General features: G+C 45.9%; 2 protein-coding genes across 2 annotated transcripts; both read right to left on the bottom strand.

The window, feature by feature from the left end:
- Nucleotides 1-25582: 25582 nt before the first annotated feature.
- On the bottom strand, nucleotides 25583-27372 carry pou4f1 (POU class 4 homeobox 1). Its single transcript, XM_047031265.1, has 2 exons — nucleotides 27042-27372; nucleotides 25583-26652 (listed from the first exon to the last, which is right to left on the bottom strand). Exons 1-2 carry the CDS (start codon nucleotides 27162-27164, stop codon nucleotides 25687-25689), a joined length of 1089 nt encoding a protein of 362 aa, XP_046887221.1. The 5' UTR covers nucleotides 27165-27372; the 3' UTR covers nucleotides 25583-25686.
- A 463-nt stretch (nucleotides 27373-27835) lies between these two features.
- obi1 (ORC ubiquitin ligase 1) lies at nucleotides 27836-32925 on the bottom strand. Its single transcript, XM_047030930.1, has 6 exons — nucleotides 32748-32925; nucleotides 32197-32332; nucleotides 31812-31903; nucleotides 31174-31395; nucleotides 30774-30862; nucleotides 27836-30429 (listed from the first exon to the last, which is right to left on the bottom strand). Exons 1-6 carry the CDS (start codon nucleotides 32820-32822, stop codon nucleotides 28926-28928), a joined length of 2118 nt encoding a protein of 705 aa, XP_046886886.1. The 5' UTR covers nucleotides 32823-32925; the 3' UTR covers nucleotides 27836-28925.
- Between the last annotated feature and the right edge of the window lie 33847 nt (nucleotides 32926-66772).

The following is a 66772-nucleotide window of genomic DNA, read 5'->3' as shown; positions in this document are numbered from 1 at the left end:
CCCCAGTGAAAGGAAGAGTGAGCCACTGGCTCAGACCTCCCTTTCATGAGGAATATCAGTGTGTGTGTGGGGGGGGGGGATACTCTTGGGAGTCTTCCTGCACTGGTAATAAGTGCAGGACTCAAGGGGAGCGAGAGGAAGATGATGATGAAGTTGGAAGGATGAAGATAACAGCAGCTTTATTCAGAACATGTATGCAGTTTTCGATCGCAATTTGACTTAACTATCTCTTTACAAAAATAAACAAACCAAACAGTTAAATTCCCATCATTTAAGTCCCCCTATCTATCAACAGGAGCAAACTCCACCTCCAAGAAAAAAAAAAGCAATGTTGAGTTTTACTGCAAATTAAATCAAGTTTTTGTGCTGGTTTCTTAAGGCAAGATTAGCTAAATATTTCCCTCTCACTCTATCCAAGTCAGGCAGAATTATTAGCGGCATCAATATCTTCAGCATATTGCCAAGGGCCTCAGACACTATCTGCTTTCATTATTAGTGTCAGCTCAATTATAGCACACACCCAAACTGGCCCTCTGCCATCTAATAGCATCAATCGACAGCACCGGTTGACGAGTCACACATGCGCACACGCACAAGCTTACACAACATTGTAACAGACACAAGCTGACAGTGTAGAAACCCGCCCTGAGCACACAGCTGAGCACACAGCTAAACACACGGTCGGTCTTCAGCTAAACACACGCTCAGCCCTCAGAAAGGCTGGTGCTCTGTCACCCTGCTGCTGTCCAGGGCTGGGCAGCGGCACAGGGCTCATAATGGACCCGTGTTCTTAAAGACGATGAGCCGCTGATGCAGCAAGCCCATTTTCATCAAATATTAAACACATGGAAAATTACACCCGGGGTGGGACCTGGTTCAGAACTACACTGAGGGGGGAGGGGGAGGGCGGGGGGGGGGGGGGTGTGGGGGTGGGGGGGGTGGGTGGCATGTTCTGAAGTACTGTCTGATGGCCGTAATTAGGGCCTTCCCAATTAAAAATGCAGAAGCTCCATTTTATTTGAGCGCGTGAATCTTCCTGCTCACTGCTGCAGCATTTATTTCCCTTTTACAAAGTATTTTACTTTACGACATGCATATATAGTTCTGCTCCCCCCTCTTCTCTCTCTCTCTGTCCCATTCTCCCTCTCTCAATCTCTCCTCCTCCCTCATTGCATCTCTGTCTTTTTCTTTCCTTTTCTCTCTCCTTCTTTCTCTCTCTCTCTCTCTCTCTCTCTCTCTCTCCTCTCTCTCTCTCTCCTCTCTCTCTCCTCTCTCTCTCTCTCCTCTCTCTCTCTCCTCCCTCCCTCCCTCCCTCCCTCCCTCCCTCCCTCCCTCTCTCTCTCTCTCTCTCTCTCTCTCTCTCTCTCTCTCTCTCTCTCTCTCTCTCTCTCTCTCTCACACACTCTCTCACACACCCTCTCCCTGTTTCTCTCTCTATCACAGTTTGTCCTCCCTCTTTGCCTTGTCAAGAAAAGCTGAGAGCGAGAGGAAATCTCTGGATAAGCACTTCAACCCCCCCCCCCCCCCCCCACCCCCCCCCCGCTCCTCGTGTACCCTGGGAAGTGATGATGCTGTCGGATTAGGAGGATGATTGACAGTCCCTCTTTGTGTTAATTCACTCCTCACTGAGAGTGCTGGCTCCTGAAGAGCAATACACACACACACAGACTCTATTGCGTATGTGCATGCAAACAAGCGTACACATACCCATCTATGTACACACACGCAAACAAGCGCACACACACACACACCTAAACTGTGCCACGCGTTCAAACTGCCTCACCCTCTTTTGAATAACGCCTCTTTCATGGGTACAGGACTTGTCTCTGGCGTTGTGTCTGAACACAGGGGCGACGGCTCCACTGCGCTGCCACGGCCTGCGTCGTTTGTTCGGCTCTTTGATGTCACAGAGAAACTGCAGAAAGCAATCCATGCACACACACACACACATACACACACAGAGTTGTGCACATGAATGCAAACAAACATACTGAATCCCACGCAGGTATAAAAGGAGATCACTTTTCCCCGGCAAGAAGCACGGTCTTCAAATGGAAGCCTGTTGGGAGAGAAGTTTGAAGTTGGGAAAGTGTCTCAATACAATCAAGCTGTTGATCATAGTTTAGTAAGACCTGTCAAATACACCTTAACACCTTCAGTTCATTCCCAAAGACCTGCCACTAACACATGGGTGGCAATTCTCTTCTCAGGATGACAAATACCCTCCACATGTGTTTATTGTGCTACAAAGCTAATCAGATGAAGATGATTATACCAATCATATCATTCAGTTTAACAAAACAAACCATGACTGAGTCCAAGTATCCAACAACAATGAATATATTGACGGTTGGTATTTCACTCTGAACAGGATGAAGAGGAAGGGGGTGCGATGATAAAGACTTCCTAATCATCTCCTTGGAAGGCCAGGATCAAGGAGAGAGCGGGGTGGAATCCCACCATAGGAGGCATCTTCATTAAGTCTGAATGGGGTAGAGGATATGGAGCAAACAGACCCACAGCTTGCTCATCCCTCCACATTCATCTCCAGATTAGAGACCATCAGACCCATTTTCTGTGTAAATTTGATCAGTGTGCATTTCTCAACGCCTTCCGCAGAAGATGTGCACTGAATAAACGGTGTGTTTGCATGTGTGTGTGTGCGTGTCTGTGTGTGCGTGTGTGAGTGATTGAGTGTGTCTGTGTGTCTGTGTGTGTGTGTGTGTGTGTGTGTGTGTGCGTGTCTGTGTGTGTGCGTGTCTGTGTGTGCGTGTGTGAGTGATTGAGTGTGTGTGTCTGTGTGTGTGTGTGTCTGTGTGTGTGTGTGTGTCTGTGTGTGTGTGTGTGTGTGTACAGCTTCCAGCGCAGCTAACAAGCATATGTTTAATTATGGAGGAGATCACAGGCAGGTCGGCCGGCACTCTGCCACTGCGAGGAGGAGAGCCCCATTACTAGAGGGCAAATCTGGTGCCTGGGATGGGGAATAACACACACACACTCACACACACAACTCATATTCACAGACCACTTAAGTCTCCTTCTACAGTGCACTTCTACCCCCTTTCCAAATATTCCTCAACATCCATACCCTCCCCATACCCCTGCCCCCCCACACACACACACACACCTAACCCCCTCCTCACCTCTCCCTCATCCCTCCTGTCACCAGGCTCCCTCAGTGGGGTGTCTTCCTGTCTCCCCTGCTGTCCTCTCATCCTGCCCCCCCCCCCCTGCCCCCCCTGCCCCCCCCTGCTCCCCACCCAGCTCTGACCCCCCAGGCTTGGTCCTGGAGCACACTGATTCTGGTGTACGTCTAATTACTGCTCATCATCTATTTATTCCCTCTACTGAGGAGAGAGACAGCTGCCACACGCACAGGCCTGGAGGCTGGAGGCTGGAGGCTGGAGGCTGGAGGAAGAGATGCTAGGAGGCTGGGGTTTGGGCTGGTGGCTGGTGGTTGGTGGCCACTGCAACACAGCTATAAGAGGCTGGGGATGTATTGGAGGTTAGAGGCTGGGGATATATTGGAGGTTGGAGGCTGTGTCTGAAGCTGAAGTCCTGACTAAGCCTGTGGCCTTTTTCAGACCCCCCCACCCCACCCATCCACCCCACACCCCCCCCCCACCCCACCCACCCACCCACACACACACGCGCCCCGGCACATCCACACTGAGAGCAGAAACTAACCCCATAGGGTCTCAAACCCAGTCTGCTAGCTCTTTATTCTCAGCAGCCAGAGTGGCTTTTGGTTTTGAGGCATGAGCGGGGAGCGCAGGATGAAGGGCTGTCTGGCAGAGTAACTCTCCGTGCCTCCTCTCATCCCCCGTGTTCATCTCTCTCTACCGAGCGCCAGGAAAAGAGCGGATGAGGGTTCGGCTGAGAGACGCTCCGCTCTCTTAACCTCTGACAGGCGGCATCGCGCGCCAGCCACGCTCGCTTCTGTCAACACTGTTTATTTTTTTATTGTTTTTGTTTTTTGTTTTTTTGGGGGGGGAGGGGGTTGTGCCCAAGTCAATTTTTAGATAACTTAGAAGACTACATTTATGTTTGTTTATTGTTTTCTTTTGTATTCTTGTGTACTTTTAACAAACACAGGATTCTTTCGAGGGATTATAATTGTGTTTACTAGACCATAGACAAACCGCATCTGATCCTGATGTTGTATCATTTCTGCGTTTGTCTCTATGAGCTGTTACGATGATGCACATCAACTAACAGCAGCTGACACATGCAGAAACTGAATCTCCTCAAATGAATGATTTCGCTTTGTGTGCGGGACCACTGTTGAGGTGTTCAGTGTTCAGATAGCCCCAGGGGGTTCCCAGGACCCAGGATGAGATGCTACCTCAGGTCACAGCACCTTTGCACAGCTGAGATGTTCCTGCCTGAGGTACATCATGCACAAACACACTGCTGATCCGGGTGTTCTAGAATCAATGGGCCACGCTGCTAATCCGGGTGTTCTAGAATCAATGGAAGCCGAGTTATTGTTGAGGCAGTTATTATTTGACTGTTGGGTGTTCAATCAGTGATGAGAGAATGAAGCCATTGAAGCCTCCATCAAATACAAATGAGATTTCTTCCATCTCTCTCTTTCTCCCCCTCTCTATCTCTGTCTACCTCTCTCTCACTATCTTTCTCTATCTCCCCTTTTCTCTCATGTAATTTTGCACATCAAATATTTATGTGGGAAAAATTAACCCACGTCAGCAATTATATTTCCCTAATATACCACCAGATGAAGGATATTAACTCAGGATTTTGAATGTGTGTTTATGCTGGTGCTTTTGAAGTACTCCACGAAAAACTGGCAAAACCCAACACTTTTATAGCAATTTTGTCATTTGGTTGTAAAAACCTGGTGATTCCATGGATCTTGAGTGAAGGTACATTGGTTTGGTTGGTTTAGACCCAGTTTTGTGGACAAGTGTGAAGTCCTCTGTGATATTGCTATGCAGTTACATGGTAGTTCATGAAACGTTAAGGTCAATTTTTACAGGAAGTAGCACAGGAAGTTGGTCCTGTGGCTTCCTGTCCTATTAGTCCAAGAGTTCTGCTGCTATCCCGTCCCCCAGCGTCTCGACGCCTGTTTGTTTAATTTGGTTAATGTGTCTGCAAACTCCACTGGGCGTGCCTAATTAACTTAATTAATTTGTTAAGACTTTTAATGTCATTAGAGACAGTGAATACAAAGCCAAGGCCTTTTATGCAAACTGAGCTCAATGGAGTTTCCCTTAATGAAGACCACACCCTTTGATCTGCTTTCCGTCCAATCAGCTTCATTCTCTCCCCGCTCCACGGGTTTTTTGAATTAGCATATTTGCCACTACCAGCGCCCCCACCCCCTCACCCCTACACACCACCCTTTATGTATTAGCCTATCTGACATTTCACAGAAGTGCGTACGTGTGTGTTTATGTACATGCTGGGCCATTGGAAGGCGTTACTATGTAAGATAATTATAGCAGAAAGGTCCAATCAAATGTTTTCCAATTAAGGCTTACATATGGAACACTCTGGAGGCTGGTGCTCCCCACCAAACCCCCGCAGCATGTGTGTGTGAGTGCTTGTGTGTGTGTGCACATGTGTGTATGTGTCTGCACCGTGTGTGTGTGTGTGTGCGTGTGTGTGTTTGTTGGGAAGGGAGTGGAGTACAAAGTACCTTCCAGGGAGGAGAGAAGGCGTTATTAGGCCACAGAGCAGCACTCTGCAGACCTGTTTAAGGGTTAATGAGGCCCAGCTAGCCCCCCTGGGCCAGTGTGTGTGTGTGTGTGTGAGAGGGGCGGGGGTCGGCCAGATACGGGCCCAGGCTTCAAGAAGAAGCCACCCATAGGGGTTTCCCTTTGAAGTGTCAGAGGGTCCCCCTGGTTCTGGGGTGGATTCCTGTTACATTTGTCTGAGTGGCAACATCAAATATAGATGAGCTGCCAGAAGATTCACACACACACACACACCCTTACACACTCCACTCTACACCCCACCCCTGTCATTATTCACAGATTAGCCAACGCCTCCTTTTTCACCCGATAATGACCCCCCCCCCCCCCCCCCCGCCTTTTCCCCCAAACACACACACCCCCCCAAACACACACTCACCACCCCACCCCCCAACCCGTACCCCAATACGGGGGGAGGGCAATAGAATTAGACACGCCTTGGCTCCATGGGGTCATGTTTTGTCGTTCTATTCAAGGGCCCCAAGATAAAGTCTCATGTGCTGGAAGAGCAGAACAGACCAAAGGGTTACAGCAGACACCTCTTCTTGTTTCACTGTGGTGCCGGGCGAGGACAAGGCTAACGTCTCGTTTGAATCCAAGGGGAAACACACCACAAACAAATCGGTCTTGTTTTTAAAGAGAACTTTTGCTCATCTTATAACACAAAGACTTAAAATCAGGTGGTTTTATTCAAAGCAACATAGGTCATTCAAACCTGGGACCTCTTGAAGTGCCCTCAAATGCTCTACCGCTGAACTGTTGCCATTACCATTTTTGTGGGTACCTGAGTTTAAGTGCTCTGTGAAAACAAAACAGATTTGTTTGTAGTACATCCTCCTTGGCACAGTGTTTTAGAGAGTGTGGGTGTCGCCCCAGTGAGTGATATTGACCCTCAGGGGAACTCTCATTGTGTCGCCCTGCTGTAGTTCACCTCTCTGTCCCTGTGGGACGTCCCATGGTCCATCTGTGCTTCTCCAGAGTCAGCTGCTGCTGGTGGACCTCATAACCTGTGTGTGTGTGGGTGTGTGTGTGTGTGTGGGTGTGTGTTGGCGTGTGTTTGTTTGTTGGCGTGGGTGTGTGTGTGTGTTGGCGTGTGGGTGTGTGTTGGTGTGTGGGTGTGTGTTGGCGTGTGTGTGGGTGTTTGTTGGCATGTGTGTGTATGGGTGTGTGTGGATGTCTGTGTGTGCGAGGGTAAAGGGGTAAAGTGGGTGGGGGCACGTGCGTGCGCCCACAATAACCTTGTTAAGTTTTTTTTATTTTTTTTGGGGGGGGGGTTTCATCGCATAGTCTCCTCTTGGGGTGAAACACTGCAATTGTTTCAGGACGTGACCTCATCCATTTCTTCTTCTATCTAGTTCCTGTTCCTGTTTCCTCATCAGTCATGTCCTCCTGCCAGGAACATGCCGTCTCCTTCGACAACGGCCCTGTTTTCCTTTCCTCTTCTCCACAGACTCCATTGATCTGGGAAAAGTTAGGAAAGCACATTAATATGTCCTTATGATGACAAACTGCATTATGGTCTGTTCCCCCAGCTCCACATTTCATTAGAGACAGCGGGGACCTCTAATTTCATTCCAATCCACTTTGTGGAAATGGCAAAATGTTATTATGTTCGCTGGTGAATCAAACATTACATAGCAGCTATTTATTTTCTCTTTATTGGTTTAAGTAACACAGGGGCATCTGCAGGTAATCGTTTTAGGCTTGAGTGTGTTCGATGTCATAATAAATCATATTTTCTCCTCTCTGCACTCGTGGGATCTTCAACGCTGTGTGCATGGAGATGAAACTGGGGTTTAAAAGGTTCCCCCTGTGTGGTTCAGAACTTTATGACCCGGTGTGTTCGTTGTCGTAACTTTGTGTTGGTGCGTCGTGGCAGGAATGGGGATACAGCAGTTATGGGGAGATTGCTTTGGACCACCGCATGCGTTTGCATGTGAGCTTCAAAGTTGTGGAGAAATCTGAGCGGTTTGTCTAAAGACAAGTCCATTGTAATCACAGCTCAGATTCCTCAGAGCGAATATAAGCGACTTCCGCCATTTAAGATTAAAGAACGTGAAAATATACCACAAATGCAAATTGCTTTCCTTTGTAGAAGGAGTGCTTTAGTCTGGATCATCATCCATCAGTCTTTTGTTGCAATGTTCAGGTAAATCTGACACAGCCATGCAGTTGAAGAAGAACAATTGGAAAATTGCGGCTTTTGATGGCATGGAAATATATTAGAAATTAATTGCAACAACGTTAGGTGACCAATGCTCAGGAAACGCTGATTTGTTTTTGAAAGCGAACAGGAAATAGATTGCAGCCCGCCAATGCTACCAAAAGAGCAATTATGAAAATAAAATTACTTTCCTGTCGTTTTTCTTTTCCCCTTTGAACTTTGCAAAGGGTGTAAGGTGTGTAAGAGATGAAAGGAAGAAAGCTAGAAAGAGGAATGGAGATGGAGGAGGTGGAGGACATGGAGGAGCAAGAGAAGAAGGAGGAGGAGTAAGGGCATTTTTTCTTTCTAGAAATTATTCTATCTGGACGTGTGGCCTCTTGAAGGCTTATCAGATTGCTTTTCCTAATCATTGCGTCCACCGTGTGTTTGATCTCCATGATGAATAGATGATTAGTTTTCATGAAACCGTTCAAGCAAGACACACTTCCACGGCACCGTGAGAACCACTGTTGATTCAGCCTTTGGAGAGTGAGAGCGTTCTCCCAGAATGCACTGGGTGCAGCCCGCTTTATGCCCACGAGGGACCAGGCGGGGGTCAGTGGAGGTCAAGTCTATGGGTAATGATATGTCACCCCGTTACATATCTGAGGTTCCACTAATTCTCCTCTCAATCACAGCTTTAGCTGGGCCCTCTTGGCCCCGGAAGCAATGAAGCTACACAATCAATTTGAGCTGGGGAATACGTTTTTTTTTGGGGGGGGGAGGCGAAATGACACCTTACTTATGCTGCAAATCAGATGCTCCGTCCGCACAGATGGGAGCCAGGACTTGTGTCAACTCATTTCGCTGGAATGAAATGATGTGATTGGCTGGGAGGGGAGCAGGTCAGGATGAAGGAGGTGACAGTTCTGTATGACACTTACACTAGGCAAATACTGGCACGCTTGCCCATTAAAATAGAGAGGTGTTCATCTTTAGCAAGTGAGTGAACTATAAATAAGATTTGATGGGACTGTTGGTTTAGTTGTGCAGGGATCAGAGAAGAATGACTTTGGCCAAGGTATGCAAATATAACGCAAATAATCATAAGCTAAAGGCTTGACATGCTGTATTTGTTAAACCTGGAAAACCATGTTAATAAAGATTTGTTTTAAAAGGAGATGTTGATGTACTCAAAGAACGTGGCTGGAAAAACTATGATTTTTTTTGTTCACGTCGGAACTAAATTCAAACTCAACGATATGAAACCTGTCATTTTTTGGAAAGAGATGTCAAAAACATCACGCCATCAGACTGAGGCATCTCCTCACCTCCCTCAACCTCGCTTACACCTCTCGCCTACTCGCTAAGGAAGCCTTGCGTCTGGACTTACACCCCCGGCCCCCCCCTCCCTGACCCCCCCCCCCCCCCCCCCCCCCCCCCCCCCCACTGCTCTCCCATTGAGTAATAGGTTCCCCTTCGTTGACAGCTTGTCTACGCTGGGCTTCTGGGATGAAAGAGGAGATGTTATGGCTGATTTAACCGATGGAGAATGGAGGTGCGGAAACTGCAGGGGGGTTCAGTTCTTCACAGGAGCTTTGTTCTGGTTAAAGAGGAGGGGAGAGAGGCTGGAGAGGAGACAGGAAGTGAGGAGAGGAAAGAGGAGGCCTGGAGAGGAGACAGGAAGTGAGGAGGGTATCACGCCAGCAGTGGTGGAGGATGGTTGGACCTCGGACACCTGGTGTTACCTGTATGTTTCTGTCTCTTTGTCTGAAAGTGAAAATGCTATCTAGTTCAAATGTTCCACACAAATGACTACAGGAAAGTGACTGAATGAATCTGCACTTTGGCAGTCCTGAGGAAATACAAATTCAGACTGGCATCCAATCACTACATCCTCAGTCATAATGTGTTTCTTGACCCATCACACAACTTTCTCTTCCACAACCCTCCCTCCCACCATCCATCCTTCCCTACCTACCTACCTACCTACCTCCCTCCCTCGTCCCTCACTCCCCCCCCCCTCCCTCCCTACCTCCCTACCTCCCTCCCTCCCTCCCTCGTCCCTCACCCCCCCCCTCCCTCCATCCCTCCTCCCTCACTTCCTCCCTCCCTCCCTCGTCCCTCCCTCGTCCTTCACTCCCTCCATCCCTCCTCCCTCCCTCCCTCCCTCCCTCCCTCATCCCTCCCTCTCTCCCTCTCTCCCTGCATCCCTCCATCCCTCTCTCCCTTCATAGTATGTTTCCATCTCCCTGTTTAGTTGGAAATGGAGGTGAGAGCCAAGGAGGAAAAACAAAACAAAAACCTAACAAGCACTTGTCAGTTCCCAGCCATCAATCTGCTGACAGCCACTCCACTGGACTCTCTCTCTCCTCTCATCTCCCCTCTCTGTCTCTCTTTCACACCTCACGGTCATCAGAGGGAAAACAACTCATCTGATTTGTGTGTGTGTTTGTGTGTGTGTGTACTTGTATGTGGGTGTGTTTGTGTGTGTACTTGTATGTAGGGTGTGTGTGTAGGGGCGAAGGGAAGGAGACATATGTGCATGTGTGTGTGCGCCCATGTGTGTGCGTGTGTGTGCGCCCCTGTGTGTGTGTGTGTGTGTGTGTGTGTGCTTGTGTGTCTGTGTGCGCCTGCATGTGTCAAAAAGCCGACATGAGCGAGCACCTGTCTCCAGTGAAGGCCTTGGATCACCGGGGCTGCTGCCCCAGACCTGACACTGCAGCAGGACTAATCAATACCTTCAGCACAGTCAAAGGTGAGAGCAGCCAGAGGGCCGCGGGGCCTAATTGATGGTATCTCACTGTCGGCTACCTCCTATGCCCTGCGGCGATACTGGACCTGCCATGGTCTCCTCCATCCTCCATCATCCATCCTCCAACATCCGTCCTCCATCATCCAACATCTAACATCCATCCTCTCTCCTCTGCCCTCCATCATCCAACATCCATCCTCTTTCATCCATCCTCCTCCTCATCCCTTCATACTCCACAATCATCTCTGCACTGGCATGAAAAGACTGTATGAAAGGAGGAGGTGAGGAAGGAGGAAGGGTGGAGGTGAAGAACGTTTACATTTAGTCATTTAGCAGACGCTCTTATCCAGAGCGACTTACAGTAAGTACAGGGACATTCCCCCCAAGGCAAGTAGGGTGAAGTGCCTTACCCAAGGACACAACGTAATTTGGCATGGCGGGGAATCGATCCGGCAACCTTTTGATTACCAGCCCGACTCTCTCACCGCTCAGCCATCTGACTCCAAGAAGGAGGAAGGGTGGAGGTGAATGTCATGTGGGTTGGGTGAGGAAGTCTTGTTATTCTGTTTCAATTTCCCAATAAAACCCGCAAACTGGTTTGCAACAAGTTTCATTGTTTCATTAACTTCACATTAAACTAATAGGTTCCAACGTTCCAACGTAATGTGAGTTAACAGTTAAGAGTTGTGTATTTCAAACAAACTCTATCAGTATTTCCAGGCAACATAAAAAGAAAAGAAAAAACTGAAAAACACGTTGAACAAAATATATTTGCAGCCAAAGGTTCTGACTCGTTACTTGTTAGGAATATATTGTTATGGTGCGGACTAAGCACACCATGATAATTACCATCAATAATTCAGTGGGAGGAAGTGGTGTGCTGGGCAGGGTGCAGACGTAATGTAAGGGTGCCTGGGAGATCCAGGGCTGGGCCGCCCAGAGAGCGGGTTCGCTCGCCCTTGTGTGCCAAGGAAGATTATCTTGATGTTTCCAGCATGGCTGGTTTTGTTTGTGGTTGCTAAGACTAAATTTGTAGAACAATTTATGTCTGATCACTGACTTGATTATCTGCTTTAAAATGTGTGTTTCTCTATGCCCCTCTCTCTCTCTTTCTATCTCTTTCTCTCTCTGCCACTCTCTCGCCTTCTCTCTTTCTCTCAGTCACTGTCTTTCTCTGTCTCTCCATCTGTCTCTCTTCCTATCTGTCTTTTCCTCTTTATCTCTCTTCCTTTCTCTCTCTCTATCTCTCTCCAGGGAAACTTTAGAAAAAGGAGTGATACCTAATATGTGTGTGTATGATGTTTGTTATGTCTTCAGAGTCACATTAAGACGATCAACAGCGTGAATGAGACAGAGCAGAAGTGTGTACCACACACACACACACACACCGATGCACACACACACCCAAACGCTCCCCCATTCTGCGCCTCTCTTTCGTCATGTCTCTCTATGTGTCAGCTGTATTGCATCAGAAACTACTGGGGTCCAACAGGACCCCCTCTCTCTCTCTCTCTCTCTCTCTCTCTCTCTCTCTCTCTCTCTCTCTCTCTCACTCTCTCTCTCGCTGTCTCTGTCTCATTCTCTGTCTGTGTCTCTCTCTATCTCTATCTCTATCTCTCTGTGTCTCTCTGTCTCTCTCTCTGTCTCTATCTCTCTCTCTGTCTTTCTCTCTCTGTCTCTATGTCTGTCTGTCTCGCTTTCTTTCTATCTCTCTCTATCTATCTGTCTCTCTCTCTCTCTCTCTGTCTCTCTGTCTGTCTCTCTCTCTCTCTAATTTGAGTGGGTGTATCAAGTGTTTTTTTGGTGAAACAACTCAAGCATTTTTCCAAAGCCTCAGCTCAGGCACGTCAAAACAGGCTCCTAACACTGCTAGGACTCCAGGCGCCAGCGCAAGCTGCTTGTTCCAGAGGAGAGAGGATGAAGCGAGCTCGCTTTTTAATGCTGCTGTGGCGGCCTGTGTTTTATTGTGCTGACGAGGTACTTTTCTTTTAAGATAGAGACCCAGGCAGCATTACTGTGAAGTTGGCTGGAGGCGGGTTTTTACATAGTGCTTTAGCTCCTGTGTGTGTCTGCTGTTAAGGCTGGGGGATCCATGTGAATTTCCTGAACTGAATATCCAGAAATAAATACCCATAAGTGAATGTCCAGAACTGAGTATCTCGAACTAAACATCAGGATCTGTCCATCCTGAACTGTCCAGAGCTTAAATTTCAATGTGACACCTCACACATCGTGTGTCTACGAGTGAAAGATTGTAAATTGGCGCTTGTGCATTGAACGGGCTTGGTAGACTACAAAACGGCAGGCGTGACATTAGAAGCGAGTTGGGCGAGAGACATTGGAAGTGTGTTGAGCGAGAGGCTTCACTGTATTCTATTGTGAGGGGGACCTCAGGCCTGTGCTGTCTGGGGCTCTCTGGCACTACAAAGAAAGTTCCGGGTCAGCATTGATTGAAAACGATACACAGCCAACACCCAAGGGACCCGCTGCACTTTCCAAAAATGTAAATCCCTGCCCCCCCCCCCCCTCACGCCTCGATTCCTAAGCCACACGTGCCCCCCCCATCCTCCGCCCCCCCCCCCCCTCTCACCCTGCTCCCCCGCTGAGGAAGGGGTCTCCATACTTCACCTTTAAACAGCACAGCAATAATCAATGGAGCATTATTAATGGTCAAATCAGTTATGTGCATTTCTGTGGCGCCCTGGCTTCATAGAGCTATTGAAGTGTTGAAATGGGGGGGTATGTGTTGTCAGACAAGGCACACTTGTATTGTATGTGTGTGTGTGCGTGTCCATGTATATGTGTGCATGTGTGTGTGTAAGTTCATAGTCCTACTGGTTTAAAGCACATCTACGTACCCCTGAGATGTTACTGTGCGTACCTTAGTCCAACAGCATCATTGATTCTCATCTCTTTGCAAGACATTACCGAGAGCGTTGCATGCACACACACTGCACACACTTTCTGACAACTTCATCTCTTCCCTTGGGCCTTACTTTTTGTGGATTAGACTTACATTCTCCCATCATTATTTTCACTTCCTGCGTGAATGAAGACCCAGACCACGGCCAGAGCCACACATGACATGCTGCTCCTGCTGGTCTCAGTGGTGTGGGTCTGCCTGTTCATCACAAGCCTCCTCTCCGACCACTAGCACACATATAAAAGACGTCTTCTGGCTTCTGAGATCTATAAAAGCTGATGGTGGGTATTGACGTCCTTTATTGACGGAATCCGCATCTCAGATCCCCTGTTGTTCATTCCACGGCAGCGCGTCGATAATCTGCCTTCTCATACTCATGTAAAATTGGCAGAGGGCCACACTCTGTATGAAAGGTTTTTTGTGGCTCTCTACTTGAGTGAAGTAATTGACTAATTAGAGACATTAGTCCATGATTTGAGCCATTATCCTGAACAGGTGACAATTCAGAAAACATGCTGTTCAACAGGTGCTAGAAATTCTCACACTTGTTAAAAATCCGATGGTGAACCACTGTCATTACAGGTTTCTGCTGTGGTTCCGGAAGCAGAATCCCCGGTCGTCTGTCGTTCAGAACCCCTTAGATATGTGGCGAACGGAGGCTGTGAGAGAGCGGAGGACCTGACTCACAGGACAAGATGGAGACAGTGTGTGTGTGAAGGGACACGAGCAGCCAAGGAGCCGTCTTCATTAACAGCAGCTGGCATAAATCACATTAATTATGAAAGCGGCGGCAGAGGATTGAACCCACGGAGGGGAAATGATATGAACAGGGCGCCCTGACGCAGAGAGAGAGTTAATGAAAATACTAATTACCTGATGATATACTGTGGGGGGTGGACAGAGACCTTGAGTGGCTACACCCACCCACCCACCCTTGCCCCTCATCTCCCCCCTCCCACCCTCCACCAGATCACTCTCTCACTCCCACCCACCAACCCCCCACCTCAGAGAACGATTGTTTTAATTGAGTAATAATCACGGTGTTCCATTTGGGGGGGGGGATAATTGACTGATAAAGCAGCCCAATTAGAGTTTTCTGCGTGGACCTTAATGAGCCTGCAGCAGTGAAAGGTTTATATCCCTGTATGTGCTTCCTGATTTCTTGTGATTGTCATTGGCATGTACAATATGATGACAAACATCCTGTAGTGACCCCAGGTGTGCCTGAGCGTCTAATACACACACTCTCTGTCTGTGTGCATGCACCCCAGACACCTGGCAACAAGGCAACTACAGTCAGCTGCTTGTTAGCCCTCACACACTCTCACTCACCCTTATACACACAAGTACAAACTCTCTCTCACACACACACACACTCACATACTCGAAACCCACACTGTACACACATGTGACATCATGGTGTAATTTGCAGTTAATATCAGATTTTTTGCCTCTATTGATTTTCTCTCAGTGTTTTAGTTCTGAATTATTCAGTGGTACACTTCATCTCACTCTCCACCTCCCACTCTTGTTCTCCCTCTCTGAATCCCTCCCTCTGTTCCTCCTTTTCTTCCTTTCTCCCTTCATCCCTCCTTTACTCCCTCCACCCTTCTCTTCCTCCCTTTCTCTCTCCGTTCCTCCTCTGCCCCCCACCCTCATTCCCACCCCTCCCCCAATAACCCCCCACCTCCACCCCCAGCCCTTCCCCCCACCTCCCCAGCCCACCAGCTGTCACTGGTCAATACGTGGGGCATATTTGGATGATCATCTATGATGCTGGTTGAGAGTCTCTGCAGACCTGTCTGAGGTTTGTGTGAGAAAGAGACACTGAGGTTTGTGTGAGAAAGAGACAGAGAGACAGAGAGACATAGAGACAGGGAGAAGAGAGAGACAGAGAGACAGAGAGACAGGGAGAAGAGAGAGACAGAGAGACAGGGAGAAGAGAGAGACAGGGAGAAGAGAGAGGCAGGGAGACAGAGAGACAGGGAGAAGAGAGAGACAGGGAGAAGAGAGAGACAGAGAGACAGGGAGAAGAGAGAGACAGGGAGAAGAGAGAGACAGAGAGACAGAGAGACAGAGAGACAGAGAGACAGGGAGAAGAGAGAGACAGGGAGAGAGAGAAATTGATTTAATGGCACATAGTCAATCATGGCAATCAGAGAAGGTATCAACAGTGGTCTGGTGTCTGAGTTGAAGTAGATTATGGATGTGTTGTAGTTCATACAGTCCCCTGTGTGTATGTGTGTGTGTGTGTGTGTGTGTGTGTGTGTGTGTGTGTGTGTGTGTGTGTGTGTGTGTGTGTGTGTGTGTGTGTGTGTGTGTGAGTGTGTATGTTTGTGTGTGTGTGTGTGTCTGTGCGCGTGCGTGCTTGGGTTTGTGTGTTACATTTTGGAGTAACACATGAGAATTGCTCCTACAAAACCAATTAAGTGCTTTTTTATTTTTCATTTTGATCTTCAGATAAAGCTGTATCCTGTTCCAAAGGATTGTACAGTGTTGCAGGATCGATAATTCTCCCTTCATCTGTTCTTAAGTCAAGAGTCACATCACAGTGCGTACCCAATTATATTCATCAACTTGTCTGTAACACCGACACATCGATCACATAGCAAATTATAATTACTGTCCGTCTGTCAGTGTGTCTGCCTGTCTGCCTGCCTGCCTGCCTGCCTTCCTCCCTGCCTCCCAGTCTGCCTGTCTGTCTGCGTACCTGTCTGTCTGTCTCCCTGTACGTCTGTCTCTCCATCCATCTGTCCATCTCACCCCCAATTTGGAGTGACAGGCTAATCAGGCTTGGTTAGAGTTAGCGCTACAAACGCCGGGGCCTGCCTGTCACAGCTGTCAGGGTTCTGAGGGGCCCTGGCGGTCCCGGGCGGTCCCTGGTGGGCTGCAGAGGTGGCGGGCTTCACACGCCGTGACCCGGGAGGGCTGCACTGGGACACCCAGGACACGGCAATCACTGTCACACGCAGGGTATTGATGAAAGGTGTCGGAAATGACTGGAAATTACATGAGGTCCTGGGGCCAGCTCTCCTCTCAGGTCCCTGGGGACGGCGAGACGTGATGATGATTTTTACGTGTTCGCGCTGCATGTCCATCACGAGGTGTTGTGTCGTGATCATGAACCTGCTGGATGACGACGCTGTTCCACTGTCAGCCTTTCTGATGGTAACTATACCAACTGTATCCTTCACCTCAGGATGTCTGGATCGTGTGTGCTGGCAGTTAGGCTGGTGGTGTGTCTGACACACATTCACTCCCATCAAATCCTACTCATCCTCACAAGATATCAAGAACCTATCTAGGGAATATTACCATATCTGTATCTTTTTCCTCTCTCTCTCTCTCTCTCTCTCTCTCTCTCTCTCTCTCTCTCTCTCTCTCTCTCTCTCTATGTCTCTCTCTCTTTCTCTCTCTCTCTCTATGTCTCTCTCTCTTTCTCTCTCTCTCTATATATATCTCTCTTTCTTTCTCTCTCTCTCTTTTTCTCTCCTTTTCCTTTCTCTCCCTTGCTTCTTTTCTCTCTCTCTCTCTCTCTCTCTATTTCTCCCTCCCACTCTCTCTTTTTTTCCCACTCTCTTTCTCTCTTTCTTTTTCTCTTTCTCTGGCTCTCTCCCTCTCTCCGTCCCTAGTGTGCACCCAGGTGGGTGATTGTATTGCCAGGTCCCGGGGTGATTGAGATGGGTGACAGCTAGTGGAGTGACCGCTGATGTGTGTGTATGCGCATGTCCGTTCCTGCGTGTGTGTGTGTGTGTGTGTGTGTGTGTGTGTGTGTGTGTGTGTGTTAGTGTGTGCTGTATTTCTGTAAGGAGATCCAGAGGATGATATTCCAGTCTGGGTAACAGGAGGCTACTGAGATCACAGAGAGCCTGTCAGAGCTGTAAGATGACCTGGGGGGTCTGTCTATGCAGATACACAGACACACACACACAAGCACCTAAACACACATTAGCAGATTCACGCAACTACACACAAGCGCAAGCAAATACACACACAAGCAGATGCACGCACACAAGCTGATACACACACAATCAGATACACACAACTACACACACAAGCACACTCACACACAAGCAGATACACACAATGACACACCTAGGCAGATATACATACAAGTAGACATACACATAGGCACATACACACACATTCACACAGACACACAGACAGGGCTCAGTATGAGCTTCTGACAATGTGAACTGTCATAAAGATAAAAAAGACAATAAAAATGCACTAACAGTCATGATTTTGGACGTTAGGTGTGCTGCTTTTGGAAGAGGTGTGTTTGTGTGTGTGTGTGTGTGTGTGTGTGTGTGTGTGTGTGTGTGTGTCTATGTGTGTGTGCGTGTGTCTTTTTCCCTTATGCATCTCACCAGAGGGAAAAAATCAAACAGGCATCAATCACCTAATTAGTCTTCTGCTGTCTCGCTAAATGAGTCATGGGACTTTGAAGCCGTTTGGCCCACCGGAGCGCGCGTCTCTGTATCTGACTTACCACTAGGGCTTGACGCACACTTACACGCACACACAGCGGAACAAAACGCTCTCAACGATGCTTAAACCGCTCAACTGGAACACCACGACACACACTTGACTTTCTGCAAATGTTTATTTTATCTTCTGAATCAGAACAGAAAACTTTTTTTCTTTTTTTTCTTTCGAAGCGATTGTCATGATGGAAAACTTAAGACAGGTCTTTTAAATTCCAAATGTTTTTATTTATTTAAACAGATACATACTTGAGAAACATTTAAATATTTTTCAGATAACATTTTTGAAAAGCAAAAGGTTCTTTGTTGAGTGCATGGTGTGTGTGTGTGTGTGTGCGCGCGCGCGTGCGTGTGAGTATAGGTGCATGGCAGACTGCATCAACATTTGTTCCAGCACCCCTTGCCATAGCTCGGCAAATGAGTTGAACTAACCTTCCTGACCAGAGTCTTCCCTGTCTCCTCCGAGTCCTCATGAAATATTTAATGTGCTCCACAGTGACCGACCTCGCCTCTCCTCTCTTCTCTCCCCTTCTCCTCATCTCCCTCCGTCCTCGCTGTCCTCCCCCTCCTCATTCCACGGTGAAGTCATGGTAACGTCAGTAGCCTATTCGTATCTGTGTCCGTCATAAGTGACCTTTCTCTAAACTATTGATGGACCGCTCTCTATTTCTAATATTTGACACGCCATTTTGATTCTCGTTTCTTCGTTTCTCTTGCATATTGATATTGACACAAATTTGATTCCCCACGATCGTCATCCGCCTAGCAGTTTAATCAACAGTGATAAATATTTGATGATATGGTGGCGAGCAAAGGGTGGCCCGCGCTCGTGGCTCATTATCGAGATTCACGTGTGTAGGCGCTACAGTCATTCAATATCTGATAGCTCTGGAGTTGGCTGGCCTGCGAACGTCAAACTACACCACGTGTCGCAACTCAACTCAACGCCTGAAAATCAATCAATATTAGCCTGCATACCGGAAACAGAAGTGTAGGCGTTTGATGGTTTGACTGCAGACAACTAGGCTTGCTCACTGTTTATTAATCGCGCGTGGCATGTTGGAGTTGACACGTGGTGGTTAGATTTTTTTTTTAATGGAGGTCACGCTTTTACTGAATCGTTGTTATGATCTGTGTCTGCTATTCCATGCTTAAGTTAAAGGCTTTAAGAATGTATTCCATACAGGCCTTTTTGTCAAACTTTGAAATGATCCCTATGCTTTTTTTGACAATGGATAGGCCAGGCTAAATTAAACGGATAATTTATTGAAACCAGAGATGGCTATGTTTGTAGGCCTATAACATGGAGGCCCTAAAAATGTCAGTTGGATTTTTCCATGAGAATGAGAACTGACTAGAATCGCTACGAATCGAGGACATCTTCAGCACCATGGACAGTGGCACCAAGGCACCGAATGTCCAGCTCAAGATAAAACAACTGATATGGCTTCTGAAATCCTAGACTTCATCTGTGTTAAAAGCGCGTCTCATAGGCTACCCTTAAAATGTCACCACGTTTCAGAAAGGATTATTTCTTTAACAAGCTTTCATGTTAAATGTAGGCGGTGCTCGCGTGCCGCTGTGTCCCAGCGGTCTGGGATCAGTAGCGCGCGGCTCGTCATCACCACAGGCTGCGCGTGGTGGTAATGATGACGAGCAAATGCGTTCAATACAGGGGTCAAAAAGAGCACAGCCTAAGGCCATCGTACCGCTAAAGAGACGCGCCGAGCAAGACGTGTGACATTTATATCGGCAGTAAGACAGAAATTGTACAAAAGAGCACCTTGTGTGACGCTCACACGCCGCTGGGTTAAGCGAGTAGGTCCGACGTGGGTTTGACAGAAGACAGACAAAACTGGTCTACGTTGAATTATCACAAAAAGCAATTGGCTATTTTAGTCTCAAAGAAACAAATACTAAGTATCCTCTAGGTTGAATACTGTGTGCTAGATTTTTATATATATATATATATGTATGTGTTTTTTTTTATGTTCTTCTTTACTTTAAATGTTAGCTCTGACCGAACGTCAGTGTCAAGTCAAGTGAATGTCATCGGTTGTTAAGCGTGACCAGGCCTCTTTCAAATCCGTTCCCTCAAAATGGTGTGAGTTGTTTGTTTGTAATTGAAGTTCAGGCAACCTCACGCTTTCATATTCATGGTTACGGAATCCAGAGTCGTCTACAGGCCCTATCCTTCATCCGTGTGCTTCGCTGGCGTCGCACTGAATGCAGTGAGAGGTCAGGCCCGCCAGATCAAATATTTTTCTTCCTAAATGACGGATTTATTAGACAAATACGTTGTTCGTCTGACTCTGAACCCCCTGTGATTGAAATTTGCCGCTGTGTCAACAAACGTCGACACTCGCTTCGGAGCCGGTCGGTGGAGCGGCTGGTTTTGCGGATTACCGAGCAAATACACGCTGGAAATGAATACGGATTTGGGGTATATGTCCCTGTGTACCCTCCGTTTGACGACCCGTCCTAAGGCCATTCCATATGGTCATTGTTATAACCAACAGAGCTTATGATGGTGTTGCACACACACACATAGGCTGTATATATCATAAAACATTATTAGTCAACACGATTAGGCTGATAATAACAATGATTCGAACAAGAAAATAAAGATTATGAATTGCTTATTTTACATTGTTGTGAATTCTGAAGCACTGTACAATTTGGCAAATCAATTTAACTTAAGCTCATTCTCATTTCTGGAATTTCGGTGACTGAAAATAATAGAAAGAAAACCACCATATTCATCAACAATGTACAGAAGAAAAAAATCATTTTTCAGATAGAAAGGTTATCATGTAGGCCCATACATCTGTGCTATAGATCAAGGCCCATGCAACTTCATTTGAAAATGTCTCTGTTTATGATGATGCTTGTGTATTTTCCATTTCAGTACCAATACATATAATTAACATGATCTAATCCATCTTAACTTGGGTGCATAACAGCTGCGATTAGGTTAGCTCACTCCCCCTCGCTCACAGCTATTGTAAAAAGTCATACACTCGTAAATCTAAGCGCGCGCGTTTCCATGGCGCGTGGTGGAATCATTATTTGGTGCCGTGGTGTCAGAGGCCTCCTCATCTCATGTGTCAGGAATCCAATTTCACTTTATTTACATCCACGGGCTAGATTAATTACTCTTCCAACCAGTAGCCTGGAGGAATTAAGATATGAGATCTATGGTAACTCATGAGACACATTATGCAACTTTGTAGACCTATTTGGGGAAGACTGCTTTGGAAGATTTAGTCTGTCTGCGAAAAACGAAAAGGAAGGAAGTGGTTACGGATTCCCCAGTCCCAACTTTCAATAGACCTATAATTTACACAGAATTAATTATATAATACTTCCGCCTTATTATTATATTTTAAGATTCGACTGAATGCACATGATCAATAGATGTTACAGTGGTTTTTTCCCCTGAGACAGAACACCTTGACCACAGTGCCTATAGGTTTTAGTTCATAAAACAAATAAAGTGGGACAACCCAAACAGATGTAGTTGTTTTCGCCATGATGTCAGCATTTTGAGTGGATGTTGGCCTGGATATTTAGTTTCGGACTAGGCTAAACAGGAAAAAATGTAGATCAAGATGAATGCATCCATCCTGTAAACAGGTAGGCCCATTGGTAAGCTTAAAACGAATGGTGGAAAAATCTGAAGAATGATCAAGGTTTTTTTTTTTTTTGGGGGGGGGACATTATTGCCGTTTACTGTACGCTATTTGTTAGCTTAAATATGATGACATATTACTAAGATTTCTCGATGAAAAATCCTGATTAATAGATCCATGTCGTAAACCGGCTGACATATGGCGCGCGAGGCAGCTGGGGACGGTACCTGAGGCATCCCCTACGGCCATTAACATATTAGAAGCTTTTGTGCAGTCAGACAGTCGGACTTCATCTCGAGCCCCTGTGCAGAAAGACAGCACCCTAGAGCTGTTTGATATAGGCTTTCAATAATGCATCACTCCTCAGTTTGCAAGGGAGCTGTTCATGGTACTGAAATATTGCGGCTCTGTGCCTGGTGCGGCGCTTGAAGTGCTTTTTTCTGTGAGATTGGCTTATGGGAGCAATAGTCTAATAGGATATAAGTAAGGACAAAAAAATCATAAAATGAAGCTAATTTCTACAAAAAAACGTTGTATTTTTTACATTCTCTTACGTTGACAAATGCAAAAAAAAAAACTTCACTTGCCATTCGATAAAACTAAGCAATGCTCAACGGGTTTCTATTTCACAAGCTGATTTAGATGGTAGACTACACATTTTACTTCAAGTCCAAATTACTTCAAGACACTCCCTGAAATCTTATAAAACGAGATTTAATGTGAATTAAAATATAGAGTCTGCACGATTTTAACGATTAAACTGGTGTGAAAAATAAATTATTTTCTAGACTCCAGACTCACATTATAGTCGAGTAGCTTCGAGTTTAGCTTACTACTTTGACAGAACCCAATAGCGGTCTAATGCAGCAACACAGCTCAAGTACTCTCAGGCTTCAAGGCTATAGAGGCTAGTTATGTGCTCTGCCGACAAGTTTTTGCAATTATTTTCTCCTTAAATAAAAAAGTGAACATCGTCTCATCCATTTCCATAAAAATTACAGAGCTTGGCGAGGAGAAATAAAACTCCAAATGGTTCACACTTGTCCCAGCCTATACTTCCTGTCACTTAAAAAGACATTCTTACTCACGTTACAATGTTCCTTTATCCGTTGCCAAAAGCCAAACAAAAGCAATAAACGAGCCTCTTTCTCTGCTCTGCAGCCGTGGCTTCTTTCATCTGGCGTTTCCATGAAACCCCAATAGCTGTCTGAAAATATTGCATTTTATATCAGCAAAGCGCGATTAATATTGCATCGCCTGCATTTAAAATTTCCTTTTCTAAACGCAGGGAAAAATGAAGCCCTCCAAACATATCCTCCAATTTCGAGGGATAGAAATATTCGAAGAGGATAAGGTCATTGGTCAGTGTGAATAAACAAACCGTGAAGTTTAAATGTTTTTGTTCTCTTTTTTTATGTCAGAGGAGCCGCACTAATGTTCTTTTTGAGTTATTCTGACACGGCTTGGAGACGCCATGGGTCTCAGACTTCATTAAATGTTTATTGTCACTTCACTAGGGCAAAAAAAGCTCTATGGTACACTGTAAGTGGAGATCTCCAGTGCAATTGCAGCTTTACAAACGCAATGCTAAAAGGTTAGGCCTGCTGTCTGTAAGAGAGATAAATAGAAGGTCAACAGAAAGCGCACAAATTCAAGACTTCAGTGCAATGATGAGACTATTTATAGTGAGAGAAAGCACATATTTCAGAAAAACAGAATGTTACGGAATGAGTTATGACTCATTTGCATATTTACAAGATGGGGTTACAAGACTTATATTTGTACAGAGGGCCCCTCGCCACATTTGATGTCTAATGATAATTACTCACGTTTTTAATTAGTGTCTTGTTGTATTCGTCTTATTAATTTTCCAAATCTCAGTTCATTAATTATGTAAGGTGTCCAATTGTGTGTGGTTATTATAATTTGACTTGAGTCTCGATGTAGAACGACCGATATACTTGCAACACAATAGCCTATTATTAACATTATTAGTATAATAAATACTTGTATTATTGTCGATAATAGTAATCATAACAATGTAATAACAATAATAATAACGACAATTTTCCTTTAATTATCATTATGTTGAAGACTGTTCCTTTTCAGTCCAATCAATCGATCCCTGTTAATAGGCGTCGTGCAATGCCTGAAGTTCGAAGCATATCCGTACCAACAACATGAAGATGTAAGATAAATTAATAAACAACAACTTTCATATTGGAAAGCACGGTAGTTGATTTATTTTGATAAACTACAACGGGGAAATGGTAGGTCAAGACTTAGAACCATATTTTGCCTTATTGGTTATCATTTTTTACTATTTCGTGTATGTCTGTTCTTTTGACAGTTTGGATTATTGACTTCCTGTTCCACTCTTCAGGTGTCAGGATAGGTCCAGGTCAAAAGTGTTTTTTTTTTTCCCCCGGCAAAAAATGAAACATGTTTTTAACTCATTTACCGGCATCTTGGAACGAGAACAATGGCGTTTGTTGCACTAATCATGTTTGAAGTAGCTGAGCATATTTATAAAGCAGATTGCACTGTAAATAATTAGTCAAGTGCGTATGTTATGTCCGCAAACAGGCCTATTGTACTTTTATAATAAATTACCGTCTATGGCTTGTGTGTGTGCTTGTGCGAGAATAGTTTGGAGGAAGCTTGTAATGTAATTTATCACATGAAGCCAGATTGGGCCTCCCATTCCACTCCGTCTTGTTGATGTAAAGCGTGGAGTTAACGGATAAAATAAAAACAAGGATACTTTTTCTTTCGTTCTTTCATTTATTTAGAAGATTTCTGGGACCCGCCTCCCTGTTGATTTGGCTTACAGGATGAATAATACCTATGACGAAAGAAACAGGACAACAGAGGTGTAGGGGGACGGTGGTGACAGGAGGACGGTTACGGGACGTTCTCGTGATGCACATGTGGCCGCAGTTTGTAAACATACTTGTGCACAAAGTAAAGTTTTACTTACACAAATTTCATAACAATCAACACGACAAACAACGTGGTGTCTTAATGTGAAAACAGGCATTTAACAGTGACTTACACCACCCACAAAGGTCTATACCAGTAGATACTCTATGTAGGTTTTTTTTTCTCTTCCAATGCATAGAATGTTTGCACTGCAAACCAAAGTAAACAAACGAAAATCGGTTGTCTTTTCATTGATATCATGATGATATCATTGATGTCATTCTTTTTCGTTAGAATGTAGCCAAAGTATACCTCTCTACCATGCGAGTTAAAAGTTTGAACGTTGAGGTTTTAGATGTGAAAGCCAAATAGTAGCAAAATACTTTATTTTCAAAACTTGGGAGTTGATATCTGTCTTGTGAGAAAGTGGTGTTTGTAGGCCTTATATACAAAATCCCTTCTATATAACCAATTAAATATATGCTTAAATTGTAGTGCAAATTTGATAAACAACGTGACAAAGTAGCCCATACTTTGCGTTAAGGGGCGAAAGGACCATCTAATAGACCTATGGGTTAGGCTTAGCCTACTTCTCATGCAGGTCTAAACAATCATTTGTTATAAGTTAGCAAATTATTTGACAGTTTAGAGTATGCCTTCATATGTAATCACAAATGAACAGGTGAATCAATGAATAAATAGATAGCGCACATAAATAATTAAATTTAAGGATATAAATAAACCAAACCAAAATACTTCAACAATCAATGAGGTAATTCGTAAATGGCTATATATTTCAAATCAATATCAGAAAATAACTCGCTAGAATAAAGCAAATTACCTCTTTCACAATGTTTTTTAAAAGGCAATGTCGACATACTTTTTCCTCGGAAAAGATTCAGCAGAGTTTGTCTGGTTTATCAGTTATTTGCATACTTCACATTCACCAACAACGTGAAAATAAATCAGATATGAAGCCTCATAAAATTGGGTATCTAATTATGGTCTTTGTCAACCAACGTGTAAAAACATTGGTGACAAAAGAAGACCTAAAATTATGTCTATGATTCTTGGTCCCCAAAATGCAGTCTCTCAAAACTTGGCCCATCAGTGGGCAGCGGAGAATTTCAAACGCTTCTGTTTTTGTCTTTGGTTGCAAAACCATACTCGAACCACGTTCTTTTTAAGGTCCAACTTTTCTGCAATAGCGGCTATCTTCTCGGAGGACGGGCGAGGTTGCACTGCGAAGTAAGCCTCCAAAGACCTCTTTTCGGGTGCTGCTATTGAGGTCCTCTTGCGTTTCTTTTCTCCTCCGTTGAAAATGTCAGGTTTGTTCATTTTCTCCCTCTGAGCCCCCTCGGCCTCCTCCAGCCACGCTTGAAGAATGGGCTTGAGCGCAATCATGTTGTTGTGAGACAGAGTCAACGATTCGAATCGACAAATGGTACTTTGGCTTAGCGAGCCCACTCCGGGTATTTTAAGATTAGCCAGTGCACCACCAACATCCGCCTGGGTCACCCCAAGCTTGATCCTTCTCTGCTTGAAACGCTCCGCAAACGCTTCTAGTTCCCTGGGGTCTGTGTCCGAGTCATTGATAGAAGGGAGTCCGTTATTTGTGAGTCCTGGTCCGCCCTGTCCACCCCCGTGGTGCCCAGGTAAAAGACCGTGGTGGGTTAGAGGTGAATTCATGTTCATAGCAGCCTGGTGGGAGAGGTGGCTCAGGCCGTGCATGTGTGAATGAGGGTGGGCAGAGGTGGAGATCAGACCGCCGCCGCCACCTCCACCGCCCCCGTCGTGACCACCGGACATCAAGGCCAACGACGGGGAGCTGATGTGATCCATTAGGTCGGGAGGCTCCAAGTTTTGGTGGTGGTGATGGTGGTGGTGGTGATGGTGATGGGCCAGTGGCACGGTGGAATTCGACGAGCATGGCACTGTGTTCATCGTGTGGTAAGTTGCGTCCGGCTTGAACGGGTGCGTCTTGCCCTGGGACACTGCCATATCCACCGCCGCCAGAGCTTCAGCACGGGCCAACAGGGTCTCATCCAGGCTGGCGAATATGTTGCTCTGCAGCTGCAATGTGGGATAGGGAGGGAGAGACAGACATGAGAGGATAAAGAAAATAAGGGAAACGAAGAAAAGAGAGAGAGAAAAAAAGATGAATAAATGGATCTGTCAGTTGGGGACCCATGACAACACGTAACACAGAAAGAATATTCTTTTAGAAGCTCCAAGTCATAAAAATTAATACAGAAATGGTGAAGTCTGAGCTTTGTGTGAGCATCCTTTCAAAAAAGATCACAGGCGTTCGGGTGATTGCCGTGGAATACATGAAAAAAACATTAAGCTCGCAGCGGCGTGGCAGAATGTGCCTCGGAGCACTCCTTATTATTGTGCTCGCGCCACAGTGCTACATGCAACCGGAGCATGGCAAAGGGACGCTAAAGAGAAGTTTCATTTACCTGTGGAGTTTGCAGACAGGCTCTCCTTATGGCTTCCGAACTGGAATGCAGAGTGGTGTACTTGTGCTCGGGTAAACTCGGATGCATGGCGAAGTGAGGCTGTTTGCTGTTCATGGACATCATCTTTGCGAGCTTCTCCAATTACTTTAAAGTGCACAAGAATGGGGTAAAATAGGCTTGAACGAGATGGAAAAATAAGTCATAGACAGTGATCCTTGCTTGTCCAGCGATGAGGCAATAGTTCGCTGTTCTGAGTGCAGCCTTGAGCCCGAAGATCACACAGAGATGCCTGCAGTCTCTGAGACGCACTTATCTGTCTACTGTTTCCTACTGCTGTGGATGAGAGGGGCTCTTACACCTGAGCGCCTCAGATCTCGTCAAGCGAGCTCGGCTTCTCTCGCGAGACACAACAGTGCACTGCACAACGCTGTCAAATAGTCTAGCCGCTCCGAGCGTATGCATGCAGTAACTCATGGAGACGCACGCGTACATGGCTTCCAGGGGGCATGCTCCGCACTACGCCAGACACTGTTCGGGAATGTTTGGGTACTTGTCTGTATAAAGAATAGTGGATGTTGGTCAAACATACAAGCCGTTATGGTAATTTGCTGCTATCTAATAGATAATTATTATAATGTTTTACTGTTATGGACTTAAAGTATCTGGGACCTTCAAAATTAAAGAAATGTATTTCATTTATTTCTTTTACACACTTCTGCCACAATCTCTGGATAAATACAAATGCAGACTTTTTTTAAATGTAATTTTTACCTGTCTGATACGCCAACTGATATTGACGCATGAAATCGACTAAATGTGATTCGACATTATAACTTCTTTAATAGGCTACATCAAGACATTTTGAATGTGTATTTTTGGTATTGTTTCTTGATCATGCAGGGTTATCATCATAGAGCATGTTGGGTGCTTCCGTACAAACCGTCCTTTGGCACACTGTCCTGTATTAGCGCCTCCGTTTCTCATCTTAGCTTTTGGAAGTAATGAGGCCCCCACCTTCAACCATTAAGGCCCATCAACGCCAGATGAACACTAAACAAATTAATTTAATATCTAGCGTAACCTTGTACACAGTCTTTACACAATTAATTAATCCCAATGAATTAACATTTCATTTATTCAAACGGGCATCGGTTAGCCAATTACATTTTCATGCAGTGATTAGAGGTATGTGAAATATACATGATATCATTACATTTGCATAATAAATAGCAACCTCGTGCAACACAGCCTCAGATGCGTGAGGTCTGAAGGGTAGCACGGTGCCACCATGCATTCTTAATCTCATTTTCAGAAGTCATCTTTCCATTGTGTAAGTACATCATCTTTGACCATTTAACAAGTGCAGAATGACTCAAATAGGCCTAGATTATTAATCTTATAGCTCAAATGAAATGAACTCACAAAACATGGTTTCTTGGCCTGCCAGTTTTAATGTCCTCAACATATAATCTCATCACAAACGTGATGTTGTAATCCACACTGTATCCCCAGTACAAAAGTGAACCAAATGCAATTTAAACCTTCCTTGCATGATACCTGTGACAGAGAAAGCATTACAGTTTCATATATTTGCCATGAGGTAGTTGTTAACATCACATTACATGTCATGAGGGCAGCAACGTGGACAAGCACATTCAGTAGTATTGTACAGGTCCTAGATTCAGATACAAGAGAATGTAATGGGACCAAAATACTAAACTGCCCGTCTGGATTAGCAAAACTCAACCTTCCTCAGACGGGAGAAGAACGCAATGACACCACACTGCGTTTTCATAAGACTGCACAGACAAAGGTTTAACCGTACTGCGAGTCGAAAAGATTCACCCCGACCCACTTCGATGTGGACTTGAAAGAGTGGATCCATCACATGTACTTGGATAGTTTGGAAGGGCTGGTGAGGCTGAAGGGGCTGTGGGTGCGCTTGGTGGGGTGACCGTTACTGACCGCATGCCTGTCTCTTGTTGTGTTCCCAGGTCTCCCATGGCAACCAGAGGAAGAGGAGGAGGCGGGAGAGGGGCTGTCATGGAAATGGGTGTCTGAGGAAGTGGGCGAGACAGCGAAGCGCCCCTCCTTGTTCTCCGTCGACGGGGGATCAAACAGCAGGTCGAAGGACAGTTCGTCCGTTTGGGAGGGCTGGCTTGGGTCCGCTGTGAGGCCCAGTCCTGGACCGTCATCCCCAGCCCCGGGTGAATCTCCAGCCCCCGTTAGGGTGGAGGCGGCTGGGGCCACGTACGGGGATGAGGTGGGCTTCACATCCCTGCTGGTCACACTACCATTCTCCCCAGGCCGGTCCTTCGGCGAGCTCGGACGCCTCTCCGCCACTTTGTCACGGCCCAAGGCCGGCGGCTTGTCGACATTTGCGCTTGGCTCAGGTACAAGGGTGGCGTTGAAGTCAGACGAGTCTGCGGACCTGAGGGATACCAGGGACAGCTGGGAGCCACGGCTACTGGTGCTCTCGCCCTCCAACATCATGGAGTCCAGCTCGGAGATCTTATCCAGGTACGCAGCATCCATGGACGCCTCGCTGGAGGTCTCGACCGGGTCAGACTGGTCCTGGGACGAGCCGGAGGATCCTCTGGTGTCTGTCTCACCTCGCTGAGGTTTGCGGTGCTGCTCCTCTGGTTCGCTAGTCCCAGTCAGGTGGGTGGAGTTGGATCTCTCCCAGGTGGGCCAGGGCGCAGGTTTAGACCCAGAAGACCCTGGCTCAAGGGAGCAGGCAGGAGACAGGCTGCTACGGTGCAGCTTACTGAAGCTGGAACACTTGTTCTCCCCAGAGCAGTCTTCAAAACTAAGCCTCCGTAAGTACGAGGGAGGCTTGCTTCCCGGCTTCTCCTCTCGGACCTGCGGGCTCTTAAGGCTCAGGGACCGGAATGCCGATGCAGGAGTGGAGGGCAGGAAGGGGTCAGAGGTCGGGCTTTTGGTGTCCTTGCTGCCCAGCCTGCTCAGCATTCCTCCAAACACGCTCTGGTCAGGGACGGCCAGGCCCAACGTCGTAGTCAGGAGCAAGCTGCCTCTGCCGCCACCCGGTATGGTCTGTGAGACTCCTTCCAGGTTGGTGCAGATGGAGGTTGTCTCCATGTCACTCAAACTCCTTCTCATGGCTGAGATCCTCTGTTTACCCGCGCAGGCCCCCGCCCCCACCCCAACCTCCCCATTCTCCTGGCTCTCCAACTGGGTCTCGGGACCAGGAGCGGGGGCCTCTCTCTGGTCCGAGGGTCCTCTTGGTCTGCTCTTGGTGCCGACCGCCTGGGCCTCCAGGTCTTCGATGTACTGGTCACTGCGCTCAAGCGCCCTCCTCAGGTGGTCCAAGTCGCGCTCGTGTTGGTGGATCTTCGCCTCCAGCGCTGCCACCGTGTAGCGGCCAAACCTGAGAAACAAGATTCACAGCTGTTTCTATACATATGTCCGTTATTTAACAAACCAAATTAGTTAAATTCATTTCACATAATAAAATAAAAAAACGATATGTTATACAGTAAATTATGGGTTTGTGGAAAGCCTCAATGAAGATCCAAATGACCACCACAAGCCTAACTCTACAGAGGCTACCACCACGTCAACAGTATCTGTCTTGTGGACAGATGTGTTGTAGATTCACTACTGAGGATTTACAAGGCTGATCAAAGCAGTCAAGACAGATGGGTAAAACATTAGACCCAGGGGCCAACAGTCTTCATCACACATACAGCTAACATAAAGGAAGCAACATACTTCTGAGGAGATCTGCTCGCCACCTCGGATTTCAGCCGCATGTTCTCCTGAACTAGGTCGATATTCTGGGACCGTAAAGTTTTGTTTGCCTGGAAGAAAGTACATGATAAAAAAATTATATATATTATACATTCTAGCTTCCAAAAAATGATGCACTAAGATACAAGTTCTGTTAGAGGTCAATAGCCAGGGCCATAGAAACAGTTCAGAGTTTTATTATGTCAATAGAGTGAAGTATTTCTAAAGTAAAATGTGTCTGATGGTCTATTTGTTGGTTATTAAGTGTGGTGATAGTGTGGCACTGTATGTTTTTTGGTAGTCTTGAAATATCCCCAAAAGATTAAACTTCCCAGGTTAAATAAATACAAAAAATAAAATAAAAAATCAAACGTCATCATGCCTCTTTCAGTCTCTCCATTTCCTGTTTGACTTCACAGTAGCGGTCCGTGGCTGCTCGCAGCTTATTGGCCCACTCCTCCAGAACGCAGAGGTCTATGTTCCTGTCCTGTTTCTGGGACAACGCTACGGGGCTAGGCTCCAGCACGGTCCTCAACTGGGACTCCAAGCTCTGGTTTTGGGATGTCAGGTCTTCGTTTTCTTTGAGGAGTCCTTCGATTTCATCCTGAAAGTAAGACGATAAAAAGATGCTTCAGTCATCAGTGTGTGTTGACTAGGGAACGGTGGATACAGTTTATTTTCACACAAAAATGAATCTGTCAATACATATTTTGTTCTTCCTTTTCTTTTTTTTACATCAAATGTAAATATTTGTCAAGTTTAACTTTTTATCATTTTAGCCAATTATTTTATCCAAATCAATATACAAATGGTGCACTATAAAGTACGTCAATATGAATGTTGATTAAATCTAACAATACAATCAATTATCAATATGATTATATTACGAAATGTTTTCATTTAGCAGACACTGTTACCCAAAGCAACTACCTAGAGGGAATTTTAACTTCCAACCTTTTGATCTGCAGTCAATTACTCTGACCACTTACAACATTCCAGATGAAATCAAAGAATACCAACCTCATACTCTTTCAACAGTAGCTCGGCCCGGGTCTTCCTGAGTTTTCTCCTGGTCGAATGGGTCTCACAAGGCTCGCTGTCGTTGGTGCCCCCTGCAACAACGGACAATCACCATACCAGTCACAGCACCCAACAGCGCACAGTGAATACCTGTGCATCCTGCTCGACGGTGTTAGTCGTTAAAATGCCGTACGTTTAGCTAACTTTGACTGTATTCATAAGCAACACGACCCTCCTACGTTTAATATACGGTGGATGGATAAAAGGCACTGTATGGAAAACTTAACGTCGCTTGTTTTATTGTTAACTTTTTATAATGGACTGTAGCGAATCACTTAAGATTCTCTGTTGGATTGTACTTAGCTAGCGTTAGATGGCAGCTCACCTATGATCTCTCGACAGGGGTTGTCTTGTGTAATGGGGACCCTGCATGCAGGACACTGGCTGGCTGTCTTCAGCCACATTTCGATGCATGTTGAACAAAACACGTGGTGGTTGGCACATACAACAGGCTGGCGGACCTGTAGAAAACAAAGAGACCAAGTTGTCGTTCTTATTCTGTGACGTTTGCCATGACAGCTCCAGAAAAGGTTTGGCTAGTTGATTTAGCTAGCTAGCTAACTAGTCTGTCTAACTTAACTACTAACAAGCCAACTACTGTAGTCACTCGGTTTGTATTGTCTTGCTAGCTAGGTAGTTGATGCTTACCTAAACTAGCTAGCTAAACAAAACTCAAGTAAAGCAATCATTGGCTGCAAAAAAAATGCTTACGAATCGAGCTAATTTGCAAGTCGAACTAGCTCCAAAAAATTGAGGAACTCAAGAAAGACATGCCTGCATGTCTGTCTGTGGGGTGGCGGGAAGATATACTAACATTTTGAGAAAGGTTTTGAATACAGTGACTCTAGTTCTAGCTATCCAAGCACTTGCTGTTACCTTTCCAAGGCAGACATGGCACGATATCGGCAGAGTCATCGAAAGAGTCACGTTCGGGAAGTTTTGTTGTGCCATTGTGTTATTCTCGAGTTCCAGGAGCTAGGCTATCCATCCACGGAACAAGATGTTAGCAAGCTAGCCGGCTAGCTAAGTCAACTGCTGCTGTATGTGGGAGGCGTCCTTGACTACAAACAGTTTCTTTTTTGACCAACGCCGCCTTCAAAACAACTACGGAAAGCCCAGTGGGTACGAAGCCCAATGGGGCTCAACCATTCATCAAAATTTTATTTGAGGGTTTTATCCATTTTGCCCAAAATAAAACCTGATATAATGCTTCATCTTTATCAACAAGCTCTTAGACATTTAGAATCATTTGGCAAAGCATTTGCGACATTTAAAAACAACGTAAGATAAATATATTGATTTAAATTAGTACATTCACTCATTCTTGATAAATTGCTACCACCCCAATTTTATCAAATAATGTCTGTACCACAAAGGTTTGCTCACTTAAACCATTACTCATATCTAGACCAATAGGCTCCCTCTTTCCCCTCTCTTTTAAGAAAGACAGGACTAGACAGCTCTTAAAGAACTAATTTGATTAGTATTGAATGGATGCAAAACAAGCTTGTACATTGATTCCAGCTAGGAGAGCATAGCAACCAACATGCTTTTGATTATGTGATTTTAGAATTAAGTTTCAATTCAACGTGCCTTTAGCTGGATTTTAGTGGGATTTTGATGAGGGCCTTAGACTGTTTAAAATACATATGTGATGTTAAAAAATTAGCACACAAAATAAATGTTAAATATAAGAGAAATAGATGGAAAGAGAGAGCAAGAGAAATACAATGAAAAAAGTCGTATTTGAATGTGAGTTGTGGTTACATAACCTGAATTTGTTCAGTAGATTCTCTGTGTTGGAGGGATTTCTGCAAACTAAGCAGAGGTAAGGCATCACAGTGTACTATTATGATTATAATGATTATTATTACAATATTTATTATTACAATGATGAGTATTATTATTAGTACTAGTATGATGATAATTATTATGAATTTACATATTTTTATTATTATTATTGAGCTTTATTATTATGATTATTGTGAGGACCTAAAGGTTACGTTCCTTCAGGCGATCTCCATGGCGATGGTTTGTAATTGTCCAGTTGTCAATTGGTGACAGTGGATTACTCACTGCCAGAACAGATGGGTGGGTCTATTGATCTTGTCAAAGGCCTTATTTTTCATCCCCTAAATGACACAGATCACAAGGGTTTGACCAGTGGGGGTAATGGACAGTGAAAGAACCAATGACCCGTGTCTCAGAAGCAGACTCGCTCCACTCTCCCCTCCTCTCTCCTCTCCTCCCCTCTCCACCCCCTCGCCGCCCCTCTGCTCTCTTCGTCCCTCCCTCCCTTCTTCTGCTCTCTCCTCCTCTCCTCTATCCTCCTTTCCTCTTCTCTCCTCCCCCCTTCCTTGCCAAATGGCATATTTACCATTTAGCCTGGAAAGGTTTAGACTGCCCTTAGAGCAGGCTCAGGAACATGCCGCGTTCCGCTGCTCCAATGACCTTTCCTGATTAAGGCTTTATCACTGACAAACGCTTACATTAATTAGGCCTCACCCCCTGCATGGCACTACACATACTACCACTCCCTCCCTCCCTCGCTCTCTCCCTCTATCTGTCTCTCTCACACACACACATGCATAAAACTATAGTTTATATGGGGGTAGGATTATCTTTTGGCATATTCCATTCATAGATCAATGCATACATTTGTTCATGTTTGTGCATTTATGTGCATATATGTGCGAAAGAGAGACAGAGAGAGAGAGAGAGAGAGAGAGAGAGAGAGAGAGAGCAAGGAAGAGATGGAGAGGAGGAGGGAGGATTAGAGGATTACACAGCATCAGGATGGTTCGGGCATCCTGCATCTGCCCCCTGCAGGCTTCATCCTTTGAAGCCTGAGAGAGAGTGTGGAAACGATGTGGCAGCAGTGAGGTGGACTGGGGCCTGGTGGCTGCTGCAGCCACAATGTCCCTGCCAGGAGAAGGACAGAAATGGGCACAGGGTTGGTATGAGGAGGAAATGAGCTTTTGTGGGCATATGAGAAAAGTGAGACACATCTTAGTGAGACACATCTAAGTAGTTAGATTTAATCTCGTCAAAACACTATGTTGACTGATGCATACTGTAATGTCACACAGGTGGTTTTGCTAAATACTAAAATAGGCCTGTGAGATAAACAGATTACACAAAACTGTCAGAGATTTTGTACATTTAATTGACAATACACATTTTTTCTTCTTCATTTTCTTCTGCATGTCAATGAAATATTTGAATCCGAAAAAGTATAAACAAACTATTTTACGAAATTGACAGAATAACCTCTTATGATACAATATGCCTGCATTCCTTCCTGCTGCTGGCCTGCTGTGTTATGGTAACCACTAGTAAAAAGAAAAAGATGCAAGCCTACAAATCCCAGTTTTATTGGGAAAGTGCCTAATTATGAGAATGTAAGTCAGACTCTGTCTGGAGGGCGGTGTCTTCCTTGATGGGATGCTGGTTTATATATATATTCTCCTCACTGGCTGCAGCAGCAGTGTGTGACTTTTATTGCACTGCCTACAGGCGGGCACAGCCTTGTCCCAACCCCAGACACACACACACACACACAGCCCCCAGGAACAGCTGAGTCCCCACCAAAGTGGTATTACCCCCCTCCCCCAACGCACACACATACACACACACAAAATCTGCACTATACCACCACCCCTCCTGTCTCCACAGTTTCCCCTGGGAGGGGGGGGGGTGGTATTATGGTAATACTATAGCCCACTGCCCCCTTCCCTTCTCCTCCAACACAGCTGGGTAGGACCATCATTACAAGTATTGTGGCAATCTGTTTGGAACGGATGTGGAAGAGAGGGAAGGAGGGAGGGAGGACGAGTGGGGCATACATAGATCACATAAAACATGATTAAAATGTGTGCGGGGGGACCAAGAATGAAATGCAAAACTTGTTATGAACACCTTATATCAAGTCACCGTCAGAATGTCTGGCAGTAAATCTCTATTTTCCCCCTCAGTTTTTTCTTATTTTATTAAAGGCTTCTTGCGTAGGTCTGGTCATATCTCAGGAAGGGGCCTGTGGCACATGAGGAATAAATAGGACATAAATGTGCTCGGATCTCTAATGTCTCATACATACTAGTTCATATCTTAGTGCAGGCTGTGCCAGAGATGTGCTGGAATGAGAGGAATGCCAGATGCATCTCAGTTTTGTATAGCAGCTAAAAGCTGCCCTGCGTGGTGCAGTTGCACCTGTCTTTATCAAGAAATCGGGTTTCCCTGAAGTTTAGGAATATGCCTGAGCTGGATGGTTGTTCTGTCCTGTGGGTTTGTGTTGGTTCTAAGTGGCTAGTGTAGAATGTGTTTTGTGTGCAACCGTAGAAGACTAGCAGAACCCTGAACAACAGCTTAGAAGAATCCCAGTGAACAAATATTCACATGTTCTATCTCCATCCGACCTGTATTAAGATCATTTTTTCAGATCTGAAGTGCGCTTGGTTAGTTATTTAACTGTGCAATGTAAAAATGTAATCCCATCACAAAGGCTAAATCCTGCGCGTTCAGTGTGCCATCTTATCCGTGACAAGCGCATCTCTAGTCAATGTTTTGATGTTGGTAGTATTTTTTCTCCTTTCTCCTTGTCCGAGGTCTTGACAGTTTCCAGAAAACCACTGAGGGACTGTCACGGTACTTGAAGCGACAACCTCCCTCTCTGTTATCAGATTAGAGTCCCCGACACAGAGGTCAATCGTTCAGCATCTAATAGACCAGCCAGTGTCCATCTATCACATCAGTCCCTGCCACCCAGCTCCACGCTCCCGCTCACGACTGGGATTCAGTGGCGTTGTCGCTCTCAAACTTGCATCATCCTCCGAAACGGCAGAAAGATATTTTTAGACGACAAAGATATCTATTACACCACACATCGTCCCCATGCCCTTCCTTTCCCTCTTTCTATTTCCAGCACTGTTCTTGCGTTCATTCCTCTTTTTCTTTTTTTTTTGCACAACTTCCATTTAGGCTATTGACGGAGGACTGAAGCCATTAAAGTGAGGACAGGGGTGAAGGGGTTATTGAATATTCCCAGATGAACTATTAAAAATGCATATTGCCTCATTATTTTATCTGCTAATGGCTGGTGCTGTGAGTATAGACAGGGCAACTAAAACTCCTTTTTATCTTTACTCTCGTTTTTGACCCCAGACTAGAGGACATACTGCAGGGCAGGGAGGGAGGGAGGGGTCTTTTAAAAGTGCTTCACAGTGATGGGACTGAAACGCGATCTAACGTTAGCTCTCTACTAAAGGCAGGATCCGTACACCTTCTGCTGATCACATGAGGAGGACACAGCCTGCTAGCCGCCACATGCAAGGCTGGTGTGTGACACACTGTTTTTACTGTTGCTGATGAAAGAAACTGTTGTTGTCTGTTGTAAATCTTGTTCTTGAAACAGCTTATGTCTGTGCGCTGATGAAATACTATGTTGGACAAACAGAAGTGTAACACTTACAAGACATAGGCTGCACCCTCAATGTACCACACACACACACACACACACACACACACACACACACCAGGAGGCCTTATTAATTATTTGTGGCCACTTGACTTCATATTGTGCTGCCAGTGGCCTGGTCAAAGATTATAATTACCACTTCCCCGTTTGTATCATTTTCATCTCCTGTGCTTTTAGTGCAGTATTACTCTGAGTATCCCCCTCTCTCTGTCTCTTCTCTCTCTCTCTTTCCCTCTCTCCCTCCCTCTTTCCCGTATACACAAGACCAAAAGTGCAGGCACATCATTTATTGATAAGACAAAAAGAATGTAATGAAATTATCAATGTTCTTGAATTAATTATGAACATGATTAAGAAAGCTAAATTCTCAGGAGCCGGTCTCTCATTACCCAGTCAGTCTTAGGGATTGCTTTCACTGAGGCTAGGAGAGGCAGAAAAGCCTTCCAGCCAGACCACATTCCAGCTTCTCTCCTCGGTCTGTTCCGGTCTCCCTGTTCCTGCTCCCTGACCGGCCAACCCAGCGGCAGCCTGCCTGCCTGCCTGCCTGCCTGCCTGGCTGGCTGGCTGAATGGCTGCATCTGCTCCCTGGGTCTATTCCTTTAGTAGGCTACGGCCCGCCGTTTGCGTTTGGTTCCTGGCCTTGAGAAGTTCGACAGGCGTCTCCAGAACTTTCCCTGCTCTGGGGTCCCGACCCTCCTGAAAAAAAAGGCGTTTGAAGGTAAGAGGAACTCTTCTGACTGCTGCTAGGCTTACGTAGATGATTCCAGCGCGCTGATGGCACTGAGAGAATGGAGGGGGACCTGTTGTCCAGGAAACAGATTGGAATGTTCTTAGTTTTTAAATTAGTTTTTCTCCAATTTGCTCAATGTTTGGAGTGCCTAATGAGTGTTTTAGGGGAGGTTAAATACACATAGGATTATTTTGCAGTGTAGACTTTTTCTCCTAAATCTGCTTAGATTTTGGATTCTAAAATTATTATCAACATAAAGGTTTTGTGATTTGTCTTTCAAATTTATCATATATTATCTTAATTTTAAAATATACTAGTAGTCAGGTACAATACATTATTCAATGAGAAAGAAAGAAACTGTCAGTTTATGATTGGTGTGTGTTCCTCGGTAAAGTCCAGATGATTTATAACTTTGCCAAAAAAATATATATATAAAATCTTGAAGGATATTGCACCATTGTATTTTACAGTAATGGCAACTATGGTTTGGTTAATTTGTTTTGTTCTTATAATCTGATAATGTATTTAAGACTATAGATTGACTATACTGTTAACTGTAAAAAAAAAAAAAAAAAACCTTCAAATGCAAAATATGATTTAATTTAGATTCTGTGTGTAAAAACTCTAGATTATTTTTGGATTGAACTCAGGGCTTTACTATCAATGCTATTCTTATGCATTATACAGTGCATTATATGTGCACTACTGCCACACAGATGGACTTCTGTTCAGTCACAAGGGACCATGTACAGTATGGGACAATAATCCCTCAAAAATTGGTTTTCAAACATATTCACTTTCTTTAATATATTCATATTTTCTCTCTCTTTCTCTCTCTCTCTCTCTCTCTCTCTCTCTCTCTCTCTCTCTCTCTCTCTCTCTCTCTCTCTCTCTCTCTCTCTCTCTCTCTCTCTCTCTCTCTCTCTCTCTGTCTTTCTATTTCTCTCTCTATATCTCTATCTCTCTCCATCTCTATCTCTTCACGCTCACAAACACACTCACACACACCTCCACCCCATGAGGCAGCAATCTAAGCTTTAACTGTATGTACTGTATTCTGAGCTGATTTGATCTTCAAATCAATAAAAGACTAGAAGACAGAATAAATTGGGGTTAGGCGTGGTAACTAGCTGAGGATAAATTGTTACAATTATGCTTCAACTGATTTGAAGATGTATTTTTATTTTTAAGTTGTTTCTTCCAGCTGCTTATCTGTCGCTCATCCTAGACATTAGACATGTGATCTTCTTAAAAGAAAATCAAACTGTAAAGTAAGATCGTCAAAAATAAAAACTGACAGAAAGAGAAAGAGAAGCGAAAGGAGGACAGAGAAACCGACAGCAAAAAGAGTGTGTGTTTGTGTGTTTGAGAGAGAGAGAGAGAGAGAGAGGGGAGGGAGAGAGAGAGAGAGAGAGAGAGAGGGAGAAAGAGAGAGGAGAGAGAGAGGGGCGAGAGCACTCAGGGGTTAATGGCAGTCCGTCCGGCGGTTGGTCCCTGGGATTGATCCAAGTATTGGATCGCACATAAAGCTGCAGTTACTGGATATTACCCAGGCCTGCTATCGGCCTGCCGTGATGGCCTGGATAAGAAGTGCTTACCAAGGAGGAAGCTCCTTCGAGGCAGATACGGTTTCCCTGCCCTCAGGGAACAACAGCCGCCATGTTGCTAGCTCAGGAACTTTTTACCTCATCGAGTAAATCCACAGCCTTATCAAGTTACTAGGTCTACTCACAGACAAACGCCAAAAACCCCATTCTACCACAGCGTCTGAGTAATTAAAACACATCTGCTTTTCATAGATAACGCAACTGATTTCTACCAGGGTCACGGTTGTTGTTGTTTGGATGGTGTGGGTTATTTGGCCGATTAAGTTATACCATTAATGTGGATGGAGGTGTAGCATTAATCATGTGTGTAAAGCTGTAGCATGCATTTTAGTGCAAAGTAATGATAAGAATTTCCCTTTATGAACAGTGTTAACGGGTCCGTATCAATGATGCAAAGTGTTATACAACAAAATGGCGGCCAAAGTTTTATGGATTCTTGATACATAACATGATAGCACCCACTCGAGTGTGGTATTTCAGGGACTAGCAACCACTTCCTCTACAGAAGAGATACATTATATTTTTTTTGGTAAAAACACAGTGAATATGCCAATAGAAGCTGACCTGGGATCCAAAGTCAGTTTCCATCCCCTCTTACTGTGTATCTGACTGTTTATAGGAAGCAGATCCTAGACCAGCACAGAGCTGGAGCCTCTTTCACTCAGGAGCATCTGCTGTGGGTCGCTGTGTGCCATTACCCATAAAGCACCTGGGCATCTGGTGCGGGCGGCATGCCAGTCCTGACAGCACAGATGGCTCCTAAGCAGGCTAATTATTTCAACACAAAACTCTCGATGTCCCCAGCCCTTGCGGGTCCAGTTTTGTCGTCGTGGAATTTCACTCGGTGGGTCTCTGTGTGCGAGACGACCCTCTCAGGAGGACCGCGGACAGAGATGAGGACGGCCTAATTTACGGCTGTTTACTGGCTGGCACTGCAAGACCAGATGCAGCTCAGAGGCATCCTGGGTGGGGTTCTCTAGAAGGGAGCGAACATTTGGCACTGGCAGAGATTGTAAATTGTTTAGACCCTCGACGCTCCTCTACAGATGTGCCCTCATTGTGTTCTGTGAAGAGCTGACACTGGCCACATCGTTCGGTTGGATGGTTTGAGGATTGTACTTCTTACGTGGGGTTGAGTTAGATTGTTGTCGAGTGTCATGTTCTTCATAGCTGTCATGGAAATCAAGAGCCTGTTGAACTGTTCTCTTGAACCCTCCACAAAGCATGGGAGTATTTTTCTGGGTGGTGAAGTCACAATTTGCAAGCATGCCTAAAATACACACGTCACCCTATTTCAAAAAACTGAAAAGACACGTCAGAGATTCCTACAAACAGTTTTATAATTGGTTTGAAATTCAGCATCAGAGTTTCCTATGAATAGTTTATTTGATTTTTTTTTTTTTTTTTTCGGCATTTACTACCATTATCACCAAGCACATTGTGATCATCTAAGTGTTGTGGTAATGACAGTTTTTTTTAAATCCGGCCATTAAATGTTCATCACTCTATTTCCAGTTTTACCATTTGATTAAGTGTTACCATTAGGCCTCATCTCCTCCATCTCAGACCACAGCAGCAGCAGGCCGAGCAGTACTTGATGAAGATGGCACTTAGAGCAAGGTGCAGGGCCCACAGTGATAACCTACTGGCTCCGACATTAAAGATCTCGTTACTGGAGAGGACTCCTACATCTTGATCCATCGGCTGGTGTCAGGGGAGAGTAATGCCCGGGGCCAGGCACCATCTCTGCTGTGGCTGGCCTGGAGCGATCAGGGGAGGGTTTGGGGGGTTGCAGGACACGTACCTGGGTCCTGGGTGGAGAGGTTGGGGGGTACAGGAGGGAGATGGCCAGGGACCACCTGAGACAACTAGACAGTATTGAGTCACGCACACACAGTTCACAAGAAACACACACAAGTGTGCTCGCACATACACCACGCATGGTCATTCATCCCAGTACAGCCATTTTCAGTATCTAGAACAGAGATAAGGGAACCGACACAGAAGGGGCTGTAGAGTTGAGAGTTCTTTTTCCCACACTAATGCAATCCATGTTCCATCCATCAAGAACAAACAGCGGTCTATTCCAATTAACAGTCCCTCTAGCCAAGTTTCCCAAGTCGATGGGTGTGGACAAAACTAATTGTACAGTCAAAACCTCGTCTGAAATCCGTTTACGAAACTCAGTTTGGGTTTAGCCACATTCTAGTTTATTTTCCGGACACCTGAAAGGTAAATGGATCACACCTGAACCCAGCAGAGTTTTCGTCAAATCAACCTCATAAAGCTGTAATTTGGGATCATGTGTAGTCCTTCCTCCCTCCCTTCTCTTTTTCGCTCCTCCTCCTCTTCTCCACTCCTCCACCCTCTCCCCTGTCCTCTCCCCAAAGAGTCTCCCATCTGCTCGGGGACTCTCCTCAGCACTCTGCAGCAGGAGAGGGATCAGCACACCATTTTCCTGTCAATACACCCCTATTAGTCTCCTTAGAGGCATTTATCATGGCATTATAGGGCCGGCGTGAGGAAAGGAGAGAGTTTGGGAGGGTAGCAAGAAGAGGGTGTGTATAGAAGGGGGGGTGTTAAGAAGAGGGTGTGTGGACACGACAGAGTTTAGGAGAGTTCACAGTCGGAGAGGTGTGAGACAAAAAAGAAAGACATTTAGAAAAAAGGAAAGGTATTTTAAATAGAAAAGAAATGTGTAAAACATACTGTAGAATGTAGTAGAATGCAATAAGAAACCATTAGCTAATTCCTTCCTTGCCATGTTATGCAACGACATGACACAACAGAGCTAATCACTCGTAGAACGCTGGGATGTGGAGAGCCCTCATTACCTCCTGACAAACGTCCCGCGGTGATGAGAGTTAAGCTATTGATTACTGCCTAAATATAGCAAACCCTCCCCTTGCCTTGTGTCTGTACCTCTCATTGTTAAAGGTCAAAGGTCAACCCACATCAAATTCAAATCAAATCAAATTTATTTGTATAGCCCTTTTTACACGCAAGCATGTCACAGAGGGCTTCACATGCGCCCATAGAACTGCCCCTCAACCAACCTAAACCCTCAAGGAAGACAAGGAAAAACTCCCAGAAAAACTCCCACCGGGAGAAAAAATGGAAGAAACCTTGGGAGGAGCAATTCAGAGAGGGATCCCCTCCTCCAGAGACGGTTGGTAAGAGAGAGGAGCAGAACACAAGCTAAACATAGTCATACAGTGTCAATGGGTTTTGAAACACCAAAATCCATTGTTCGGCTTTATAGACGTTGGATGGGACCGGGAAACTCGCTGTTGGCCGTCATGGAGACTGGATTCCGGGTGACGACCTGGTTCAGCGTTGGCAGACCGACGACCAAGCAGGTCCTGACAGCTCAAACCCCCCACACCACAGGGAATGTGTGGGGGGGGGGGGACAGAGAGGAGAGCAGGGATTAGAGAATGCCAGGAGCAGCTAACAGTTACAGTCAAAATAGAATGAGATCCCCACCGGTCAAGTTTGGACTAGTGCAGCAATTTAACAGAGCAAAAAGGGTATCAAAGGGGGCGTGTAACAGTGTTGTGAAAGTGTAGGATTGTGCCCTACTTTCATTTGTTACCTGCGTGTGTTGGGCCCTTATCCAAGAAAAACTGTCTAATGAGCAAGCTGTGTCACTGAATCTCACTCAGCTCAACACAGCAGTCTGTCCACAATACCTGCAGCTGTGTGTGAGTGTTTGTGTGTGTGTGTTGTACAGTATGAGAAATTCTCCTCACCTGAGGCAATTAGCTGTGGAGTTAAGAGGAGACCAGGAAGTATTCCACAAGCACAACAGGGGAGGGGACATACAGCAGGATAAATGTCCTACTTAGGCTGGAAGAAAATGTTCAAGTCATAACACACAGCTCACATAATTGGCCAGACAGTTGGGGTTGTGCAACAATAAAAACACTCACTTTGTGAGTAAACACTGTTTTTACTGGCAGAGACTTGAATGACAATGTCGTTTTATTTTATTGTATTCCATAGCAGCAATACGTGGAGCCATACACACACACATACACCGCCACATACAAAACACACTCACACATGTAGATGCACACTCACACTCACACACACACACACACACCAACCTCCTTCATGAAAACATCTGGCATATGGTTGTGGGCTACACAGGTATGTCCCTAGGCTTGCTTTACATCTGGTTCCACCAGAGAACTAAGACGGAGAGAGGGGGGGGGGAGAGAGAAAGAACATTTCAAAAAGTGGGAAACCAAGAATGAGAGAGTGTGAGAAGGAGGGAGGAGGTGGGAGATGAAGGGTGGTGGTGTGTGTGTGTGTGTGTGTGTGTGTGTGTGCGTGTGTGCGTGTGTGTGTGTGTGTGTGTGTGGGGGGGGGGTGTTAGTGGGAAAAGCCCTGTTCCACTCCCTGCAGTAAGCTGTGCCTGTGGCAGGTGTGTGGTCCTGCAGGTGCAGCCTGTTAAGTACCTGGTAATCACCGTGCCTGGGAGGCATCAGTCACTATACAGCTGGGCCTCCTGGATGATCCTGACAACTGCTGCTCATAGCGCTGATTTATACCGTTCCATAAAGGGATGAAGAAGAGACACTACCACAATCATCAACGTAGCGTAGCCTAGCCTAGCATAATGTAGAGTAGCATAGTTTGCTCAGCTTTTAATTTCCTTTGTGACGAAAAAGTTAATATGGCTGTTTAGACAACATTGTATTCATTAAACATCACCTGTTTCGTCGTCTAGTGAAACATCTATTTAGTTATTTTCTTTTCGACCAAATACACACAACAACAAACTTTTGTGTTGGAGTTTGCGTTACTTAGCCCAGAACAGAACTGTTCAGCATATCATTAGCAATCCAATACATCCTGGCATGGAACAGGATAGAACATGGAACATCCTGGCATGGAACAGGAGGGAACATGGAACATCCTGGCATGGAACCCTAACAAGACCAAACCATCAAAGTCACCACAGCACCTTATGAGAAGATGTGTGGCAGTTACAAAATATCCCACCTGTAACACACTGTGTCATCATGTACAGAAGTGTTTCTTTTGAACTTACTTCTCATGTTAAAATATCTTGAACAGTTTTAGTAGTGTACTCTGTAAAGGGATTATCCCTCAACTGTTATGAAAGCCTCAGATCATCAGGGCATTTACATGCCCCTCCCTCCCTCTCCCTCCCTCTCTCTCTCTCTCTCTCTCTCTCTCTCTCTCTCTCTCTCTCTCTCTCTCTCTCTCTCTCTCTCTCTCTCCTCTCTCTCTTCTCTCTCTCTCTCTCTCCCCCTCCCCTCCCTCCCTCCCTCCCTCCTTCTCTGTATCGACCAGGAGGAGTGCTGTGAGAGTGTGTGTGTGTGTACAGTATGTGTGTGGGGTTAGTGAAGATTCTTATCTACCTCACAAGGACATTGGAGGCGCTGGACTTCATAGATATCATGAGTCCTGACCTTGAGTTTGCCCCGTGAGGGTAACAGTTCCTGAGAGGCTGGGAGGCTGGGCTGGATGGAGACTTGAGACGGTGATGTCATCACTGCATTGTTGCTGTTCTGTTTAGGTCCTGTCTATGTTTTGTCTGCAGCCCGAGAGACGCTCACTCAGAGCTGCATTCTACACCACAGAGGAAATTCTACACCACAGAGGAAATTAGGCTGATTTTGGTCAATTAAAATTAAATATTCTAAATCAATAATGTCATATACATTATTCTTGTGAGGAAAATATTTACTGGCATTTGGCCTTTGGCAGTAAGACACATTCATCTAAAGCCAGCTTGCTGCTCTTGAGGCCATTCTATTCCCACAGTGCCCTTTACATCGCCATCAGACCCACAGAAGACTAGGGACCAACAGGAAGCACCGCACACAACATACAAATATCATTTGCATCTGCGAGTCATTTCATGTCCATCGTGAACCTAATTACATTCACCCCTATCATCTGCAGGACTCTGGGTCTTCCTTTAATTCCAGTCTACCAAGTCGCAGACACATTCATTATGCTCTGCCTTTGTTCTGGAAGATTCCATTACAGCCATCAGACTACCGTTCCGTGTCTTGTTCGCTTTCAGAACTCGTAACCAGTCGTCAGTCATTAGTGAAGCCTGTTTCCGCTGTTTTAATGCCGCCCTGGCTGACAACTGTGTTGTGCTGTCAGTGATCTATGTTTGTTCTCAGCAAGTGTTTAATATGATGGGTTTTACATCACGCTCCAGTCATTGATTATCTTCTGTTAATAACCCGTTGTTCTGTTTTACAAGGGTCTGCAGTCAGAAAGGCAGTCTGACATGAATCTTCTGGATGATAGTTTTACAGTAGTCAGGTTGCTGTAGGATTTGAATATATTTGACCACCACCGCAGTAGCAAAACCAATCAGGTCTCATGTTACTTCAGGATAGGGCTTTCTGACCAAAATAATCTTAGTATGGTACTCGTCATTGTATCAAGGTAGGAGTATCTTGCAATCCAGTATTTGATCCAGGTCTAAACCGATCCATCCATGTTTGTTAACCCTTCATTTTCCCATACTGAACCACACCATCAAATCCTCTCGTCCACCTCCTTCTGCCCTCCCTCCGTCCATACTTCCTCCTTCTCTCTGTCCATCCATTCCTTCTCCAGCCCTCCCTACCTCCATCCTCCGCTGACGCTCTTCCATCTATCCTCCATCTCTCCATCCCTCCTCCCCTGAAGGGTCGACGTCCTGCCCCCGCCCCAGGATCATCCATCATGCGTGTCTGTAACTGGATCACAGCTCTGATGGAGGCCAGATCTGATAGCAGTCTATTAATCTCCCATATTAACCAGATCCATTTGTGAAACCAAACAGCCCTGAGAGAAACGTGGTCTCACCCGTGCTTCCCCAATCAGATCACCCGCTCCGCTAAGGGTGATGGGATGTTAGGAACCAGGACTGAAGGTGTCTGGGTTTACAATGTTGTGCCTGTGTTGTGGCAACAGCCACAGGCAGGTGGGTTAGGCTTGTCCAAGCAGGTGGGTTAGGCTTGTCCAAGCAGGTGGGTTAGGCTTGTCCAAGCAGGTGGGTTAGGCTTGTCCAAGCAGGTGGGTTAGGCTTGTCCAAGCAGGTGGGTTAGGCTTGTCCAAGCAGGTGGGTTAGGCTTGTCCAAGCAGGTGGGTTAGGCTTGTCCAAGCAGGTGGGTTAGGCTTGTCCAAGCTTGTCCACAGTAACTCTCACACTCGATGGGATGAAAAACGTATGAAAAACATGACAGTTTCTTTTCCAATATATATTTTCTCAGGTTACTCAGCTGTTGTTTTAGTGCACACAGTTCTGGAGCATTCACCTCTCCTGAAGCTGCTAGGCAGAATAAATGTTTGCTCTTTTAGGGGTCAGAGAGGCACATGTGAGGATGATGATGATGATGTCATTGTTCTTTATTTAGCTATCTTCCCTCAGTGTGCCGGGACAGTATTCTCTTTCCTCTCTCTCCTCTCTCTATTTACCTCCTCTCTCCCTCTTTCTCTCCCTCCCTCTCTCCCCCCTCTCCCCCTCTTCTCTCTCTGATTATCTTGTCTGTCTTCCCGCCACCCTCCCTCCCTCTCTCTCCCCCCCACCCACCCTCCCTCCCTCTCTCTCCCCCCACCCACCCTCCCTCCCTCCCTCTCTCATGGGTTGGGTATCCAGTGTCTCTTTAAGCGGGCCAGGAGGAGAGGTGAAGGGCCTATCAGGTTTCAGGAGGAGAGGTGAAGGGCCTATCAGGTTTCAGGAGGAGAGGTGAAGGGCCTATCAGGTTCCAGACAGCAGCGATCTGTTTACTCTCAGAGCTTAATTGATTGGGAGAAAGAAGGAGTAAGGGAGGGTTAGACTGGGGGAGAAGGGGGATGAAGAGTGGAGGAAAGGAGAAGAAAGGAACATACATAGGGGAGGTGGGCAATGGAGGAGAGGATAAGGTAGGGGGCAGAGGGGAGACGGGCAATGGAGGAGAGGACGGGAGAGGAGAGTAGAGGAGGGGAGAGCAGGGCAGGGTAGGGTAGGGCAGGGAAGGGAGGGGAGGGGAGGTCTGTGTGTTCACAATGTTCTATTGATCATGTGACTTATCTCCCTCGCCCCATTATCCCATGCAGGGAGAGAACGTCCATGCACCACCACTGCATGCAAGTGGAAATGGTTTGGTTTTCTTCTCTTACATTTTGACCATTCACCTCCTCCCCTCCCCATCCTCTCCCCTTCTCGACCGCTCCACACATGTTTCTCCATCTCCTATCACAGATGAACAATCCCCAGCCATCGTTCAGAGGTTATGATTTTAGATTGAGGGCAAAACCAGGAATGAGCTGTCTGTTTTTGAAGGGATTCACTGTCAATACGCGCCCGGCTCAGCAAGGATTGTTTGCAGAGTTAACAGTGGTTTGATGATGTCATTCTCAGTGACCTGAGGAGAAATTGACCCCTGTAGTGAGAGTGTCTCTAAAATGCCACCTGCGCAATTATGGTTGGTCTGTTCCCTGGTCTCTCAGCGCACTGTTTTATGTCACTCTGAGACACACACAAACACACACGCACAAACCCAAACATCCATCCCAGCAAACACACACACACACGCTTACAAAAGACACAAACATAACTCACAAACAGTCTGTTTCTCCACATAGACTAACAGAACTAAACACATGTGGATTGGCTTCAGGCTGATTGTTCAGACCTCGGTCTTCTCCATGCTGGGTTTGTGTGTGGCTCGATATAATGCCAACAGAAATCAGGTTAGCCACCAACACTGGAGTGTGATCATTTATTCCTTAAGGGTAAAATGTACAGGAGTTCACAGTTGGTGTTTATAGGGGTTTGCAAGCTTTCTGCCGTTTGAACTGGCTTGGCTAACATTTCTAAAACATCCAGTTAGCAGAAACTGGGGTTGTTTTACTGTAAAGGATTTGCTGTCAACATATAATGTAACGTAGCAGAAGAAAAGCACAGTATCTATGACACTTGTCTGGGTGGTTTTCATCTAAACAGCCAATGTAACATTCTCTCATAAGTTTTTGATGCAGAACGTTCAGGAACATTCTCAGTGAGCCTGTCCAGAAACAGAATTGGTGACGGAAAATCTCCCATTCTGCAGAGGCCAAAAACCCTTTTCCTTTCTCACATTCAGTTTTTATATTGTCCTGTGGATTTCTTTTTTTAATAAATGTTGTTCCCAACCTCATAGTTTCAAAGAGAGAGAGTGGGAATGAGAGATAGAGGGAGAGTGAGAAAGAGAAAGAGGGGGAGAAAGAGGGGAGGGAAGAAAAACAGAGAAAGGGAGAGAGAGAGAGAGAGAGAGAGAGAGAGAGAGAGAGAGAGAGAGAGAGAGGGAAGGGGAGAGAGGGAGAGAGAAGCGGTTAGAGCATATTCTCAGGAGGGATGTATAATTCATAGCAGGGTACCCGCTAGCTCTTCATGTGTCTGGAAGAGTGTACGCTGGAGGATGTCTCTCTGTGCATCCCTCCATCCTCTCCCCCTCCTCTCCTCTACACCTCCATCCTCTCCCCTTCCTCTCCTCTACACCTCCATCCTCTCCCTCTCCTCTATCTATCTCTCCCTCCATCCTCTCCCTCCCTCCATCTTCTCCTCTACACCTCCCTCCCTCCATCCTCGCCTCTCTGATCTAGCAGGTTATAACAGCAGCTTCACACAGGCCAACACAGGTCAGTCAGAATTGGAGTGTTGATCAAGGTGAGTCACTTCCTGTCTGGTAAAACTAAATTTGTCATGGGATGGCAAACTAACTGGACAAGGAAGCATGAAAAAATAAAAAATAAACATAGCTGCATTTCCACTAAACATTTCCAATTAGTTTACACATTGTTTTCTTGTCCTACAGTTAACCAATTAACGTGTTCATTTTGTATTGAAAAGCAAGCAGTAAAAAAAAAAGTACAGTGTATATACAGGCACAGATAACAGACGGTTGTCGCAGTTTTGTGCACATTTATATGCCTTTATTGATGTTGAGATCAGGTTCCAGCGGTATTGATGATCTCTATGAGGAGCTGTAGAGCCGAGTACCGTATTGACTCTGGTTGAGTAGGACAACAGCCGTGCTTCTGTCATGAATTATGAAGGTGAGGGTTCCCGTGTGTGCAGCATGGCATTGTTCACAGTTTGTGTCACATCAGTGCATGTTTAACTAGGCAAAACAAAAGCTTTTCAATATTTCAGTGTGAAGGGGAGTAAAGAGGCATGACTGCAGCGCTGTCACCTCCTGCCTCTTCCTCTGCCCTTCCTCTTTTCTCCTCTCCTCCCTTCTCTGCTTTTCTCCTCTTTGCTCTTCTCTTCCCTCTTCTCTCCTCTGTTCTCCCCTCCTGTCTCTCCTCGTCCTGTGACTCTCTCTGCTCCTCTCTCCTGCTTTTCTTTCGTTCTCTCATTCTCATTTTACAATACAAGTCTTGCTGCATGAAGTTGCTTATTCTGAGCGACAACAGCCCCTCCTCTTGTTTGGTCTGTGTTCATGTTGGGGGCTGGTGGCTGAACAGGGGGGTGGATGGTGGGGGCTGAACAGGGAGGTGGATGGTGTCTCTCTGGGCTCAGATGCTGAACCACCACACAGAACCCAGATACAGCCATTCAGGGACACAACGGCCCCACGAAAGAGAGATGAAGGGAGAGAGGGATGGAAAGAGATACACATAGAGGGAGAGAGGGATGAAAAGAGAGATGGAGGGAGACAGGGAGAGAGGGATGAAAAGAGAGAGAGAGAGAGAGAGAGAGATGGATGGAGAGAGAGACACATGGACAAAGAAAGAGGGATGGGCAGAGAGAGAAAGACCTCATCCAGGACCCATTAGACAGATGTGGTGTCAGCCTTTCAGAGAGACTGAGAAGCCTGCCTGGTGGGGGGCTGCTGTCGAAGTTGTGGCCTCCCGGCCCCCCTGGCCTCCAGCCCCCCCGGGCTCCCTGGCCCCCCTCCATCCTCCTAGACAAGCCTCTGGTTGGATCTGTGGACGGAGGACAAGAGATGACAGCTGGCTTGTCGTAAAGAGGTGTCCCCAAATCCTTTCGCAGGTGTGACTAACTGGATGGGGGGGAACCCTGAGAGTGTCCCTCTGATCCGTTAGGAGAGATCAGGTCCGTTTAGAGACTCCAACAAGAGCCTTAGGCTCAGACGGCCTCCCCGTGTGATCACTAAACTGAAGAGCGAGTTAGTACCTCAGCTCTGATACTGACAGTAGCATGACGTCATGGACTCAGACTGCCTCGTTGAAAGCCATGCTCAGAAGGGTCGTTTGGGTCCAGGTGTCCAGGCTCTGCCTAAGCTCTGTGTGACAGCAATGGTAGCAGCTGTGGTCAGGTCAGGGAACACGCTGGCTGCCTTGTGTTCCCATGCTTCCAAAAGGGATGAGTGTGGTGTCTTACCTGCCCCCCCCCTCTCCCTCCCTCCCTCCTTGTTAAGTTTTTAGGGGGGCCAGTGCAATCTGTGATCGGCTAATTAGGTCTGACTTGAGGGGCTTTTAAATCGCACTCAACTGCAAAGCCTGGTTAAATGTTGATGGTTGTGCCAAGCAGATGAGGCCTCACTGTAGTTCACTTCCTGGTGTGCCAGTGTTTGGTCTGGTGGGTTGGATGGGGTTTCGCACCATGCTGAATCATTTTCGTAACATCTATTTTTTGGCCTTTATTGGACAGAGACAGTTACAGAGAGATAGGAATTGTTTGGGAGAGAGAGAGAGAGGTGACGACATGCAGAAAATGTATTGAGCCGGATGCTCAGGGAGGAATGGAGGACAGGTGTAGCTCAGCAGTGGAGCATTTGAATGCAAAAGGTCGCCGGTTCAAGTCCTTCCCTGTACATTGCTTTGGATAAAAGTGTCTGCTAAATGAATACTTTCAGAACACTGCACCAAACAAACAGAGCCAGAAAGAGAGAGAGAATGAGAGAGAGAGAGAGAGATAGAGAGAGAGAGAGAGAGCATGTAGAGAACAGAATCAGACATAAACCCAGCAGATCTAACTTTGCCGTGACAACCAGCGTCTGTGGAATTCCTCTGACATGACTGACTAACCGACTGTTGTCACGGTGTCACTACGTTTGATCAGCATTGTCACGTTAACTTTGGAACTGGAGTGAAGTTCTAAACACCCTGGTGAATCTCCCCTCCCTGTTCTGCAACTCCATCCAGGAGATTGTTTAGATGTTGGTTTAAACAGACTTCAAAGCTGCGCACACACACACTGACACAAACACTTACTCAAAAGCTGTTCACACACATGAACACACACATCCAAAGCTGTTAACGCAGACAAGCACACACACACACGCACACACACTCAAACACACACACACCTAACCCCTGAGGCAGAAACATTCCAATCCATTTCAACTTGACAAATCATCCATTGTGAACATTACCTGTGTCCTGAATAATTAGGCCTTTAAATGACTAAAGGGGCGCTTCTCTCAAATCATCTCTGCAGAAGCCAATAGTCACCCAATACTCACCAAGGAGGAGAGAGAGAGAGAGAGAGAGAGAGAGAGAGAGAGAGAGTGAGAGAGTGAGAGAGTGAGAGAGAGTGTGAGAGAGAGTGTGAGAGAGAGTGTGAGAGAGAGTGTGAGAGAGAGTGTGAGAGAGTGAGAGAGTGAGAGAGTGAGATAGAGAGAGAGAGAGAGAGAGAGAGAGAGAGAGAGAGAGAGAGGAGAGAGAGAGAGAGAGAGAGAGAGAGAGAGAGAGAGAGAGAGAGCACGATCTGTACAGCAGTTGCTCTGATATTTTCCTCAGAGAATATGGCGGTATGGCGTGTGAAGTAAGATCTGCTGGCGGCATGTCTGACTCTGATATCAACATGTTTCCTGTCTCTCTCTCTCTCTCTGCTTGTTTGGTGCAGTGTTGTCAAAGTATTCATTTAGCAGACGCTTTTATCCAAAGAGACATTCGGCGAGGGATTTGAACCTGCAACCTTTCATTCTGCAGTCTAATGCTCCACATGTTGATATTCTCTCTGATATCCTCCATTCTGTATGTTCTCTACACTGTAGTTGTGTTAATGGTGAGTTAACAGCTGCATGTCTGGGGGAGAGAGCTGACCATGCCTAATCAATGTATGGATCCTGCCACCTAGTGCCAATAATGAAAATGACATCCATAAACCATTAGTGTGGGCCGGGGCTGTGGGGCGAACTTATTGGCAACTCTGAGGGGAGACAGTGATGTAGTGGGTTCCAAAGCATCATATTACTGCAGCTCATTTTTAGAGACTTGAGAAAAAGGCGGGTTTATAACGCCGGATTGGGAAATGAGGTTCGTTCTTGTTTCACAATGACGTTGTTACGTGTCTCAGAGCATCACAGAGCCCAGTCATTACACACACACACACACACACACACACAAACACACACAAACAGCAAGAAACAACTTAACCCCATCTAGCTTCAGAACTACCAGTATAAGACAGACAACTCTAATGTTGTTTCTTATTTTTACTAGAAACACTATTAAAAAAATAAGAATTAGGACCTGTATCGGTATCCATTTCTATTTTGTTCTTTGGCATGTCTTGTTATTTCAGAAATTAATATAAACACTATTAAAATGAGTTCTTCATTGTGCTGTTACAGGAACGTGTCAGCATTTCAAGGAAACACAGCACCCTCTGCTGGACAAAATAAGAACAGTCGAGATTGAGAGCAGCGGTTGATTGATGTCTTTTCTAATATTATGCCCACATTTAAATTATGTATCCTGTATGATCCTGTATATTTCTAATTCTGTACAGTATAATACCGTCTAAAGAAGGACCATGACAAAGTGGGTTCGATTGATTTTTGAATATCTGACTGGTGAACCACTTTACAGGGATGTTTCAATGCATCTGGCTTTTGAACCCCCGTTAGATAGCAACTAACTAGTAATCTGACTTGAAAAATCTCAGTATTGCCAGTGGAAGCGTTAAAGTATTTTCTGATCAATGTATCGGATTCGTTCAGTTTGACGACAAAGGGAGGGTGGGCTAATAAGGCAGCGAAGATCAATTTAGGCAGTGGTCAGTGAGACTAGCTTAGGCTTCTTCCTCTGTCTGATGGTGAAACCAGGGTAGCTGCTGGTACAGTGAGGCAATCAGGAGACTGAACTGTTTAGACACTTTCGAAACTATGTGTTTGTGTACTTGCTGGCCTGTGTGTGTGTGTGTGTATCAGCCATCTAGAGTATTTCCAGGAGCAGTGATGCTGAGGCATAGTTAAAGCTATGATACCAACAAATATCTGGCCGACTTTTCTCTTTCAGGGCCAAACTAATTGCTGTAGTAGAAGGCGTTGCTCTGTTCTTGAGGGCGACCTTGTAAAAGCTTTACCACCGTGTCTCCTCTCTGCCTCCTAGTTAAGTAGCTAATTAAAAAAGTATTAAAACACGTGAGGAGAGGAGAGGACAGGATGTGTAGAGAAGAATATACAAAGGAAAGGACGTAAGGAAATTAAGGAAGGAAAGAAGGAAGGAATGGTCTGAGGTCTTAACCTCCCCAGAGGGCGGTAAGACCACTGAGAGAAAATACAACTGAACCCAATTTCATGACTAAGTAGCCAAATGACCTATGCATTTTCCCCACTGGGGAAAGGCAGATGAATCTCTTCCCCATTTTCTGAAACACCCAAAACCTGTGTATTGTAACTGGCCACAAACAGGGTTGTCAAAGGGTGATGTAATGACAGTGTGTTTTCAGAGTTCGATTGTATTGTCCTCTTATGCTCTTGAACAAGAAGCACTGTGATTATTTCTGTCACATTTCTAACACAGCAGAAGGCTTCGGGCATCGGAAGCAACCAAGAGAAGCCTGTTGGCCTCAACAACACATACAGAAATGATCTTTTGTCCACACCGCGTGTGTGCGTGTGTGTGTGTGTGTGTGAGTGTGTGTGTGAGTGTGTGCGTGTGTGAGTGCCTGCTCCTTGAGAGTGAGAGGCACTGACTGCCCGTCTTGACAAAGTTGGGTAATTAGAGACAGGGCTTATTAAAGGGGGAATATTCAGCTGGTGATAAATGGCTTTAATAAAGGAGTCATGTTCTCTCTAACAGAGACAAATCCTCTTATCCCCCTCCTCCCCCCTCCTTCCTCCTCCTCCCCCCTCCCGCACAGCTCCTCACTTCTCCAAGTCCTATCACCACACTCTGCAGCATCTCTCTCTTTCTCTCTATTTCTCTCATTCATTGTATCTCTTTCTGTCACTCTCTCTCTTTCCCTGCTTCGGTTTCTCTCTCTGTTGTCTTCTGTCTTTGTCTCTCTCTCTCTCTCTCTCTCTCTCTATTTCTCTCACACTCACACTTTATTAGATGTCTGTGTGTTCTGTGCCAAGTTTAATTGAAGAACATTATGACATTGTACCCATTCTACATGCGCCACAATCACCACAATTGACACACACACAAATACTAATACACAAACTCAAAGTTGTTGCCAAATCACATTTGCATATGTGTCTGTGTGTTTCCATGCCTTGTAAAACATCATTAGCACTCCATGTTCTGGCCCATGCAAATTGGACAGTTAAGAAGCCCCTGGTCCGATTTATGCTCCTGCACAGCACTTTAACCCGGGCGGTGCCACAGCTTTATGGCTCCTGGTGGGTTTGGAACCAGGCCTGAACACACCAGCCACATCCATCACCACACAATAGCATGGCTGTTCCATGTCGAGGCTCATTAGGACAAGGCACCTGCATTGGCCAGTCATGCTTCAGAACTCTAATGTTGATATGCTATCATTGTTAGTGGTCGTATTAGGGCCACACACAGGACCCTTGTCAAGTCATGCAGATTTCTTGTAGTTATTCTAGTGTACGCACGTGTGTGTGTGTATATGTGTGTGTGTATACAACGCTTAATCACTCCCAAGCATTAGGACAGCACGATTTCCCAGTTTAGGAAGGCGTTTCTTTTATCAACGTTTTCTGGGATGAAAAGCAGCAGCATACAAAAACAACTTTGCACTTTGCCGGGAGGAAACCTAAGACCCAAAGAAGTCTACCCACCCAGTCTACCCACCCAGTCTACCCACCCAGTCTACCCACCCAGTTTACCCACCCAGTCTACCCACCCAGTATACCCACCCAGTTTACCCACCCAGTATACCCACCCAGTATACCCACCTAGTATATCACCATCCTACCACCACCTCAAAGGGCATTTTCGTAACCCCTGTGCTGCCTTCGGGTCATTGTGACCCACCGTCGTGGTGCAAAAGGTGTGTCACAATGACCCAAAGGCAGCACAAGGGTGTATTGAACACATAGCAAAGCTAATGGCTAAGGTTTCAATCGTTGAGTTGAACTTTGCAAAGAATCATGACACATTTTGAGGAGTGGATGACACAGAAATGTTGAATATAAAAATTTTATTATCGTAATTGGTTAATGAATTATAATTTTGAAATTATTTTAATGATTTATGACTTTACTGTGAAACCAGAGTTTTGAATACTTGACTCAAGCCGAAAGAGGATGGAGAGAGGTGAAAAGATGACTAAGAAGAAGGGAGTCAAGAAAGTGAAGAGAGGAGGAGGTGAAGAGAAGGTGTGTGTGTGTATGTGTGTGTGTAGAAAGGTGTGTGTGTGTGCGCGTGTGCGAGGGCTGACACGTCCAGTATTCCAGATTCTTGGCACACACTCTATTGGTTGAGGGTTAGGGTTAGGCTGATCCCCATCAAAGTGATGCCCTGCCACCCCTACAGCTCTACGTCACCCCTACAGCTCTACGTCACCCCTACAGCTCTACGTCACCCCTACAGCTCTACGTCACCCCTACAGCTCTACGGTCAGCACCACAGCTGACACACACACCTCCCCTGCCCGTCACACACACACACCTCCCCTGCCCGTCACACACACACACCTCCCCTGCCCGTCACACACACACACCTCCCCTGCCCGTCACACACACACACCTCCCCTACCCGTCACACACACACACCTCCCCTGCCCGTCACACACACACACCTCCCCTGCCCGTCACACACACACACCTCCCCTGCCCGTCACACACACACACCTCCCCTGCCCGTCACACACACACACCTCCCCTGCCCGTCACACACACACACCACTAAAACTCCCAACACACATATACATAAACCAGCAATTAGTTAGTCCCACCCCAAAACACAAACACGCATTGCTAATGCGAGCCTGCCCCTCTCTCCCTCTAATCCCCCTGGGGAGAGAAAGACACCAGCTTCCTGGGGTCTCTCTTCTGACCCCTCCCCTCCCTCGACTCCCCTAGCGAGAGAAAGACACCAGCTTCCTGGGGTCTCTCTTCTGACCCCTCCCCTCCCTCGAGTCCCCTAGCGAGAGAAAGACACCAGCTTCCTGGGGTCTCTCTTCTGACCCCTCCCCTCCCTCGAGTCCCCTAGCGAGAGAAAGACACCAGCTTCCTGGGGTCTCTCTTCTGACCCCTCCCCTCCCTCGAGTCCCCTAGCAAGAGAAAGACACCAGCTTCCTGGGGTCTCTCTTCTGACCCCTCCCCTCCCTCGAGTCCCCTAGCGAGAGAAAGACACCAGCTTCCTGGGGTCTCTCTTCTGACCCCTCCCCTCCCTCGAGTCCCCTAGCGAGAGAAAGACACCAGCTTCCTGGGGTCTCTCTTCTGACCCCTCCCCTCCCTCCGCCCCCCACCCAGGACCTCACAGACACAGTCTATTAAATACCCATGAGCACCTCATTAGCCGACCCACCCCTCCCACCATAGGCAGTGCTACCCCTTCATCAAAAACCAGGACACCCAGACACCATCTCTGTAAATGTATACAGAAAGCTCTCAGGCCATCCGAGCCTGTTCTGCATTGACCTCCACCTGTACAGTGCCATGAAAGGGAGTTCTCCTGGGATCAAAATAGTTGTACTTACAGAGATATGAAATTTAAAGTGTATTTTATTAGGTGTCACTTAACTATCTGATTTTCAAACGTTCTCAGAATACTCTTTTGCAGTGATACTGAAGTGATTGCTGAAATTGGTCAGTTGCGATGAAAATAATACTTATTTCTCATGTGCTTTAGAGATAAAAATGTAAAAGGTACCTACAGTAATGTGCTTCACATGTAATTAAAATACAAAATATCCAGAATTATTCAGTATCAGTTTAGCATAATACTGGAGAGTTTCATGTCATGATCTCATACTATCTCTCATGCCATAATTAACCTTGTTGAGCAGAAAGGTTGCACTGGATTTTAAATGATTACACTTCTGTTATTTAGGAAGAAAATCTTTTCTCTTGCTTCGTGTTAGATGAAATATTGTCCGGGTCATCATTCTTATTCTGGAAACAGCTTGCTGGGGATATTATTTAAATGACATCCCCTCGGGCTAAATAGTCTGAAAGACATGGCGGTGGAGAATTTATCATGTAGAGATATTGAGAAAATGAGGGACATAAGGATTTTATTACAATGAGAAAAATGACATTTTTCACAGCAGAATGAGTGATACAGGGCTAGACAGTGGGTTGTCTATGTGTCACGATCGAAGGGTTCACAGACGGTTCCCTTTTTCAGACGGTATCTGTCGTTTTACAGCCTTACTCTGTTTTTATTCAAGGGCATTGCCCTAAAATGCAACAAACCCCTGTCTTTAATATAATCTGTTCCTTACTCAAGGTTCTCCTCTAGTTTCTACAACTGCTGGGCGACACAACAACTCTGAAACCGGAAACCTCTTAGAGTACAATCCATGTCCCAGTCAGAACATGATATGACTGTATCAGACTGTATGAGACTGCTACAGTAGCGGTTTATACAACACACTGTTTGAATCACACTCACATATTCTGACCGACGTGGAAAACAATGAATAGAATAGAACAAAACATAAGTGAACAAAACAGAACAAAATAACATCTAAAGAACAACAACTAAAAAAGAGAGAATAGAACAACCATGTCATATATAGTCACAATGATGAGATCAGAGGAAAATCAGATTATGGATTAGATCAAACAGACCTTAGATCAGACCATGACTTCACCTGACAGGATTAAGGATCTGTGTACAAGGCCCTGAAACAGCCACTTGTACTCCAGCCCTCCATTTCACCACCCTCCTCACCAGACGATGCAGTGACAAGTTGACCTTTAAAATCGGTCCTGTTATCATCCGCTGGTTCACATTTTGACTAGCGTGCCATTAAAATCCTCTCTGCGTTGTTTGGATTGACACATGTTATGGCAGCTGCCTTGGTTTTACACACACTCTGAATGAGGCAACTGGAGTATGGGATTTGTAGTTTATGGGCAGTGTTGTTTTTGTTGACTTGACTGTCGTACTTATGACGAAGTGTTTAAAGCAATTGAAGAATGTAGGCTAATATAGATGCATTTGTGGAGAGTTGGGCATGAATGTTTGTCATTGTCTGATTCAACTGTCAATTGTAAAACAAATGTGTTAAATTATTAGAAATTAATACATGTGTTAATTTATTAACAAACAAACACATTTCTTTCACAGAAACAGGAGGATGCAGTAACATATTCCACATCCTAAGACCTAGCCTTCCATAAATCCTCGTTCTAACCATTCGGGGAACACAAGGTAAGCAATTTGAGTGACAGTTCAATCCTCTATCATGTGATCTATATCCTCTCGTTACTAACAGAACTCTACCTCCGCAGTCTCCAAAAATGAATTACCGTGACAACTATCACGTAATTATGAATCTCTCTGACGCCTGATCATGGAAAATTGAGCCTTGAATATTTCATTGTGCGTTTCGCCCTCCACTCTCACAGGAAATGGTTCAGGTTAGCATGCTAATTTGCAGAATGGATAGCTATGGCACGTAAAGCTCGAAACTGCAGTAATTGGAAATCTCCAGGCTATTCAGAGGAGTCGTGCGAGCGGACATTACAATACAAGTACATCTCACTTTATTAAAGTGCATCCGGGTCCGTCCCCGCCTGCTAATGGCATATCATCCCCTCCGTCCGAACACGTTTCCGATGCCACAAGAAGTCGACACGCTGACGAAGCTCACCTGGGGCCGCTGTAGGCTACTTCACTATAAGATATACGCAGGGTAAATCGGATTCTGAAGAAACAAACCCGGGCCTGGACAGAGACCCAGCTGCTACATTACTGTAGAGGTGTCTCTCCCAGGATAAACAGTGTAGTAGGCCACTACTGTACATCAGGCTACAGGTCATAATTGCTGTATCGAATGTGATTAATGTTGCTGTTGCATTGTTCAACACCTCCACCTTTCCTCCCTCCCTCCCTCTCTCTCTCTCTATTGTCTTCTTTCTCTCTCTCTCCTATCTCTTTCTCGCATTCTCTCTCTTTCTCTCCATCCAGGTAGGACCTAATTCCATATATTCCACAAGGAGTGTGATGATTATGACAGGTAACCACAACTGTATTTTAAACAAACTCTATTAAACAGTATAATCTAACCAGTTTACAACACCTCAAGCAAACATATTTAGCCTCAGGTCAGACTAACACAATAAAACATGTTAATCCAGTGTGAGAGGGAGATAAAACTGTAACACCTACTGTCCAGGAAATGGATGAGACTGCCCAAAACGTCATTATGATCCATGTTGCCTTTAAAAGGGCACCTCTAAACGTCATGGAGATAAAGATACTTTATGCACTTTCAGATTTGTTATGGGCTCTATGAAAAGAAGGCACGGGAACAATATTACCCCGTAGTTTCAGCTGGACTGTGATTATGTGTCGCGGGGCATAAAGAAGAGCAGGGAGATGTTTACCAGAGTCTGGAGAGCTGCAGGAGAAGCACAACAACACGAAACAAACCGGTACGCTTCATGTTTTATTAGAGCAGAGATGTTCATGAAGAAGAAGGAGAATGTGTGTTAAGGTGTGTGTGTGTGTGTGTGTGAGTTTGGATGTTCATGTGTGTTTACTCGTTGCTGAGAGGTTTGGATTGGCATGGCTACTTGTCCTTCCCTCTGCAGACACACCAGACTAACCAGCTGGAGTGGCATGACAGGTAAAGGTCTGCACTCTGCATGCTGTGGAATGGCAGTCTTATGAAGAAGTTGGATTAAAGCCGCCCCTGGTTCCAGGCCTCCAGAATGTCTTGCGTGTGTTTTTGTGGGGACTGACACCACAGTGGAACCCTCTGTCCCTCCGTGGAAAAGACAGCAGAAGACTCTACCTGAGGGAGGGGTTTCACCCACACTGACGTCATCTGTGGACCGGACGGGGGAGGAGAGGTGAGGAGGAGAGGCAGGAAGAGGAGGAGAGGCAGGATGAGGAGAAGAGAAGTGGTGAGGAGAGGTGGGGTGAGGAGAGAAGAGAGGGTGGGGTGAGGAGAGAAGAGAGGAGGAGGTGGGGTGAGGTGAGGAGAGAGGAGGAGGAGAAGAGGAGGGGTGAGGAGAGAAGAGAGGAGCGGTGGGGTGGGGAGAGGAGGAGAGGTGAGGAGAGGTGGGTTGAGGAGAGAAGAGAGGAGGAGGTGGGGTGAGGTGAGGAGAGAGGAGGAGGAGGAGAGGAGGGGTGAGGAGAGAAGAGAGGAGCAGTGGGGTGGGGAGAGGAGGAGAGGTGAGGAGAGGTGGGTTGAGGAGAGAACAGGTGGAGGAGAGGTGGGGTGAGGAGAGCTCAACTGTCGTCTACTTTAGTTGGTGCAGAGGTGATATTAAGTTTAGTTGCAGGTTTTTGGATCAGCAGTACATTTTCCCACTGGTGGCGAGGTTCAGGGGTTAGAGGTCACGGGTCGGACGCTCTCTGTACCTCGATGAGGAGGCAAGGAAGAGGAGGGAGTCTGCCCCTTGGGACTGTCTGGTTCCTCTCTCCATCAGAGAAGTGGAGGCCACTCTCCCGGTATGCAAATGAGACAGGGACAAATGTCCCTTCACATCTGGGACCCCAGTCGCCCCAAAGCACTCTAACACTCCTCCGCTCGCTCCTTTCTCTCCTCTCCCTCCTCTCTCTGATGTTCTTTAAATGAGCTTTCCCAAATCTACTTTTTTTTTTCCCCACTCTCTCTTTCTCTCGCTCTCTCTGCGATTCAATTTTACAAGGCCATTAACCCGCGGTGTAATGTGGAGGTTAAATATATCGAGGCAGACGTTATGGGAAAATAATTAGTGCTAATGAATAATGCACTCGTTCAGGCTGATGAGGGATGGTTGTCGTGGTAATAGAGAAGGAGGGAGGGCCTCCTCTGACAAATGAAATTAAAATATTTAAACACTGTTTTACGATATTACCGGGGCCCTCACATCATTATTTTGCCGGTAACGCTGCCTCCGTGGCAGAGTGGCGAGGGGTTTAGGCTGACAGGTCGTGTGTGTGACATAATGCAGGTTAATGTGGCAGCAATAAGTCATGAAGAACATCCATCACAAGGACAGGGACGGAACTGGAACGCAAGGACGACACCTAGGAGTGAAGGGAGTTCACATTGTCACACAGGCAGTCACACACCCACTCACACACACACACTCACACCCACTCACACACACACACACTCACACATTCTCGTACAGTAGGACATATACACATAGGTGAGCCCAACAGCGGGAAGTCACACTCAGTAAACACAATACACACTCATATCCTGTACACATACACACACAATACACACTCATATACTGTACACACACTCACACCTAAAAGGTATTGCTATTCATTTCCATCCTAAGTGAGATGTAAGTTATTTGGGTGTAAAACAATGAAGGATGCTCCATTAGGCGTGATGACTGAGCCATCCACTCTTGTCTCTCTCCACGAGGACATCAAAGAGAGACTCATCCGGTCCTCATCATCCGGTCCTCATCATCCGGTCCTCATTGTCCGTCGACATCGTCCGTCTGGCTGGGAGTGTCCGGTCATCTGTATTTATGAGCACAAGCCTCCCTGGGATCCTCACCACCCTGGTCTACAGCCATCATCTGACAGTGAAGCATGTGTGTCGTAAATACGCTGTTTTACGATCACTTCCTTTCTTCCCCCTTAGCCAATCAACCTTACCTGAATCAATATGAGAGGGTGAGGCCGGGGCAGGCTTGGAGATAGATCTGGGGCCATGCTCGCGGAAGGCCAGAGGAGTCAAACACCTAATCACTGGATAAGATTGACAGAGACAATCCCTATAAACGTAAAAACGTTGTGCTGTCTGCTTTTGTGCTTCCGCAACCTTACAAAAGGACACATCAAAAGTAACATAATGTCTAAAGTACAGTATGTACAAAGCATTTAAACAAACCTTGAACTGCTTGAACCAAATATATAATGTGGTTACCAGATAACAGGACAGCATATGGCTCATAGCAGAACAGACAGAATAGAGCCTATACCTGGTGATATCAGGAGCCTGTTGGAGGTGATATCTTGGGTCCATAGGAGGTGATATGTGGGGCCTGCTGGAAGTGATGTTTAGATTCTATAAGAGGTGATATCTGCTCCTCTCTCTTACCAACCGTCTCTGGAGGAGGGGATCCCTCTCTGAATTGCTCCTCCCAAGGTTTCTTCCATTTTTTCTCCCGGTGGGAGTTTTTCTGGGAGTTTTTCCTTGTCTTCCTTGAGGGTTTAGGTTGGTTGAGGGGCAGTTCTATGGGCGCATGTGAAGCCCTCTGTGACATGCTTGCGTGTAAAAAGGGCTATACAAATAAATTTGATTTGATTTGATTTGATTTGATTTGATATCTGGGATCAATAAGAGGTGATATTTACATTATGTTGGAGTTGATACTTAGATTCTAAAGGAGGTGATATTTCGGGTCTATAGCAGGTGATATTTCGGGTCTATAGCAGGTGATATTTCGGGTCTATAGCAGGTGATATTTAGGGTCTATAGCAGGTGATATTTCGGGGCTATAGCAGGTGATATTTCAGGTCTATAGCAGGTTATATTTCGGGTCTATAACAGGTGATATTTCGGGTCTATAGCAGGTGATATTTAGGTTCTGCAGGTGAACAGACAGCATCCAGCAGCTTTTATGAGATTCATATCTCAGGCCTGTCACCCTCCACTTCATTTGACTTGTAAAACAGGCCAAATTACACGACTCGAAGAATGTTATCCACACATCAACATTCACATTCTCTCTCCCTCCCTCTCTGTCCTCAAACCGGCCCCAGATTGTAAGAGAGAGGACATTAAAAGGGAATTACAGCAAAACAATTTACATTTAATGTAGCAGTCATATCAGCGGAGAAGAGGAATGTGTGGAAATGTGGTCATATCAATAATACATGTTTTAATGAAGTGACTAGGGATGCATAGAGCTGGAGCCAGGGAGAGAGAGAGAGAGAGAGAGGGAGAGAGAGAGGGGGAGGTGGGGAAAAGAGAGAGGGAGAAAGGATAGAAAGTAAGATAAATGAAGACTGACAGAAGTGAGTGGAGAAAGTGAGAGAAGAGTAAGAGACAGAAAGCAAGAAAGAGGTAAGGAGAAAGAAAGACCGAGAGAGGTTGGATTAAATCCATCTTTAATCCCTATGATTCACAGTAAACATGCAAAGCCTGATGGCTGGGAGGCAATCACAGGAGCCGGGCTGATCTGCCTCTCCCGTCCCCCGTCATACGACCTCAGCAGACCAGGAGCAAAGACCCACAAAGCAGACCCAGACGGAAGAAGCTTCTGGAACTACGTTCTGACCCAGACTGAACGTGCCGCTAGCATGGATCCAGAGGCGTGTGATTGTGCAAATGAGGGTCGTTTCTTAGAAGGGGGATCGCTTGTAATCTGGAGTTATCCAGAGTGACCTTGGTTCAGCCTTGTCTGGATGGGCTTGATCGCAAGGCTGTGGTCAAGCTAAACCCCTCTTCTGACCGTAAGCAAGGGCATCTATTGAAGTAATGGGATGCAACCTAACATGAGCCTGGTGTTCAGCAAGGGCATCTATTGAAGTAATGGGATGCAACCTAACATGAGCCTGGTGTTCAGAGTACTTGATTAGGTCTTTGGGGGACAAGTGAACTCAAGGATACAAATGTGCACAATGAACGTGTGGTACAGGTTTGGAATAAAAGGTCTTTAATGTGTGTGTTTGTCTGTGTTCAGTCGGTTCATTCTTCTAAGAGAGGCGCCTGTCATTGTAAAGGCCTGATCTCACACACACTCACAGTTTCTCTCTCTCTCACACACACACATTTATCCAGCCCAATCCGCCTCAGTATCACTTTTAACATTAGGACAAACCCAGTGTCATTAGGTAAGGTAATAAATTGTGGTTGAACATTGATAAACTAATGCAATTATCCAAAGGGTCACACAGTCAGCTAATTTAGAGATACCAGCTTTGGGGGGTGGGGGGCAGGTGGAAAAGTGTGTGTGTGTGTGTGGGGGGGGGTAAACAGCTCCCAAAGGACAGAGAGCAGCCTCTTTATTACATTGCAGGGGTCAGTGGGATAGCACTGTATTACCATTGATCTTTTAACCCCCTCCTCCCCCATCCCCTGGTGCAACCATACCTGCCCCATCTGTTTTTTTTTTTGGAGAGGGGGGCATCTTATCTGGCATGAAGGGTTAACTCCGCCTGAACAGCCCCTTTAATTGAGCGAGGCGCCTCGCAGCAACACAGCAGAGAGAGAGGAAACAAGGGTCTGGAGGCCCATAACGAGCCAGCCATGACTTATTCACGTAATAAACTAGCGCCGGCTAAATGAGCCATTCAGAGCGAGACAGAGAACGGCCATTACGGTCCACCGTAGGTACATATTTGTATATCTGCAATTGCAGCATCATTTACATGGAGAGCCCCCGGAGGGCTGGATGTCCGAATGGCCCTCGGTGTTTCTGTGTCCAGCTGCCTACATCAAGCCGCTGGGTTAGAGTCCAGGTGTGTTTCCGTCTTCTCCAGGTCTTCTTATTAAGTCTATATCAGTCCATGTTATTCTCACACAGTCTCACTGTCTGAGAACAATAACTGACCTCTGTTGCCGGACCAATCATCCCCAGGCAGGGTTCAAAGGTCAAGCTTTAATATGACCTCTGACACATAATTAAATTGCCATCTTTAACCCCGGTTACAACTTGTCACACTGCATCGGATTACACGCCGCAAATCACTCGGCCAATCAATGATCCCGATCTGCAAAGGAGAGAAGGATAAGGAACCAATCACAGTGAGACTTGTTTTGCAGGGCTTAACCAAGCAAGACAGAGTGGAGAGGAGATTACGCTTGATGAAGTTGAAATGTCCAGCGCTCAGATCAGGTTAGTGGGCTAACACTGATTATACTGACACCGGGCTACAGCTGGACTCAACTCCAGGATGAAGGGTTTGATATTAAGGAAACAGGTCGAAGTTTAGTCGAAGATCTATAATACTCAACATTGTAAAAAAATATACCTGTCCCATGAAGAGACGTGTGAAAGGCTTTATCTTCAGCGTGCCAGGGAGAGGAGACTGGCTAGCCTGACGACATGTTATTGCAGCACAGCGCTCTCCAGTGTCAGGTTGTAGAAACTCCACTTCCTCCAAGTCCAAGGTTCCTCCATATTTACACGGACTTTACACGGAATTTACATACAACATAAATTCAACAAATACAGTACAGATGACTCTGGAATTCAGGGATTATAAACATGTCCTATCCTTCAGACCATTTTAAGACTGTATCAAGTGGCTGAAGTGAGAGAAGCATGGAATCTTTGCCGCTGCCATGGTGACAAAGAGAGATTTATTGGGGTGTGGCGACGCAAATTGTCACCTTCTGATTTATTGATGTAATTTGCTCGCCAGGTTACCTGGGATTTGTAGTTCAGTGGAGGCCAGCAGGGCCATGTTAAAGGGCCGTGTAAAGTTCAAAGCCACAGCATTTCTGTCGAAATCCACAATGAGAAGAATGAAAGAGATTGATGGGAAGAGTTTTGGAACACACACAAAATGAACGTTTTGCCTTTAGGCAGTAACAATCGCAAATGTTCCTAACCATAAAACTTCAGTTGAAAAATGTTGGACATGACAAGCACAACTAATTCTCTGAGGCTTTAATTCCTTTAAGTTACAGAAAAACACCTCCATGCGCCCCCTCCTCACCACCAACAACCTCAAATGATCCCAGCAGTGCTGATGATGATTTAGGGGCACTGGTTCCCCCTCACACTGTGCCTGGCCCAGGGACCAGGGGCTCCTCTGCTGGGTTGTTTAAGGGTGGCATTGGGGAATAAACACTAAATTAATCATGCTTTGGCTCAACTTGCCGGGGACTGAA

The sequence above is a fragment of the Hypomesus transpacificus genome, chromosome 12, assembly GCF_021917145.1.
Source record: "Hypomesus transpacificus isolate Combined female chromosome 12, fHypTra1, whole genome shotgun sequence".
In the NCBI taxonomy this organism is placed as follows: Eukaryota; Metazoa; Chordata; class Actinopteri; order Osmeriformes; family Osmeridae; genus Hypomesus; species Hypomesus transpacificus.
This window is presented reverse-complemented; position numbering and strand designations above follow the sequence as displayed.

Excerpts from the sequence above, each read along its gene's own strand:
- obi1 (XM_047030930.1), bottom strand. The coding sequence starts at position 32,822 with ATGGCACAACAAAACTTCCCGAACGTGACTCTTTCGATGACTCTGCCG. Across the intron at positions 32,333-32,747 it reads GCCATGTCTGCCTTGGAAAG|GTCCGCCAGCCTGTTGTATG; the intron begins GTAACAGCAAGT and ends TGTTTTCTACAG. Across the intron at positions 31,904-32,196 it reads CCCCTGTCGAGAGATCATAG|GGGGCACCAACGACAGCGAG; the intron begins GTGAGCTGCCAT and ends CCGTTGTTGCAG.
- pou4f1 (XM_047031265.1), bottom strand. The coding sequence starts at position 27,164 with ATGATGTCCATGAACAGCAAACAGCCTCACTTCGCCATGCATCCGAGT. Across the intron at positions 26,653-27,041 it reads CCTGTCTGCAAACTCCACAG|CTGCAGAGCAACATATTCGC; the intron begins GTAAATGAAACT and ends CCCACATTGCAG.